General features: G+C 51.1%; 1 protein-coding gene, 2 long non-coding RNA genes and 2 pseudogenes across 5 annotated transcripts; 3 read left to right on the top strand and 2 right to left on the bottom strand.

Moving 5' to 3' along the window:
- The first annotated feature begins 19524 nt into the window (after window positions 1-19524).
- Window positions 19525-20614, top strand: LOC144307168 (ribulose-phosphate 3-epimerase-like; annotated as a pseudogene).
- Window positions 20615-24759: 4145 nt separating this feature from the next.
- Window positions 24760-25880, top strand: LOC144307042 (actin, cytoplasmic 2 pseudogene; annotated as a pseudogene).
- A 292-nt stretch (window positions 25881-26172) lies between these two features.
- Window positions 26173-33181, bottom strand: LOC144307416 (uncharacterized). Of its 3 annotated transcripts, XR_013374296.1 has the most exons (4): window positions 32396-33181; window positions 31057-31200; window positions 30813-30967; window positions 29177-29894 (listed from the first exon to the last, which is right to left on the bottom strand). It is a non-coding gene; the product is annotated as an uncharacterized LOC144307416 (long non-coding RNA). The 3 variants fall into 3 exon arrangements; XR_013374295.1 differs by lacking the exon at window positions 29177-29894 and adding an exon at window positions 26173-26648 and having other exon boundaries at window positions 31057-33181; XR_013374294.1 differs by having other exon boundaries at window positions 31057-33180.
- Window positions 33182-33306: 125 nt separating this feature from the next.
- On the top strand, window positions 33307-62748 carry SLC60A1 (solute carrier family 60 member 1). Its single transcript, XM_077887240.1, has 10 exons — window positions 33307-33610; window positions 44187-44385; window positions 45006-45266; window positions 48280-48448; window positions 48868-48983; window positions 50313-50486; window positions 54502-54649; window positions 57878-57948; window positions 59303-59423; window positions 60565-62748. The coding sequence occupies exons 1-10, from the start codon at window positions 33381-33383 to the stop codon at window positions 60618-60620; spliced, it is 1545 nt and encodes a 514-aa protein (XP_077743366.1). The 5' UTR covers window positions 33307-33380; the 3' UTR covers window positions 60621-62748.
- On the bottom strand, window positions 54865-58302 carry LOC144307417 (uncharacterized). Its single transcript, XR_013374297.1, has 3 exons — window positions 58096-58302; window positions 57840-57962; window positions 54865-55013 (listed from the first exon to the last, which is right to left on the bottom strand). It is a non-coding gene; the product is annotated as an uncharacterized LOC144307417 (long non-coding RNA).
- Window positions 62749-63918: the final 1170 nt, after the last annotated feature.

Here is a 63918-nt window from a genome sequence, read left to right as displayed (position 1 = left end):
TTTGAAGACATCCTTAGGTTGGCTGCTTTCAGAGAAGGAAGCTAACGCTGAGGTTGGGTGATGCCTTCCAAGCTCATGAAAGTAAAGGGCAGACCAGGGCTTGGTTCTCGGCTCAGCCACCTGTGAGACAGTTGGTGCTTGATGGGAAATGCAGTGGTGGGCGTCGGAGTCGGGCCTTTTAGGCAGGGTTTAGAAGGAGCTAGGACAGATTTGCTGTTTATGAGGCTTCCCTACCACGTGGCCAGCATAGTGCGTGGAAGCATCTCATTGACCCCTCACAGCAGCCCACTTTGCAGGTGAGGACATTGAGCTTGAGTGACTTCCCCAGGGTCCTAAAGCAAATAAGAATCCCAGGTCTGTCCGATGTGCCAGGCACTGGTCTTCCAGGGGAGTAAGAGCAGAGACAAGGGGGTGTGCAAAGCGGGGGGCGGGGGCTGGCCCTAAGAGCCAGGGAAACCAACACGAGGAAGAAGCCTGGGCAGAGGCTGCTTTGCAGGAGCACTGGGAGGGACCACTGTGTCCTAGGCAGTGGCAGCCGCCAGTTCGCAGAGGTGCCTGCCCCTTAAGGACAGGGCAGCCCCTCTGTCCTGGAGGCTCACCTGGGTGGCCAGATGTCAGACGTTGGAGGTCTTTGTGGATGCATCAAGGCTTTACAGCTGCCCTAGAAGGCCTGGGGCGCCCGCTGGACCCGCTCACAACAGGCCTTGGATGTAGTTAGCGCTCACAACCTTTCAGCAGAGACGTCCCGCAGGCCACCACTGCCTGCGCCCTGCCGGGCCGCCTGCCCAGCTACGTGGTACACACTGTGGCCAGATCTCTTGGTTTTCTTCCTTGAAGCAGCTCAGCCCCTTGCCACCCAGCTTTCCACTTCTCTCTGCTCTGGCTCCTCCTTCCGGTCTTGATGCTCCACAGCACCACCACCAGCCTTTCTGTCTCCAGAACAAATCATCAGCACTGTGAATTGGCCACAGACTGGCCCTGTGCAGGGCACTGGCACACCCCGATGCATGAGTCCACTTTCATCTTTCAGGGGCTCGGGCCTGCTGCAGAGAGGGCCTTTCTTTACACAGATTTTTGTCAGGCACCCATTGTGTGCTGGGCCCGGATGATGAGGCAGTGAAAAAACCAGCACGGCCCTGATGTCATAGAACTTAGAAGAATGTCCCCTGAATAAATACATGGCACATCTTGGGGTCAGAAGTGTGGTAAAGCAAATCAAGCAGAGTCGGGGGAGGTGGGATAGCACGGGGTGGGGCTCGCTGATAAGATTAGGGGGTTCAGTGACTTGTGAGGGTGAGCCATGTGGACTCCAAGGACAGAGCCTTCCAGCAAAGGCCCTGAAGGACGTGTATGAGATGAGCAAGGAGGAGGCAGGCTGGGGCACCGCGGCGGGGCAGGCTGGCGAGGTCACCGAGGAGCACGTTGTAGGAGGTGCCGATGCCCGGCTCCAGCTCAGATCCATTGGCTCAGATCGTTCTGGTGGTGGGGCCGGGCATTTGTAGTTTTGAAAAGCTCCCAGATGACCCTATGTATAGTCAGGGGTGTGAACCACAAATGATGGGGTGTTGCAGGGCATGAAGGGGAGAAACTCTGGGTTTCATTGGGAGATGGGAAGTCACTGATCTGTGTTTCTCAAGGCTCAGAGAGGCCAGTAGGGGACATCAGCCCTGTGAGGAGGGTGCTGTGAGACCCGGAGGGGAAGGACCCCCTCCCCAGGTGTGGGGAGGAAGCGCAGAGCAAAGAGTGGGGGAGGAGCCTCTCCCCTGCGGAGTGCAGTGAGGTGGGGCTGCCGTCATATCTCCCGGAGAAAGTGGCTGAGGCTTTGGGATGAGCCTGGCCTCGCGGAGAATAGGCAGCTGGTCCGTATTTGAACCCAGGTCTGCCCCCCTGGGCAGTGCCATGCTCTGTGCTACACCGCCTGCCTCTTGGTAGATGTGGGCGGCCGGCACCCGGGCTTTGCCTCTCTCGTCTACACCGAGGATCCACTTCTGGGATCTTGGGGACGGAGCAGCACCCTCGCCCTCCGGTCATCTACAAGCATCGGGGACCACAGGCACCAGAGGGTTAGCCAACAGTCACTGTCCCTCCACCCCCACACGACCCCTGCCATCACCCAGCTCCTCCTCTGGACCCTCTGGGCCTCCCACCATCCACCAACTGGAAGGGCAGCTTAGGACCCCGGGCCGCTTCCTGCTCCAGCGCCCTGCTGGTGTCCTTTCCCACGGTCAGAGCTCGGCTCAGACAGAGGGACAGGGCTGAGGGCAGCTCCCGTGGCAGGTGGCGTCACCTCTGCCTTCCCTGCCCATCAGCATTTTCTCCTCTCCCTCCTCCCTCCGTCTGGGTACCTCTCTCTCGCCCCTTTCCCTCCACCACCCCCTCTTTCTGCCCCTGCCCTCTTTCGTCTCCTCCGCGGGCAGGCAGGGTTCAGCCAGAGTGTGCGTGGCCCTCCTGGGGCTCAGCCCTCCTGGGGCTCGGCCCTCCTGGGTGCAGTCAGCGTCCTCCCCGCTTGGAGCTTCCAGCCCAGGTCCTTATCTTCCTGACTCCTCCCTCCCTCGTTCATTATTCATCTGAAGGTTTCTGACTCTGGGCCGGGCTCTGTTTCCAGTACTCGAGATACAAACTTGACCCTGGCTTAGACCCTACTTGGGGGAGCTCAGAGTCTCAGAGTCTCAGAGTCGGTTAGGATGTGGTCTTGGCTTCCTTTTGTGAGATCTAAGCTACTTGGGGGAAGGGAAGTTGTCTTTCAGTCATTCTTCTAAAATTTACCAAGTTCTTTTTTGTTTTGTGTGTTTTACATTTCAGAGACGACAAAACCTTTTCTTATGCCACCTATGTTTTCCATGGAGGGGAGGTCAGCTGGGTCCTGGGTTCCTGGGAAGGAGCCTCGCACATCCAGGGCTCCAAAATACACGGACCTGGATTCAGATCCCATCTCTGCTGCTTGCTTGCTGGGTCACCTGGGCATGTTATTTAACCTCACTGTGCCTCGGTTTCCTTCTCTGTAAAACAGATAGCAGCAACACCCTTTTTCGCAGGATTTCTAGGATTCATGAGAGCATGCCAGCCTGGGGTTGGGCACCAAGTGCTCAGTAAACGGTGGTGTAGACGCATTGCACATGCCCACCCCCTTCTCCGACAGCAGGAATTCCAGCTCCCTCCCCCAGGGGGTCCCAGTCCTGGCATTAAAACTGGACACTTTTTCTTTTCTTGCTTTCCTCACCCTTGATAAGATCTCAATCATTAGTAAGGAGGTATTAAGCACATTCTACTTAGAAGATGACCTCAACTCCAGGTTTTGTCTCCATGGAGATTTAAATGCAGCTGGGGAAGTAATCATGGAAGAAAGTTTACAAGAAAAGCATTGGGTCAAAGTGTCACTCAATGTGGGTCGGCTTCCTTCGGAGGTAGTGAGTGCTCTGTCCCTAGAAGTACTGAAGCAGAGGCTGAGGGAGCACCTGTTGGGAACCCCAGGGTGTGTGCACTGCCTCTGATAAGTCTTACCAGTTGCAGGGGAAGGCACCACCTTGGGGTCAGCCAGGTCTCTGCCTGGCCTGGCCCTGTTCCCTGGGTCTCTACTTTGCCAAGCAGGGCAGCAAGGCACCGCCCATGGGGTGCGTGGATTCCAGGGGGTCAGGCCACCCTCCCAGTTGGACTGACTCTGGGGTTTGGGTAGTGAACAAACCTGGGATGCCAGGAGCTGGAGCTAATGACAGTGGGAGTGCTGCCTTGGGGAAGAGGGGATGGGCCCAGGGGGTTAGGGGCCAGTACTGTTTCCTGCCTTGGGCACATGCTTTGAGAGGTTATCCTCAGCCCCCCCATGATTGCACCTCTGACCAACAGTTCCACTTGGTGATGGAATTGACTGGCCAGCTCCACCATATGAGACCATGCAGAAGGTTGGCATTGATGAGCAACAGAGCAGTGCAGTGCAGAGGTCAAGAGTGGAGCTCTCATGCCTGGCTGCCTCCACTTGAATCCTGCTCCCCAACTTCCTGGTTGTTGGGACCACATCACATGGCTGCTCTGGGCCTCAGTTTCCCCATCTGTAAAATAGGGTGATCGTAGGACTGACGTGGGGATTAATGGCTAACACATGGAAAGCACTCAGAATGTATCGGCCACATAGAAAGAAGCGTTAGTGCTGTTCCCAGGATGGCAGCAGGTAGGCACCGCTCACCCCTCTGTTTGCACCGCGAGTTCGGTACCAGAGGCCAAAAGTTTCTTGCTAGAGGAGGCAGGGTTGTGTGGGGACACAGGAATGAGAAAAACCCCTCTGTCCGTGGGGAGCCACCCGTCCTCCCAAACTGCCATCAGAGTTTGAGAATCGCCCTGTCCCTATCCTAATATATCTCTGTTACACAAAGTGTTGTAAGCTTAACAAACTACCTAAATTTAAAAAAAAAAAAATGGGGGGGAGGGGCTACCTGGGTGGCTCAGTGGTTGAGTGTCTGCCTTTGGCTCAGGTCGTGATCCTGGGGTCCTGGGATGGAGTCCCACATTGGGCTCCCCAGTAGGGAGCCTGCTTCTCTCTCTGCCTGTGTCTCTGCCTCTCTTTCTGTATCTCTGAGGAATAAATAAATACAATCTTTAAAATACACACACACACACACATACACACATATATATATATATATTTTTTTATTTTTAACAGACAGTTATTAAAAATCTCCTTGGCCCAAGCAAGTCTGTGAAACACTAAAGATTTAGAAATAAGTAAACAGTGCTCTCTCCTCAAGGAAGAGGCTTATCTCTCTGTGACCAGAGAGATAAGCCAATTGCATAAATTACAATAATGGCTTCGAAGTGGGCTTCGTTATCTGCACCTCACAGATGCCCCTGTGATAAGCCCGGAGGGTATGAGCAGCCTGCCTGGGGGGCCTCGCCCTGGAAGCCTCTCTCCCACCTCCTCCCCTCCCTCAGCCTCTGCAGTACCTGTGGGTTTTGCAAGCCATGAGTGGCACCTCCATCCTCTCCATCCCGCTCAAGGCGAATAAAAATGAATTAACATATGAGACTCCTGATACCAGAGGAAACTGCTGGAATCCCCTCTTCTCTAGTCCTCTCCTCCCCTTCCGGGCAGCAGGGAGCGCCCCCCAAGCTACCCCTGCCTTGAGCTCAGACCTCTAGGCATAAGTGCTCATTTACAGTCACAAGGTAAAGCCCATCTTGTTTCTAGGTGTTTCCAGACTCTAGTCCCTCTGTCTTCACCTCCAAGATGCTCAGAGGACTGTGGGCCCAGGGGTTGAGGGTTGGAGGGACGGACAGAGGGGCTCTAACATGCCCTGGACTGTCCTACTGTCATCTCCACGGCAGGGTTCCTAAGCCCCCATAGGCTGGGCTCTGACCCTCTTTCTCCAGCTAGTGTCTGAGCAACTACTGCATGCTCTGCACCCCTGCTGCGAGCCCGAGGATCCGCCTTTCCCTGCGGACCTTCCTCCCTCAAGCCTCTGCAACCCCAGAGTGTATCTGTCCCCGTTCCCTCTGTCTGGACTTCTTCTACCTCCTTCAGCAGCTCCAGCTCAGTCAGACTCACGGGACCGTGGGCAGGTGCCTTCCAATTGCTGGGGACTCAATATCCCCATCCTTATCTCAAGGGGGGTCCCGGATGCCCTAGAGTGTCCTCCCTGCTCCAGATTTTACACTGGACCTGTTTACACTCTGATGTTCTGTATGAGTCATTTCCCTCTCTCCTCCTTCAAGCTTGCCTCAAACTCTCCTTCCTCCAGGAAGCCCTCTTTGGACAACCCTGTGAACACTTTTTATGTGCTCAGTTCTGTTGGCAACAAGTAGGGCTACACCAGTGCTGATGCAAGGGTTTCAGGGGGCCTCAGTCCCTCACAAGCTCCATCACCCAAAAGGCCACCCAAATATATACACCCTGAGTAAGAACAGAGCTTCATATGGAAATGTGACCTCTAGGTTAAGTCCTCCAGCACCCCCACCTTCCACCAGTCCTAGCCCCAAACTGACTATCTAGAAATTCTAACAGCCTGTATTGTTGTTTTGTGTGCCACCTTCTTCTTCTTCTTTTTTTTTTTTTTAAGACTACTTATTTGAGAGAGAGCAGGGGCAGGAAGAAGGGGCAGAGGGAGAGGGAGAAGCAGACGCCCCGCTGAGCAGGGAGCCCGATGTGGGAATCAGGACCCAAGTGGATGGAGCAGAAGGCAGACACTAAACCACTCAACCCACTAAGCCACCCGGGCACCTCTGACAGCCTGTGTTCTGTACTCAGGTTTCCAATGTCTGTTAGGTGTCTTCCTAGGGTTCAGGTCCTAAACTCTCCGGGGTCTCCAGTGTGATCTCCCCCAGGCATGCCACCCCACCCCAACTGCTTTGTTCGGGCAAAGACACCCATTGGCGACCAATTAATCCCTTTGCGATGACTGTGGCACTTTCACGCATGGTAGTCCATTTTGCTCTGAAAACACCCTGTGAGGTCGACAGGGCAGGCACAATTACACCCATTCCATGGATGTGGAAACTGAGGCCCTAGGAGGTTCAATACCTCGCATACGGTTAGTTACCTGACAAAGCAAGGCCTCCACAGGTCCAGCTACCTGCCTCACTACCCTCTGATCTGCTTTGTTAGCCAGCTAGGATTTTTAATCCATTCCGTGGCGCTGTTGAGCCCTTGGCCCCAGCGCTGGAGAGGGATCCAGAACAAGCAGATCGGACTTCTAATCTGACTCGCCCAGCTGGTTCAGAATTCAGCTGCTCTTTACCTTCCCTCCTCCCGGCACCCCTCCTTCCCCTCCCGCCGCCTCCCTCCCCCACTAGCTCTGGGAGCCCTGGGGTGGGCGTGGGGTGGGGTCCCAGGAGGATGTGAGTCTGAGGACAGGCGGGATGTTTTCCTTCTCCACATTGTTCGGCCGTGCCCATTGTGTAGGCTGAGAGCTGGACGTCACTGAGTTGCCTGGCTGGCTTTCAGCAGAGCTGGGGAACATTTCCGGAGGGAACTGACCCGTTATGAATGACTGAAGCTTCTCAAAAGTGTTGGCATTTCTTTGGATCGGCCGGACTGGGGGAGCAAGGGCAAGGAAGACTAGAGGACTCCCTGCTCCTGGCAGCCAGCTGCCAGGCCTAAGGTCCCAGGGACCTCGGCTGACATGCTGGCTGCCAAGAGGGCCCTGTTGCCCCCCAGCACGAGGGGTTTGGGAGGGTCAGGTGGAACGGAAGCAGTGGGGTGGAGGTGGATGGAAGGCTTGGCCAGAGGAGCCAAAGTGAATGGTTATTTTGTTTACACCACCTGCCTCCAACTTGAGACCGCTCACATCTGAGGATGGGAACCATCTAGACACCTTTGAAAAGCTTTGTCGAGCTCACCCTACAGGAAACACAAGGTCAGAAATGCGTTAAAGCAGCGCAGTGTTTGCGGTGGATGAGTAATGCTGGGTATCCACTCCCAGGGAAGGTATTCATCGATGCCTCCCTCTCTCCACCATACCACTAGGCTGGGTGTGCCTCCAGAGAGTTCCGGCGTGTAGCTGCTCTGTAGCCATGTCCTCTCACAGGTTGACTTAATCCTCACAGTAAGACCCATGGGGCAGACGTCGTAATCCGCTTCTTATAGATAAGGAAATGGAGTCTTGCCAAGGTTAAGGAATTAGTTCTAGACGACACATACACACAAACACAGAGCTATTTCTTGGCAGAGCTGAGATTTGAACCCAGGTCTGTGACACTGCAAAGTCCATGTTCTATAGCAGGATTTCTCAAACATTTACATAAATGAGAATTGGCTGGGGTGTTAGCCAAGAATGCAGAGTCTGGGCCCTGTCCCTGTGTGCCCTATCCCCATCCCACCCCGCCATCCTCCATTCTCATTCAATAAGGCACGGTTGTGTGGCAAGAATCTGCATTTTTGCCAAATAACACAGGTGATTCTGAAGTGGTTGGGCCACTTCAGGTTGAGAAACACTGCATTAGGGTCTGGCCTCCATTCTATGATTTTAGCCAAAGGGAGCCCCAGTCTGGTCTGAAAATGTGGGCACAGCCTCAGGCCCCTGCCAAGTCCTCAGGGGGTGGCCCTCTCACCTCACGCGTCCCTTACCTGAGGAGTGAAACCCAGGGAGGCAGCCTGGAACCTAAGAAGACAACCAATCTGCAGCCTAGAAAAGTCTCCCATTGCTCTTTATAACATTTTAAACCCACAAGAGGAACCTGTGTGACAAAATCAGGGATAAAGGGGTCCTCGTTCATCCCTCTGATGTTCATGGACCCCTGCCATAGGAAAGAGCTTGCCCAGACACCTCGGAGATCCTGAGATGGCAAGTGGTACAGGTTTCTCAGAGCTGGGTGCAAGCAGGAATCTCCTTTGAGAATTATTTGGGCTTTGCTAAGAATACAGAGTCCTAAGCCCCAACCCAGACCTCCACAGTCAGAGTCTCTGTGGGGTGAACTCTAGGGATCTGTATCTAAAATACACTCCTCAAAAAAAAAAAGAAAAAAAAGAAAAAAAAAGAAAAACCACTCCTCAGGCAATTCTGAAGCAAATACGGGTTTGGGAAGTGGTGCCCAGTGTGTCTGGAAGGCAGGGAGGCTCAGGCAACCCGGGAAGGCCCCGAGGCTACAGCATGGGCTGGGAACCCCAGGGTGCAGCTGTGGGTTAGCAGGAGTATTACACTCGGTGTGTAGCATTCTGGGTTTGAATCCTGGGTAAGTGACCACACCTCCCTGAGCTCAAGTCTTCACAGGCCAAATGAGGTTCATCTGGGCCACCTCCCCACATGGCTGTGAAGACCCAGGGAGCATGCTATGGGCTCTGAATAGTCAGCAGCAGATGTGTGGTGGAAGGAGCTTCTTCTAGGTTTTTAGGCAATGCTAACAGAAGGCTCCTGGCAGCACCCAACATCCAGCATCCAGCTGGCACAGACCGACCTCATTCTTTCTTCTTTTTTAAAAAACTTAATATATTTATTTATTTGAGACAAAGAGTAAGTGAGCAACAGAAAACATCAGTGGGGGTGGGGAGAAGCAGTGGGAGAAGGAGGCCCCCCGCTGAGCATGGAGCCCGATGGGGGACTCAATCCCAGGACTCTGGGATCATGACCTGAGCCCAAGGCAAATGCTTAACAGACTGAGCCACCCAGGTGCTCCAGACCCACTTCGTTCTGTTGCGGAGCTAAGAGCTGGGTTGGGTGTGGAGGGTTGGAGTTCAGAACCGTGACTCTGGACTCTGATGCAGTGGTCTGGGGCATCCTGGGAGGGTCAGGGCTCAGCCTACGGCTGAAGGACTATGAAGCCCTGGTCCGGCCGGTCCCTCGCCTTCACTGCTCTCCCCTGTCCGTCTGTCTACTCCCCTGTCCATCCATTCTCAAGCCCCTTCACTCCACTTTGGGAGGTCATACCAAAAGTGTGGGCTCTGAGGAGTCAGCTTGAGCCCTTCCCTGTTCTACCCCCACTTTTCCTCACCTTGTTTCCCTGCTGTTGTCCCTGCTGAGATGAGGGGCCTCAGTGCTCGCCCTCTCTTCCCCGCCACCCTCAGGCAGCTCGCAGGACTGATCCCCTCTTCCTTGACACTCACGACCTCTGTGGAGGCTCCATCGCTTGCCCAGCCCACACCCTTTGAGAGGCCCAGGGGCCATCCTCAGGCTGTAGCCAACACCTCCTCAGGGAAGGATCTGCTAAAGCCAATTCACAGGCAGAAGGTGAAAGAGGCATACTGGGCCCTCCCCAGGAATATCTGCACTTCACAGGAGTTGCAAATAAGAGGCACAGCCCGCCTGGAAGAGAACCTCTCCCCCTACAGTTTAGCCTTGTGGTTAGGGACGCAGGCCTCTGGAGCCAGAGGGTTCAAACCCTGGCTAAAACATTCACCAGCCAAGCGACCTGGAGACACCTGCTTCACCTCTCTGTGCCTCGGTTTCCCTATGTGCAGAACAGATGTAGTCACCGTACCTATTTCCTTAACACAGGGAAGGCACTCAGAACATGTCCTGCACCTACTAAGTTCTCAGTAAATATTAGCCATTAGTGCTTATTAATGGAAGGATTTTGAACACTGGGCTGCGTAGGTGACTGTCCGTGTCTGTCCAGGGCTGTGTGCCTACCACAGCCAGCCTTAGCCCTGGTGCTGTTATCGGAGGGCAGTGCTGCAAAGGGAGCCAGTGTCCAGGCTCTCAGGCTGGGACTCATCCTCTAGGGAAATCTCCTTGGGAATAAGGGTGAGAGCAGCAGTGGCTGGATTAGGGGTGAGTCTGTAAGAGTATCCCTTACTCCGGGGCATATATGGACAGGAAAGGAATTTGACATCTACCCTCTGCCATTTCCTTTATGTCCAGCTGTCCTGTGAGCTGGGGGTGGGCTCGGTGAGGGATGGGAGCACATGGGGGCCCTTTGTGAACCACTGGGTCTATGCACGCTGGGAAACAGGGAACTTTCTGCAAAACGGCAAGAGACTCAAGTTCTCCAGGTGATAAGATGGGCCCTGCTCCAGTCACTCTTCCTGCTCCCATCTCCTCCCTTCTGGCCAGTGTCCCTCCAGATAGAGGCAGGCAGGAAGACTGGAAGGCTCCTTGGGGGTGTGTGTGTGTAAGTCTCTGCCACACATGTTGCTTCATCTCCCAGCCCCACTTTCTCCAAGGACATGAGCAAGGGGCCTCCTCAGGCTCCTGAAGACCACTAAGCACCCTGGGAGAGCTCCTTCTCCTGACGTCGGACCACGGGGGATCGGGCCAGTAGTCATCATGGGTATGGAGGATGCGGCCCGACCTGAAGAATGCTGCTTATGTAGGTGACCCCACTAGGAGAGGAACCAGGACTGAGGCCAGATGAGGCTGAACACCACGTTCACATCCCGGAAACTCTGATACGCAGAAAGGAGACACCAACATGATGTGGGGACGGCAGCCAGCAGGTAACTCTCTCAGCACCTGCACCTTGCAGAAGGTGGAAGAAGCAAGCAGGGAATGGCTGTTAGGCCCACACGCTCCAGATGCCCACAGTGAGTCAGGGCTGGGCTACACCTGGAAGCCTGGTGACTCCTAGGACAAGAGCCACACGCATGACTAATGCAGTCCAGAGGCAGATGATGGATGGACCCAGGTCACAGAGGAGGGTACCACTGATTCTGTCTGGGAGGTGGGACATTTGAGCCGCATGGGCTGGGTCGCATTACTGAACCAGAGGAGAACAGTCAAGAACAGTCAAGAGGCCTTGTTTAGGGTTGACAAATCCTCGGTGGGGGGGAGGGGATCAGGGGAGGGATGGGGAGCAACAGAGGAAGATGGACATGCAGGCAGCAGCCTCGATAGCATATGGAAGGGGCCAGGCTTTACTCTGCAAAGAGTGAGGAGGAGGAACCGACATGACATTTTCCTGATTATTAGAAGCAATGTATCTTTATCACAAAAAACTGGGAGAGAAACAATAAATGGAAAAAGAAGAAATTGACAATCACTCATATGCCAACTACCCAGAAATAACCACTGTTAACATTGTGATGTTTTCCCTTCAGATTCTTATAAAGAGAAATTTAAAAAAATATTCTATTCATTTAGTTGAGAGAGAGTGAGAGAGAGAGAGAGAGAGAAAGAGAGAGCATAAGCAGGGGGAGGGGCAGAGGGAGCTGGAGAAGCAGACTCTCCACTGAGCAGAGAGCTGGATCCTGAGATCAGGATCTGAGCTAAAGGCAGACGCTTAACTGACCCAGCTACCCTGGGACCCCTAAAGAGAGCTTTAAGAAGGGGATATGCATGATAAGTATAATATGTAACATACAGGCATATTAATATAGCAAAATGCATATTTCATGTTAGATTGTTTTTTTTTTTTAGAAAGGGCTTTAAAATTTATTTATTTATTTATTTATTCATGAGAGACAAAGAGAGGCACAGACACAGGCAGAGGGAGAAGCAGGCTCCATGCAGGGAGCCCGATGTGGGACTCGATCCCAGGTTTCCAGGATGACTCCCAGGGCTGAAGGCGGCGCTAAACCACTGAGCCACATGGGCTGCCCCTCATGTTAGATTGTTAGAACATGTTCTGAATTCACAGAATATAGGTTAACATAAAAGCTATCTATAATAATGTATTTTAAGATTTTTTACTTCTTGGGCAGCCTGGGTGGCTCAGTGGTTGAGCATCTCCGTTTGGCTCAGGGTGTGATCCGGGGTCCAGGGATTGAGTCCGGCATTGGGCTCCCTGCAGGGAGTCTGCTTCTCCCTCTGCCTATGTCTCTGCCTCTGCCTCTCTCTGTGTGTCTCATGAATAAATAAATAAAATCTTTAAAAAAAGATTTTTTTATGTCTTTATTTAACAGAGAAAGAGAGAGAAAGAACATGCAAGCAGGAGGAGTGGCAGGCAGAGGGAGAGTCAGAAGCAGACTCTTCTTTGAGCAGGGAGCCCGACATGGGGCTCAATTCCAGGACCCTGGGATCATGACCTGAGCTAAAGCCAGTCGCTTAACCCACTGAGCAACCCAGCCACCCCCAATTTTTTGTTTTTTTTTTAAACAATTTTTTAGTAATCTCTACACCCAACATGGGGCCCAAACTCATGACTGTGAGATCAAGAGTCACATGCTCCATCAACTGAGCCAGCCAGGTACTTTTTAAAAAACTAAACTGAGCCAGCCACTGTGACTTTTTAAAAAACTAAATTGAGATTACACAAAGGGAGAGTTTTAAATTTTATTTATTTATTTATTTATTTATTTATTTATTTATTTATTTTTAAAGATTTTATTTATTTATTCATGAGAGACACAGAGAGAGACAGAGTGAGGCAGAGACACAGGCAGAGGGAGAAGCAGGCCCCATGCAGAAGCCCGACGTGGGACTCGATCCCGGGACCCCAGGATCACGCCCTGGACCGAAGGCGGCGCTAAACCGCTGAGCCACCCAGGGATCCCTTATTTATTTATTTTTAATAGATAACACTTTCATGTGTTCCATAGCTCAAAAGGTCCAAGAGCATATATAGTGAAAATGTCCCTTTCACCCCATCCCTCACCAGCTAGGTCCCCTCTTAGGAGTCAGTGAATGTTGTGGTAAACTTCCAGGGACTTTATGCATAGACAAGATAAACCTGTCTTATTTTCTCCTCCCTTACATAAATGTTACCCAAGTGTTAGCCACTTACTCTACATCCCCCAGTTTTTACTAAGTATATCTTTGATACTATTTTGTATCAATACATAAAGAGTTTTCTCATTTTTATGACTACACAATATCCTGTGATATGGATATACCTAATTTCTGCCTCCACTCAACCATTTGGGTGGTCCACAGTCTTCCACCCAGATAAACAGTGCTGCAGTAAATAACTTTGACCGTGTGTCATTTTGCATGAGAACACCTCTAGGGATGCCTGGGTGGCTCAGAGGTTAAGCCTCTATCTTTGGTCCAGGGCCTGATCCTGGAGTCCTGGGATGGAGTCCCACATTGGGCTCCCTGCATGGAGCCTGCTTCTCCCTCTGCCTGTGTCTTTGCCTCTCTCTCTGTGTGTCTCTCATGAATAAATAAATAAAATCTTAAAAAAAGGAGGGCCAGAAGCCTGGACCTGCTTTTGGGGAAGGCAGGGCAGGCTAGGAGGCTCTGCCATCAAGCAGGAAAAACCCATCCAGGACTAAACCGTGGTTTGGAACTGCCCAACAAAGACAGTGGATGGAGCTGGAGCTGCGGCTCCAACACCGTGCTGAACCTAGAATTATCAGGACAGAGACACGAGTGGGCATTTGGATGAGAGTATGCAGAGGTCTGTGATGGGGCGATAGGGTGACAGGATGATGGGGTGCTGGGGTAGGGGGAAAGCTGCATCTGACTTGAAGTGACAAATGGGACAGAAACAACCAAATGGGAGGAAGGAGGGACACCTGGATGGCTCAGCAGTTGAGTGTCGGCCTTTGGCTCAGGGTGTGATCCCGGGTCTGGGGATGGAGTCCCTCATTGGGCTCCCTGCAGGGAGCCTGCTTCTCCCTCTGCCTGTGTCTCTGTCTCTCTCTGTGTGTCTCTCATGAGTAAAAGAAGGAAGGAAGGAAGGAAGGAAGGAAGGAAGGAAGGAAGGAAGGAAGGAAGGAAGGAAGGAAGTGTCTCAGGTTTCAGGAACCTCCAGGTCCCAAAGTGTTGAGATATTTATTATGAGTATGAAACTGAATTTGGTTCATCCTCCTGTGTTAAAGAGTATGACCTTCAATCTGAAAAACAAAACAGACACATTAAGAAGGAGTTAAGGGGGCGCCTGGCTGGCTCAGTCAGGGGAGGGAATATGTGACTCTTGATCTCAGGATCGTGAGTTCGAGCCTCACATTGGGCATAGAGATTACTTAAAAAAATAAATAAGTAAAAACAAAACAAAAAAAGAGCAAGAAAATTGAAGATTTCTGTTTTAAGACAGACTACTGGCCACACGTTTGTCATCCCTCCTGTGACCCCCCCCCCCCAAACTGACAGTAAACCAATGAAGGAAAGTACATTTTCCTAACAAGGAAGAGAACAGGAGGGAGGCCAGCACAGATGCACATTTTCAGCAAGTATATAGGGGTGGACGTAGAGATGAGTGGTCCCTGATGAAGAGGGAGGACAGGGAGCCCAAAGTGGGAAGCAGCTGAGAAGGTTGCACATCATCCAGCAGAACCACAGCAGGGCTCAGGCCACAGTGAGGCCATGGGGTTGGACCGTGTGGAGGAAGGAGGCAGGAGATGCAGCCAGGGCTGAAGAGAGGAGGACTGGCTAACACACAGGGACGGAAGATCCCTAAGAAACACGTAGGGCAGCCAGCATCCATCCGCAGTTGGAAGGTTCAATGACCCCAAAGAAGGGGCTTCTACCTCTGTGACTTGGAGCCCCCCTTGTGACCCAGGCTCCATTCCTAAAGGAAATAAAGTCTGCCAACTGACCTACCAGCCTCACTCTTAAATATGGAAAGACAAAGACCATCAGACATTTAACAAAAGTCTCTGGTATGGGACGTCTGGGTGGCTCAGCAGTTGAGCATCTGCCTTTGACTCGGCGTGATCCTGGAGTCTGGGGATCAAGTCCCACATCAGGTTCCCTGCGGGAAGCCCGCTTCTCCCTCTGCCTATGTCTCTGCCCCTCTTTCTTTCTTTCTTTTTTTTTTTTTTTTAATATTTTACTTATTTATTTATTCAGGAGAGACACAGAGAGGGAGAGAGGCAGAGACACAGGCAGAGGAGAAGCAGGCTCCATGCAGGGAGCCTGATGTGGGACTCAATCCCGGGTCTCCAGGATCACGCCCTGGGCCAAAGGTAGGCACTAAACCGCTGCGCCACCCAGGGATCCCTCTGCCTCTCTTTCTGTGTTTCTCATGAATAAATAAATAAAATCTTAAAAAAGAAGCCTCTGGTATGAAAAGGAAACAAAGGTAAGGTTAAGGACATAGGGGAGGATGCTCCACAAGAAAGAGAAATAACTTCAGACACAGAAGACACAAGAAAACTTTCAATAACTAATAGAAGGGATCCTGGGTGGCACAGCGGTTTAGGGCCTGCCTTTGGCCCAGGGCGCGATCCTGGAGTCCCGGGATCGAATCCCACGTCGGGCTTCCGGTGCATGGAGCCTGCTTCTCCCTCTGCCTGTGTCTCTGCCTCTCTCTCTCTCTCTCTCTGTGACTATCATAAATAAATAAAAAAATTAAAAAAAATAACTAATAGATATTTTCAGGGAGATTTGTGGAGGTGCTGCATCCCCAGACAAGGACAAGATGCTATGAAAGAAGCAACCAGAAAATAGTGTGAGTGGGGCACCTGAGTGGCACAGTTGGTTAGCATCTGACTCTTGATTTCAGCTCAGGCCATGATTTCAGGGTCCTGGGATCAAGCCCTGCATTGGGCTCACAGGGAGTCTGCTTCTCTCTCTCTCCCTCTGCCCCTCCACCGACTCTTGTTCTCTCTCACTCACTCTCTCAAATAAATAAATAAAATCTTTTAAAAAATAAAATAAAGAAAGGGAAAAAAAGAAAATAGTATGAGCTACCAGAGATTAAAGATAGGATTGTAGAAATAAAGATTTCAATAAAAGATGTTGGAAGGTAGAGAATTACAGAATCATTCTGATGAAAGTCTATCCAGGAAAATTGTACAAAGAAAATGAAAAGGATGACATTCTAAAATAAGAAAACAAAATAATTCCCCAAAGCCAAAGAACACAATTTTCAAATGTAAAGGAGACATCAAGAATCACAAGTGAATGAGAGATCCACACATAAGCACTGTCATGACAAACGTTTAAAATAGCAATGTTAAACACAAGATCCTAAAAGTTTCCCTAGAGAGGAAAAAGTTTACATCGAAAAATATTAAGAATTAGCGGTGCCTGGCTGGCTCAGTAGGTGAAGCATGCAACTCTTGATATAGGGGTTGTGAGTTCAAGCCCCACACTAGGTATAGAGATTACTTTAAAAATAAAATCTTAAAAAAAATGAAAGAATAAGACTGGCCTCAGGATTCCCATTAGCTAAGGCTTTGACATTGTGTGAAAAAAGCAATTTTTAATGCAGAAATCTATATCCATTCAAATGACCATTCAAGTGTGAGGAGGCACCATGACACTTTCAGAAATGAGGGACTCAGAAAATCCATGTACCATAAGCCTCTTCTTAAGAAATTACTTGAAGATGGGGTGCCGGAAAATGATAGTGTAAACAAAGAAGAAAAAAAGAGGGAGGGAGGAAGAGAAGGGGGAAAGAAGGGGAAAACAGTGGGACCAGCCCAGGGCATCAGTGAAAGGAAGAAGTCCTAGGTGGACAACCATGTGACAGAAAACTCACCCAGGGTCACCTGCCTGGCTTGTTGGAAAAGCACAGGATTCTTTATTACAGGGTTGTGAGTTTGAGCCCCACATTGGGCATAGGGCTTACTAAAAAAAAAAAAAAAGGTAAATAAACAATAAAAAAGACAACTTGCCCAAATTAGAGCATAAGAGAGAGGACTCTGTGTGAGGAGTTCCTGGGGTAAAGAAAGGGCGGGGCTTCATACACAGAATATTTAATAGGCTGAAAAGTTGGAAAACAAACTTGAAGAAATGGTTATGTAAAGTGAAGAGAAGAAAAGAGGAAGAGGAAGAGAGGCATCCAAACTCTAGGATAAACTAAAACAAATGAAAGGAAACGTTGTTATAGGACATTGCTGGCTCTGCCACAAACAATTTTTACCTTGCCTCAAATGTAAACGTTATTTACTGGATTTAAGCATCTAGAACCAACCTATAGGCAAAGCACGAAGACAATTATGGTTAGGAAATTAGAATATAGTGTTAGCAACATTGAGCATTTCGAGTAAATGCTCAGAAGACAAAGTTGGGAAGGAGAGCCCGAGGGGAAAGGTAGGAGTGATGGTATCCTTCGCCTACAAAATAGTGAGTCCAAACTAGCAAGAACGGACAGGATGGGAAATAAAGATATAAATATGTTACTTGAAACAGCAAGTAACGAACAGGTTTATTTTCATTTTACTGGAAGGAACTGAATAAAAACAGCTCTCTAACCGTGTTGGGAGGACAGTGGGGAGAGGGCTGTACAGATGATGTATGTGAACTAAATCCCTATCCTCCTCAGCTAAAAAATCAATGGAGGATGTCTACAATGGAGAAATACAGAAACAGCAGCATAAGCAGATTATTTAGAAACATGGAAGTCACTCCCAGAGTAACAGGTAGAAGTAGTTGCCTCCAAGGAGTGAGACTAGCAGGGTAGGAGGGATGAGGTAGTAGGGCTGTTTACTGTGGGCTTCTCTGTTCAACCGTAGTTAAAACCATGGGCAGGAAGTGCTTGGATATAAACATGTAATTGCATCACAAGGTAGACAAGAAGGCAGGCGATGGGAGCTCATGTGCCTCACACAAGTGCTAGAAGCCACACTTGAAGAAATTTGACACCCAAGTCATGAAATACCTTGCAGGTAGGAGGGAAAAACAACCCGGATTAATGATGAGGACATCGGAGATGAGAGAATGTTCTGATTTTCACAAAGAGACAGAAGGTATTTCTGGAAACTACGGGCCAAATGGCTCAATATAGAATCCTGGCAAAATTCTAGCACAGATTATTAAACAGATGGCTTGGGAGTGCTTCGGGATTTATTTATTTATTTATACTCTGCCTTGTTCCAAAAAAGAAGGATTTGTAGAGGCTTACAGAGAGGCATACAGTACAACAAGATAAAAAATAATTTTCCATGAGAAAAAGATTCTCAGGAAGTTAACCATAGAGTTGCTCTGTGACCCAGCCAATCCGCCGGTAGGTATGTGCCCAAGAGAACTGAATCCTGTTCACATGGAGACCTGCATGTGAATGTCCATAGCAACATGACTCATGATAGCCAAGAAGTGGAAACCCAAATGTCCATCAACGGGTGAATGGAAAACCAAAATGTAGTACAACCGTACAGTGGAATTTATTGTTCAGCCATAAAAAGGGGTGAAGTGGGGCACCTGGGTAGCTCAGTGGTTGAGCATCTGCCTTTGGCTCAGGTCATGATCCTGGGGTCCTGGGATCGAGTCCCACATCGGGCTCCCCACACGGAGCCTGCTTCTCCCTCTGCCTATGTCTCTGCTTCTCTCTGTGTATCTCTCATGAATAAATAAATAAAATCTTTTTTTTTTTTAAAAAGGGAGTGAAGTACTAAGGTGCCACAACATGTAGGAACCTTGGAAACATGCTAAATGAAGGAAGCCTGACCTAAAAGGCCACATATGATCTGATTCCATGTCTATGAATTGTCCAGAATAAGGAAATCTATAAGGAAAGAAAGTAGACAGTGATTGCCAAAGGCTGAGAAGAGGGGGGAGGGGACGTGGCTGCTAATGGGGATAGAGTTTCTTTTTGGAGTGATGAAAATGTTCTGGAATTAGGTAGTGGTGATGGTTACACAATCTTGTGAATATACTAAAAACCACAGATTCATACACTTTATTTTTTTAATTAATTTATTTAAGTAAACCCCCAGTGTGGGGCTTGGAACTCACAACCCCAAGACCAAGAGTCAAATACTCTTACAACTGAGCCGGCCAGGCGCCCCTGAATCATACACTTTAAAACAGAACTTTAGGGGCAGCCCCCCGTGGCGCAGCGGTTTAGCGCCGCCTGCAGCCTAGGGCGGGATCCTGGAGACCTTGGAAGAGTCCCACGTCAGACTCCCTTCATGGAGCCCGCTTCTCCCTCTGCCTGTGTCTCTGCCTCTCTCTCTCTCTCTCTCTCTCTCTGTCTCTATGAATAAATAAATAAGTAAATCTTAAAAAAAAAAAAAAAACCCGGAACTTTAGGGATGCCTGGGTGGCTCAGCAGTTGAGCGTCTGCTTCAACTCAGGGCGTGATCCCAGGGTCCTGGGATCGAGTCCCATGTTGGGCTCCCCACAGGGAGCCTGCTTCTGCCTCTGCCTATGTCTCTGCTTCTCTCTGTGTGTCTCTTGTGAATAAATAAATAAAATCTTTTAAAAAAATAAACTAAAAGAGAGGATTTTAGTCCGGAAGACTCTACCAAGAAGGAGATAAGACAGCGTAGCCAGTCAGGGTAACACTTTTGTCTTATGGGGGGGACTGGGGGGTAACTTGCTCTTAGGAACCAGGACCATGGCGTCTGGCTGCAAGACTGGCTCATCCATCCTTAACAGCGATTTGGCCAATTTAGGGGCTGAGTGCCTCCAGATGCTGGACTCTGGGGCTGATTATTTGCACCTGGATATGATGGACAGGCATTTTGTTCCCAGCATCACTTTGGACATCCTGTGGTAGAAAACCTCCAAAAGCAGCTAGGCCAGGACCGTTTCTTTGATATGCACATGATGGTATCCGGGCTGGAACAGTGGGTAAAACCAATGGCTGTAGCAGGAGCCAAGCAATATACATCTTGAGGCCACCGAGAACCCAGGGCTTCGATTAAAGACATTCAGGAGGGGGATCCCTGGGTGGCGCAGCGGTTTGGCGCCTGCCTTTGGCCCAGGGCGTGATCCTGGAGACCCGGGATCGAATCCCACGTCGGGCTCCCGGTGCATGGAGCCTGCTTCTCCCTCTGCCTGTGTCTCTGCCTCTCTCTCTCTCTCTCTCTCTCTGTGACTATCATAAATAAATAAAAAATTAAAAAAAAAAAAAAAAAGACATTCAGGAGAATGGGATGAAGGTTGGCCTTGCCATCAAACCAGGAACTACAGTTGAGTATTTAGCATCATGGGCTAATCAGATAGATATGGCCTTGGTTATGACAGTAGAACCTGGGTTTGGAGGGCAGAAATTCATGGAAGATATGCTGTCAAAGGTTCATTGATTGAAGACTCAGTTCCTGTCCTTGGACATGGAAATCGGTGGTGGAGTAGGTTCTGACACTATCCGTAAATGTGCAGAGGCAGGACCTAACCTGATTGTGTCCGGCAGTACCATTATGAGGAGTGATGCCTCCAAGTCTGTGATCAACCTGTTAAGAAATGTTTGCTCAGAAGCTGCTCAGAACCATTCTCTCGATCGATGAAACCACAAGGAGTCCAATGTTTATGCTCATGAAATCTTTTACTGTAAGACAAGAATATGGACTACCAAATTCTATCACAGTTGAAACAGTGCTGTTTTCCTGAGCAGCTATTCATTCTAGTGGCTAAAATCTGTTCTGCAGAATGTTCCAAGAGATTAGGAATTGGTGTGTATTTTTAGTGATGGAATTTAAAGATTAGTGTGGTAAAATAACATTTTTACTGGGAGACTTGATTTTTATAAAGTAAAAATATGGCTGTATTAAGTTTATAAACAAAAAATGTGTCTTTTTTTTTTTTAATTTTTACTTATTTATGATAGTCACAGAGAGAGAGAAGGATAGACATAGACAGAGGGAGAAGCAGGCTCCATGCACCGGGAGCCCGACATGGGATTCGATCCCGGGTCTCCAGGATCGCGCCCTGGGCCAAAGTCAGGCACCAAACCGCTGCGCCACCCAGGGATCCCCAAAAAATGTGTCTTAATGCCTAATGATGGCCTACTAGCTCCGATGAAAAAAATGTGTTTTTTCTGCATTTTAAATCTTCTCATTTCTTGATTGTTTTCCAAAGCAAAAGAAGCCCTTATTCCTGTTTTGTGTCCTTATTGATTTGAGTGTATGTGTGTGACAATATGACTAGAACGGAACTTGTGAAAAATCTAGGTTTGAATCAGGCTAAGATGGCATACTGTATTACTGCTTCTTAAACATCTATTTTTTACTTTGCACCTTGTATTTGATACATAAAAACTGTAAAAACAGTGTATGAAGCCCAGGGATTTCAGATGGCCTGTTTTAAAGTCCAAGTATAGATTTTATCAAGGTGTTTTCTTTGTTAGCTCTGCTGGAGGGACAGGTTATACACTGATCCCCATCTATCTCTCTTCTTACTCACTATTCTTAAGGATGTGAAATAATGTGCTCGCTCCAAGCCAAAAGGAAAAGAAAGCCTCTATTTGGAAGTAATATTGAGTTGAATCTGGACTCTTCTCTTTTCCAACTATTCAACTTTAGCAAATCAAATCAACTAGCCTCTTTGAGTATCTGTTAACTGATTTATACATTGAATATAATTATAATAACCATGCAGGGTTGTGTTGAGCATTAAGAGAGAGTGTGCTACATGTAAAGCTTCCACTACTATTCCCAGAATTGTAGGATAGTTGAACTGAGGATGCTCAATACAAAGTAGCTGTCGGTATAAAAGTTTATGTTTTGTAGCCTATATAGTACTTCGATATAATCTCATTAAATCCAAAATCACTCTTATGAGTGGTAGGACAGGTACTTTTGACCCCATGTAAAAAAATGAAGAAATGAAGAAATGAAATGAAGAAACTAAAACTCAACAACTGATACCAGGGAAAGAATCCAGTAAAGCACAGGATTTCTGGTTTGTACTCTTTATAAATGGAGCCCTTGGGAAATAGATTAGGCAAAGGAAGCCTCTTTTATGTAACATTGTCTTATTTCCAGTCTAATTTTACCCTGTAGTGGAACCAGATGGCTGAGAACATTCTGGATACTATGGATTTTGACCCCAAGTATATGTATCATATCAATCCCACAAAAACCAGATAGGCCAAAACATGACAAGGTACAAAGTTAATCTGTAAACTAAATATTTAAAATTGTGTCCCAAATTATACTTTGACAACAAATATGTATCCACTACTTCATTCTTGCAAATTCTCTTGTTATATATTACATATACTGAAAAAGAAACAGGAGACCAGTTTCATTAAACTTCTTTGGGCTACTATGAGTTTTGAGAAATAAGGTTTGAAAAATAAGAACATTAACACTTCTGCATAGACTAGAGCTTGCTTGTTTGTTTCTATACTACAATGTAAAAATTTGTTGGTTTCTGTTTTGACTTAGAAAAGCTTTGTGCCCTGAATAGGTGGTGTTTAATCACATCAGATAACATGAGGCATATAGAAATAACTTTAATTAAAAGACATACATAGAAGATTATAATGTCAGACATGACCAAAATATTTGAGCTTATTTGCCTAGACAACTTGGGTTTGTCTGGCTTTTGTTTTCTTAAAAAAAAAAATGTACAGGGATGCCTAGGTGGCTCTGTTAGTTGGGCAACTGCCTTCGGCGCAGGTCATGATCCTGGGGTCCAGGGATAGAGCCCCATATCAGGCTCCCTGCTAGGCAGGGAGTCTGCCCCTCACCTCGTGCATGCTTGTTCTCTCTCTTGCTTTCTTTCTCTCTCAAATAAATAAATAGAATATTTTTTTAAAAAACAAATGTACAATGAAACTACAAAAAAGAGTGAATTTTTTGGAATAAGGATTATATCTCAACTAAAAAAAATTAGAAAAAATGAGTAAAGGAGGATAAAAAGACAGAAAATAAAGTCAGCACAGGATACATATACTATAAAATTCTGTACAGGTGATAAAGGTGGACCATGACTTTGGCCATGAGCTTTCCAGCAGCTGCTATCAGCTTGGAAAGAGTGTTAATTAAATGATTCCCAGAATCCACAAGATGAAAAGGAACTTGATGCTCCGAAGAATTGCAGCTCTTCTTGGTACTAATGCCCAACAGAAATCTCTCCTGCGCATCTTCCTATAGGGGTCTAGCTCCACCGTAACTCCAGTAACATAGCATAGGGTCACTCAAGCTGGGCAGAAAGCCCCAGTAGAATTCAATAGGGGCATACTTTCTTGTGGGGCCGAAATGGTATACCAGGATATGTGAGCTATTCCCCGGTGGTAGAGTGTAGATTCTCTGGAGCAGTGGTTTCCAACCTCGGCTGCACATTAGAAAACTCTGGGGAACTTTTGCCAGATACCAATATAAGACCCCACCAACAGAGAGGCTGACTTTCTTCAGCTTCCAAATGATTCTAATATATAGCCAAGTCTGATAATTACTAAGAGAGGAACTGTACATTCCTCATGAAATCCTCCATGAATATTATTTCTTGCCTTGGAATTTATTCATAAATTCAAGCTTATAGTAATTAAACTTTAAATTTGTATACTAGTATTTTCCAAATGTCTACTATGTACCAGGTAGGTGCTGGGCTGTGTGCCTGAGACAGAAGGATTGTGTGACCCAATCTCCATCCTCAGGATGCTGACAGTTTATCTGCATCAAGGACACCCCAACTGGTGATCACAAGGAATTGTGGTATGTGGAGATGCAGGCACCTGGGGTAGCAATGATGAGGCGGGGGCTCCCCACAGGATGAAGAGCTCACCTGAGCCCTGAATGAAAGGTTCATTAGGAGGGTGGAGGATGGTGCATTGTGTTCAATATTTTTTCAATGAGTTGGATGACTGTTAGTAGCCATACATTATGAATGTAAGGTGCCGGGCAGCCCGGGTGGCTCAGCGGTTTAGTGCCGCCTTCGGCCCAGGGCATGATCTTGGGGTCCTGGGATTGAGTCCCGCGTCAGGCTCCCTGCATGGAGCCTGCTTCCCCCTCTGCCTGTGTCTCTCTCTCTGTGTCTCTCATGAATGAATAAATAAAATCTTAAAAAAAAAAAAAAAAGAATGTAAGGTGCCATCCTTACTTGGGAGCAGCTGGAGGAATAGCCAGCCCTTCCGTTGCATGGCTGATGAGACCCAAAGTGTGCTAGTAGGGAGGAGAAACCCAAATCGAAATTACATGAGGCTCAGGGTAGGAGAAGGTGACTTAGAGGCGTAGGCGGCGCCGTACTTGGTGTTCTCCCAGAGGCTCAAGTGTGCCTTCATTTCATCCCACCGCAACACTGTAAGGATGTGATGTTTTGCAGTTGAAGAAAATTGGGCTTACAGTGTCGAGCCCAGAGTTGACAGAGTCGAGTGCAGGACCAGAACCTAGTGCTGGTCTGTCCTGCTCCCGCGTCCATATTCTTCCCATTATTCCACATAGCCCAAGTCCTATACTGCATAGGACTTCAATAAATCAGGGTGTCTGGGTGGCTCAGTAAGTTAAGCATCTGCCTTTGGCTCAGGTCATGATCCTGGGTTCCTGGGACCCAGCCCCACTTTGGGCTCCCAGCTCAGCAGGGAGCCTGCTTCCCCTCTCTCTCTGCCCCTTCCCCTTGCTTGTGTTCTCTCTCACTATCTCTCTCTCTCTCTGGCATAAATAAATAAAATCCTTGTTTAAAAAAAAGGACTTCAATAAATCAACTGCACATAGACAAGACAGGAAGACTTGGTTCAATAGTAATTCTTGGGGGTGGGGGGCAATGTCACCAGCTATAAACCCATACACAAGTCTTGGGTGTGTGAGTAGGAGTTGAATGTGAGAGGCAGATGGCATCATGGGAAGGATCCAGACTTTGCAGTGGTCTCAAAATTCAGCTTCAATACTTTCCAGCTGGGTGACTTTGGGCTACTCTGTCTTCCTGAGCCTCGGTTTCCTCATCCATAAAAAAGGAATAATAATGCCTACCTCATAGGACCCCTCCATCGTGAGGCGCCCCCAGCACCAGGGCGTGATGGTGAGCATGGGCCAGAAGAACTCCTACGTGGGCGATGAGGCCCAGAGCAAGAGAGGCATCCTGACCCTCAAGTACCCCATTGAGCGCAGCATCATCACCAACTGGGACGACATGGCCCCACACCTTCTACAACGTGCTGCGCGTGACCCCGAGGAGCACCCGGTGCTGCTGACCGAGGCCCCCCGAAACCCCAAGGCCAACTGTGAGAAGATGTTCAAGAAGATCATGTTCGAGACTTTCAACACCCCAGCCATGTATGTGGCCAGCCAGGCTGTGCTGTCCCTGTACCCTCTGGCCACACCACCGGCATCGTGATGGACTCCGGTGACAGAGTCACCCACATGGTGCCCCCCACACAGTGCCCATCTATGAGGGGTACGCCCTCCCCCATGCCATCTTGCGCCTGGACCTGGCTGGCCGGGACCTGACGGGCGACCTCATGAAGATCCTCACGAAGCGTGGCTACAGCTTCACCACCACCACCGAGGGGAAATCGTGCGTGACATCAAGGAGAAGCTGTGTTATGTGGCCCTGGACTTCGAGCAGGAGATGGCCACCACGCCCTCCAGCTCCTCCTGGAGAAGAGCTATGAGCTGCCCGATGGGCTTTCTTCCAGCCTTCCTTCCTGGGCACGGAATCCTGCGGCATCGGTGAAACTACCTTCAACTCCATCATGAAGTGTGACGTCGACATCGCAAGGACCTCTATGCCAACACAGTGCTGCCTGGTGGGACCACCATGTACCCGGCATTGCTGGCAGATGCAGAAGGAGATAACTGCCCGGGCACCCAGCACAATGAAGATCAAGATCATCGCACCCCCTGAGCGCAAGTACTCTGTGTGGGCTGGGGGCTCCATCCTGCCTCACTGTCCACCTTCCAGCAGGCAGGAGTACAACGAGTCCGGCCCCTCCATCGTCCACCGCAAATGCTTCCAGGCAGACTGCTAGTTAGTTGCGTTACACCCTTTCTTGACAAAACCTAACTTGTGCAGAAACCAAGATGAGATTGGCATGGCTTTATTTATTTAATTTTTGTTTTTGGATTTTTAATTTTTGTTTTGTTTTGGTTTTTTGGGCGCTTGACTCAGGATTTATTTATTTTTTATTTATTTTATTTATTTATTTTATTTTTTAAGATTTTATTTATTTATTCATGAGAGACACAGAGAGAGACAGAAGCAGAGACACAGGCAGAGGGAGAAGCAGGCTCCATGTAGGGAGCCCGACCTGGGACTCAATCCCAGGTCTCCAGGATCACGCCCTGGACTGAAGGCGGCGCTAAACCACTGTGCCACCCGGGCTGCCCTTGACTCAGGATTTAAAAACTGGAACAGTGAAGGTGACAGCAGTGGGTTGGAGCGAGCATACCCAAAGTTCTACAATGTGGCCAAGGACTTTGATTGTACATTGTTCTTTTTTTTTTTTAATAGTCATTCCAAATATCATGAGATGCATTGTTACAGGAAGTCCTTTGCCTTCCCAAAAGCCACCCCGTTTCTCCCTGCAGAGAAGGGCCTGTCCTCCCCCGAGTTCACACAGGGGAGGGTGATAGAATTGCTTTTGTGTAAATTATGTAGTCCAAATTTTTTTAAATCTTTGCCTTAATACTTGTTCTTTTTGTTTTATTTTGAATGTTCTGCCGTCACGGCACCTGTTTTTTGTCCCCCCAGTTGAAGATTTATGAAGGCTTTTGGTCTCCCTGGGAGTGGGGCTGAGGCATGGAGGCATCCAGGGCTTACCTGTACACTGCCTTGAGACCAGTTCAATAAAGTGCACACCTTAAAGACAAAAAAAAAGATTCTCTGTCTCTCCCTTTGCCCTTGCCTGTCCCCCTACCCCACCCCAAGCTCTCTCACTCTCTCTCGCTCTCAAACAAATAAATACACCTTTTTTTTTTTTTTAAGTAGGCAGAAGACTTGAAGGGGCATTTCACAAAACAAGATGTACAGGTGGCCAATAAGTATGTAATAAGATACTGAACATTATCTGTTATTAGAGAAATGCAGATGAAAACCTCTAAGATGCAAACTTCCCAACATGAGGGTTAAAATGAACACGACTGGTGATAAGGATGTGGAGCAACTGGAACTCTAGCAGGAGTGTATGCTGGTACAATCTCTTTGGGTAACTGTTTGGCAGCATCTCCTAAAGTTAAACCAATCCTGTGACCTCGCAACTTCACTTCTGGGCATATCCTCAATAGAATGAGTGGTTACGTCCCCCGAAAGACAAGTACATGAATGTTCACAGCAGCCTTATAGATAAATAGCTCCAAACTGGAAACCCACCTGTATGTCCATTAATAGCAGATGGGACAAATAAATGATGGTGTATATATGGTGGCATATACGCTCTCAGAGACATAATATTCAGCAAACACACTATTGTTTCTGGGGTGGGTACTGGAAATACTCTGTATCTTGATCTGGGTGGTGCTCAGCTGGGTAAGTACACATATAACAATTAAATTTATTCACTTAAGACTTTTACTTTTTAATCTATGTAAGTTTAACCTCAATTTTTAAAAAAAGTAAGTAAGAGGTGCCTGGCTGACTCAGTCCATAGAGCATGTAAATCTTGATCTCAGGGTCGTAAGTTCGAGCCACATTTTGGGTGTGGTGTCTACTTTACAAAAAAATGTAAACAAAAAGTTACTGTATATCATGTGCTTGGCACAGAACAGGCACTCAGCAAATAGCTGTCAAAGTTTCTAGGGAAGAGGAGGCAGTGAACCCATTGCACCATGAGCTGCTTAGATCACTTGGGAGCACTGAGGGTAGTGCTGGGAGACCCCAGTTTTGCGAGGGTCACTAACAATCAGAGCATGATGTGATTGGAGAGAAGTATGGCAAAAGGTCTGGAATACATGGCCAATGAGGGATGGCTGAAGGAAGTGAGGAGGATGTTGCTGGGGACAATGAAACTTAAGAAGAACATGAAGAATGTCTTCAAATAGTGAATGGCTCTCTGTAGAATGGGAACTAGACTTTTCCTTTCTGGCTCTAAAGCAATAATTCTCAAACTGTACTGCATCTGAGTATCCTGGAGGGCTTACTACCAGATTACTGGGGCACCTGGGTGGCTCAGAGGTTGAGAGTCTGCCTTTGGCTCAGGTCATCATTCCAGGGTCCTGGGATCGAGTCCTGGATCGGGCTTCCCGCAGGGAGCCTGCTTGTCCCTCTGCCTAAGTCTCTGCCTCTCTCTCTGTGTGTGTGTGTGTGTGTGTGTGTGTGTCTCATGAATAAATAAATAAAATCTTTAAAAAAAAAAGAATTATTCTTTAAAAAAATAAAAAGTAAAACAGATTACTGAGACACACCCCCAGAGTTTCTGATCCAGCAGGTCTGGGGCAGGACTGAGAATGTGCATTTCTTTCTCTCTTTCTTTCTTTCTTTTTTTAGGATTTTATTTTTAAGCAATCTTGCACCCAACATGGTGCTCAAATGTACAATCCTGAGACCAAGAGTCACATGCTCTACTGACTGAGCCAGCCAGGCACCCCTTCATTTCTTTTTTCTTTCTTTCTTTCTTTCTTTCTTTCTTTCTTTCTTTCTTTCTTTCGTGTGAGCAGTGGTAGCAGGAGGGGGAGGGGCAGAAGGAGAGAGAGAGAGAGAATCTTAAGCAAGCTCCACACCCAGCCTGGAGTCCAATGCAGGGCTCAGTCTCAAAACTCTGGGTTTATGACCTGAGCTGAGATCATAACCTGAGTCAAAATCAGGAGTCGGAGGCTTAACCAACCGAGCCACCCAGGCATCCGGAGAATCTTCATTTCTAACAAGTTTCCAGGATATACCCATGCTACCGGTCTAGGGACATACTTTGCTAGCCACTATATTAGTGTATAAAACCAGGAGAACAATTTGTGCTGTTGTGAAGGAGGAGGAGGAGGAAGAAGAGGATTTATTTAGAATCTGTATTTATGAGAATTTATGAGAATAAGCTCCTGTATTACACTCTGTCTACATTTTCTCCCAGCAAGGGAGGGATTATTCTCCCCATTTTATTTTTTTTTAAGCTCTACAGGGGACATGGGGCTTATATTCACGACCCTGAGATTAAGAGTCTCACGCTCTAGCGACTGAGCCAGCCAGGTGCCTCTATTCTTCCCATTTTAGAGAGGAGGAATTCAAGGCTGTTTTTCACACATCTCACAGCCTGCCCTCAGCCTGGCCATAATAAAGCTGAGGCTGAATGGCTACCTGCAGCAGCCTGTAACCAGGCTTCTGTTTCTGAGTGGAAGGATCATTTCAGAGGTTCCTTCCGACCCTTAAAGTTAGACTAGCTTTAACTAGCACTTTTATTTTTTTTAAAAGATTTTATTTATTTATTCATGAAAGACAGAGAGAGAGAGGGGCGCAGAGACACAGGCAGAGGGAGAAGCAGGCTCCATGCAGAGAGCCTGATGTGGGACTCAATCCCGGGTCTCCAGGATCACATCCCAGGCAGAAGGTGGCACTAAACAGCTGAGCCACCAGAGCTGCCCCTAACTAGCACTTTTAAGTGCTAACATATCCTCAGCACCAGCTAAATGCTAGGTATTATGCAATATTCTCTCCAGGATGCATGTGGCCACTGGTCTACCTCTTAAGATGCTTCTGGGCCATCTCATCTGCTCCTGTCTCTCCTATCCCCCTTGGCACCTCAGTAACCATCCCCCACCTCTCCATGCCAGCTGATAACTAGGTTCATTCAGATATTTGGCAAAGGAGACTTTTTTGTACACATGCGCATCTCTGCTGTTTGCATTCATGTGGGGTAGGGTAGCTGGGTCATCTAGGTCCAGTCCTTGGCACCAGGTTGTCTGCCACTCACCCCATGCCAACCCCAGACAGAGCCTGCCAATCTATTCTCCAGACTCTGGCCAGCAGACAATGATGTGGGGGCTGTGAGGTAGGGGAAGGGCAGCCTCATTCACCAGAATGGCCAGAGGAACTGCAGATGTGCTTAATGACCTTGAACCAGAGATTTCTTCGACTGCTCCTGCCTGGTTTCCTCAGAGTCTGGGAAGCAGAGACCAGAGGGCCCTGGGGACCAAAGCAGGCCCACAGTTACTTAGAGGATTTTGCCAAACATGAAATCAAGCCCAAGCCCAAGTGGCCCCCTCTAGGCTGTGATAATCAAAACTCTTCTTTTAGTATATTTTTTAATATTTAAAGTTTTCAATTCTAACAAAAACAGGAACAAAGACAAAGTGTACTTGTGGTTCTACGCACTAAGGAGTTTGGGCATTTATTGCTTATCAACTTCGAGGAGCAAGTGGGAGTCAGTATAGTGCAAACACCTCTCACCAAGGAGCTGATCCTGGGACTTGGTGAAGAACAAACCCAATGGCCCCTGCCTTGGAGGAGAGGCAACACAACGGATGATTAGCAATGATTTAGGAAGGGCCCCCAAGGAGGGCCCCAAGGAAGTCAGGGGAAGCTTCCCAGAGGAGGCAACCCTTGAGGCAAATAAACAGATTCCAGTCAGCAAAAGCCTGAGGACCCTTCACTCCCATTGATCCTTTCTGCCAATCTAGTCCATCTGTCCTTATTTGGGGGCCTCAGACTGCTTTCCAGAGCTACTAGGGGAAAGGGATAATTTCCTTCCAATGTGCAAGGAGAGAAATCCGAGAGTGGCTAAGGGACCATCCAAGGTTTTGTTGTTAAAATTTAAGATTGACCAACCTTAGGGTGCCCAGCTAGGGCTAGACATTTGGATCCTCGACACAGAAGAAATACGGGACAGCCCCCGTCCTTGGGAACTTATCATTGGGAGATAAGATATGTAAATGAAAAACCAAAAATAATTGTAAAGGCAATGTGCAAATAATTCAGTTCCCCAGCTATTTTTCCAGGACTTGCTATCTGCAAGGCATTCTGTGAGGCACACATATGGGGGTGGGGAGATTTAGTAAATATAATATAACGTGGTAAATATAGCCCTAGGCCTTAAGAACTCACCATTTAACTGGCTGCAGGGGAGGCAGGGGTGGCAGGAAGAGGAAGCTGACCATCCCTGGATATAACAGCTGACATGGAAGATTGTACGGGGCAAGGAGGGGATCAGAGGCTTGCTGGAATTTGGGGGTTGGATTGGATTGTTCCAGAAAAGGTCCCTGAAAGAGGTAGACAATGTGATGATGTTGGAAAATAGAGGAGATGGAAAAGAAAAAGAAGAAAAAATGAGCAAAACCTTTTCACATACCCATCCTTCCACATCCAGTCCAGGAATGAAGCCTTCCCAGGCAAAATGACATACTTCCGCCTGCAGGACTCAAACCATCCCCGTGACAGAAAGTACCTCATTGCTGTACTTGTTTCCCTGCCTGCTTGTCCCAGCTCAAGGGCCCTGAATGCCAGAAAGAAAGAAAGGAAGAAAAGAAGGCAGGCTTTCTGATCCTAAGGAGGCTGGGTATTGCATTCACAATAGTGTCTCACTTTGTTTTTGTTGTGTGTTTTTTTTTAAAAGATTTTATTTATTTATTCATGAGAGACACACAGAGAGAAGCAGAGACAGGCAGAGGGAGAAGCGGGTTCCTCGCAGGGAGCCTGATCCGGGACACAATCCCCAGACCCGGGATCAGGACCTGAGCGGAAGGCAGACGCTCAACTGCTGAGCCACCCCAGGCATCCCTCACTTTGTTTTTGTTTACTTATTTTTATTTTTTACTATTTTTTCAAACTGTAACCTGTGTACACTATAAGACATAAATCCTAGGTGTACATTTGTTTGTATGGAATGAATTTTTACACATGTTTATATCTGTGTAACCATCACCCAGATCAAGCTATAGGATGCTTGTAGCGCCCCTGACACTGTGGGCTGCCCCCACTGTACCAGGGTCACTGCCATTGTGGCTGGAGGAGCTGAACCAGTGGGGTGGTATATCTAGGGAATACCATCTAAGGAAATTATGAAAGAATTTCAGGTGTTTGGGCTGAAGAAGCCAAGTGTTAGGGCGGGGTCATGTGCTTGAAAGACTAACATGCCCAGAGCAATTATTAGCCTTGTCTTGTGGGTGGCTGTGGGGAGACATAGGGAGGGGCTTTTCAGTTGAGCCTGAAACCCTTCCTTACAGCTGGAGCTGACCCACATTGGAAGAAGACCCACAGGAAATGATAGGTAAGGTCCCCAACAGCAAGAGGTATCAGTCAAGAACAGGACTGACAAACATTTATCAGCAATGATGGAGAGGGAAGAGGGGGCTCCAGTTGGAGACGGTTCCTTCCAACTTTGAGCTTCTGTGTTTCTAGAATTCTGTGAGAACGGCATGAAGGATCCAGTCAAACGCTTGTAGTTATGATTTATTTTTTGTTTTTGTTTTCCAGAGGATAACTTTACACTGAATCACAAACACTGTGTAGACTCACCATTATCACCCCCGAATAAGTAATTGTTCTTACCTTCCAGCCCACTGAGCCAGAGAGACCCTGGGACTCTGCTCTCAGGTGCTCAGAGTCTGGGGGTGGGGGTGGGGGCAGGGGAGCAGCTGCTGGAGTGCCACTGGGAGATGAAGTCAGTCCCCCCAAGAGAAGTTAATTACCTCTGTTGATGCCAAGTTGTCATGAGAGCATCCACCCTCCTACGTCCTCAGCCTCTTCAGCTCTGGTCCCCCTGCAGGGCCGTGGGCACGATGTCCCGGCTCCCGCCGCTACTAGAACAGCTGAGCAGAGGGGACACTCTGCCTCCAGGGGCCGGTGCAGGAACCCTGGCTCCCTCCCAAGCAGGACCACACGGGACCCACCAGCTCCGCGGCCTCCTGGGAGGAGGGTCAGGCCCAGTCGGCCGCAGGCCCCAGCAAGAACTACCAGTCTGGGCACTGGCCCCTGTCACCCCGCAATCCCGTCCGAGGTTTTCCAGCAAAAAAAAGGAATTTTCCCCAGAAATCTTTTTACCCCTGGAGGCCTACCTCCGACCTCCTCCTGGGATTTCTCCGGACCGCTGCCTTTCCCTTCCCGCCGCCTCCTCCCCGCGCCCCGCCGGGAATAGAGACCCGCGGAGTCCGGGCGCGACACCTGCGGCTCCACGCGGGGCTTAGCGGGGGACCGCACGCTTCTGAGCTTTTCTCTCCAAAGCGCTTTCCCTCTTGAGGTTAGCGGGAGCCATGAATATAGTCTCCCAAGAAAAGGCCGTACGTAGGGGATCTTGACACCTACTCAGAGGGAAGGTCCGACCCTCGAAGCCCACTGGGGCCCAGTGCCGCTCCTCCCAGCGAAGCCCAGGCCCGGCTGCAGTCTGGGGGACGGTCCCCCCGCCCTCCGGCTGCGCGAGCCCCGGGTCGCCTCGGGCTCGGGGCCCCCAACCCCCGGCGGCGCGCGGGCGCGGGCAGGGCGGGCTCGGGCGGCCCCGGGAGGCCGGCGCCCCGCAGACGCGCCCCCGCCGCTCCCCGGGCGCGAGGGCGGGGCCCCCCGCCAGGCCGCCCCTCCCCGCCCCTCCCCCGGCCGCCGGCCTCCCGGGCCCCGCGGGCGCTCCACTCGGGCTCGGGCTCGGGCGCGCGGAGCCAGCAGCCGCCAGCCCGCAGCGGGGCCATGGGCTGCGACGGCCGCGTGTCGGGGCTGCTCCGCCGCAACCTGCAGCCCACGCTCACCTACTGGAGCGTCTTCTTCAGCTTCGGCCTGTGCATCGCCTTCCTGGGGCCCACGCTGCTGGACCTGCGCTGCCAGACGCACAGCTCGCTGCCCCAGATCTCCTGGGTCTTCTTCTCGCAGCAGCTCTGCCTCCTGCTGGGCAGCGCCCTCGGGGGCGTCTTCAAGAGGACGTGAGTGCCCGGCGCGCCCCGAGCCCCCGCGCCCCGCGCCCCGCGCCCCGCGCCCCGCGCCCCCGCGCTCCTCGGCACGGCCGCGCCGACCCTTCCCTGCGCTTCCTCTCCCTTCCCTGCCTTCCCGCCCCTGGCGGCCGCCTAGCCCCTGCCCCCCCCCCGCCCCCCGGGCTGAGGCTGCCCCGCGCCCCGACCCTCGGGCGGGCGGCGACCACCCGTCCCCGCGCCGCCGGCCGCGCCCCGCCGGAGCTGCAGGGCCGCCCCCTCCCCCACCGCAGCTCTCCCCGGAAAAGTCTCTCCGGAGACTGAAGGTGACTTGGGGATTATTCCTTTGCCCTCGCTCCCCGCTCGCGGAGCCCGGCGGGTGGGGGCGGGGGCGGGGGGATGGAGCTGGCGGCGGGGAGACCCCCGTGCGCGGCGGCTCCGAGCTCCGTGGGTGTCGCCCCTGCTGCCGGGGCGGAGTGGAAGTGAGGTGGAAGGAGAGTGGGAGTGTCCCCCCAGGGGCGTGCTGGGCGCCGGCGCGGGCCGCGGGGTCCACTCAGACCCTCAGCTCCACTTCAGCTGGCACACGCCGTCCCGCCCCCCGCCACCCGGGGTGGGCACGGGGCTGCCGGGTCCTGCGCCGCGCAGGTCCGGCCTCAGACGGTCAGGGCTCCCGCAGGGGCCCCGGAGGCCAAACCCTTCTGCCTCTGAGACACTCGGGACTCGCCGCGAGGGCCGCGTAGGGGAGGCGTGGGGTGTCTCAGGCTGAGCTTGCGCCCTCCATCTCTGGCGCCGGGGTCCCCCTCCACTCCTCCCACTCCGTGTTACTCCTCCTTGGCCTCTGCGCCAGGGTAGGGCCCCGGACTCTGCCTGCCACGGCCCCCAGAGGTCCCCTTGTATATACCATTGCATCGCCAGGCTTAAATTGGATGGGGCCGCCCCCACAGAGCCCTCTGGAAAGGCAGCAGGATTGGCTGTCCTAGTGCAGCTGGGAAAACAGACCCAAAGCAGGGGATAGATGACTTGCAAGCTGGAGGCTGCTGGAGATTTCCCTGGTTCCAGCTCCCGGTTGGGTGGTTTTCTGGACTGCATGGACTCAAGTAAGCAGGCGGCCCAGGAACAAAACCAGAGCTAGGCGACCCCAGAGGAACATCTGGGGGTGGAGGGAGTGCATTCTGGGCCAATTGCTCTCCCCCTTCGGCTCACTCCTCCCCGTGTCCGTGCCCCTGTCGTGTGTCCGTGTCCCTGAGGTGAGGTTTTCCTATCCACCTTGCTTCTGGAGCTGATGGAGAGAGCACAGGTGTCATACAGGTAGACCCCACCTTACGGCACCCAGTGGACAAAACAGTACCAATTAAAGAGCGATTGTCTTCAGGGTCAAATTCTCTTGTAAATGGAAGAATCCTCTTAAGGAGCAAGTCTTGTGCACACTGGGTTTTCTCTGGGTTTTGTATAGGATTGGATGCATGGGGGATTCAGAAAGTCTTTCGCAAAAGTTCAAGATCCTTCCAGATTCTGCCTAGAGGTTTACTTAGAAATCTACCAGTGTGTTTTTCTGTTTGCTTTCTTTCTTTTTAAAAAGTATTTTGACTTACAAAAGCTCCCTTACCTTGAACTTTTTAAGAACACGTGCAGTGCAAAGAACAGGAAGGGGGAATGAGGATAATTCTAAATGGCAGATTGGTGTGCCAGGTTTTGTGAAAACAACAGAGATACACACCCAACTGGGCCATGTCTTCCTCGCTTGCTCCGCACCTCCGTCCAGGGTCCTTACCTAACCAGGAGCTATGAACAGGCAGTGGAAAGGGTCATGGGTGAGGAAGTGAGCTCACAGGAAAGAAAAATAATTTTGGGAACAGTAGTAACTAATTTCACTCAGTTCTTGCTCAGTGCCAGGCACTGTTCCCAGTACCTCACTTGTATCAATTCATTTATCTTCACCACAACCCTATGGAGTAGTACTAACTTATCTCTAGTTTGTGCCTAAGGAAGCTGAGGCACAGAGAGGTTAAGACACTCGCCCCATGTCATACCACACAGCTCCTAAGCTGGGATTTGAATCCAGGTATTTGTTTCTAGAACCAGGTACTTGGGAAATGACTCTTGCTTTATGAGCAGTCAGCCTGAACTGTGCAGAGTACAAGTTATACCCTGTCCTCACCAGGCACAGGCCTATGGGCTGAGTATTCCTGAGCTGCCGCTCCTGGGAAGGAAACTGTGGGCCTCTGGGGCTTCCTGCTGGGATCTGAGGGTGGGGGTAGGGTGGGGTGGAGGGCATAAGTCCTATCAGTTCAGGTTCACATTTAGATGCTGAACCTCAGTCCTCCCGCCCGCAAAACAAAATGCCATAAAGAAGCCTTTCCTTTGGCTAAGAGCAAAGTGGACTTCAGTGGGAATGAAGGATTTGTCACAGGGGTGGCTTGTGTGTCAACGGGAGTCACTGCCTAGCTAGGACAGGATAGCTTGTCACAATCCCCCATTTCTGAAAACAAACAGAACTGCCAGTAGCCCTGAAACCAGCCACTAAAGCTTGACACCTTGGGGCCTCACCACAAGTTCAAATGCAAATATTCCCAGCTCCTCACCCCCTAACCTCCCCTCCCCCACCCCAGTACTTTTCAGCTTAAGTGATTACTGGCTAGTGGGCCAGGCTGGTACTTGTGAGGGGGGTTGGGGGAGTTGGTTTAACAAATGGCAAGAGCCAGCTGTTGTGGACTGACTCGAGGGAGAGGCATGGGGCGGCCCAAGTCAAGTCCTGCCTAGTGCTTGGCCCAGACTGAGGACCAGGGCTGAAAAGGTTTCTGGAAGCCTCCATAGGGACATGCATTGGAGGATCTGCATGCAGACAGCCTTGGCTGTTAGAAGGGGACAGGACAGGAGCTCTCTACTCAAGGTAGGATCAGCCCCCCACCTCCATCCCTTATGCCCCCCTCCCCCCGCCCCCAGCTTCTAGCACAGAGATCTTGAGGGAAGCAGCCACATGCAGCCTAAGAGGGAGATAGGTGCAACTGGGGTCAGAAGAATCTGGATTAAAACTTCCTTAGAAATATCTTGCTTATCGGGAGCAGGGAGCCATTCAGAGAGGAGAAGAACACAAAGTCACCTGGTTGGCAGGGTGTATGGGTATGTGCTTTGTCAGATAGGAAAGAGAAAGGGGTATTTAGATAAAAGGTTAGGGGTGTTTTTTTCCTGGTTCCTTGGGGACCTGTCTAACCACCTTGGGTAGTTCGGGAGACCCCTTTATCTCAAAGGCATCAGGGTAGGTAAATGGCTTTCAGACCTTCCTCAGCCTTCTCCCAGCCTCACCTTGGCTTCTCCCCTGCATGCGCCCTCTTAATTGAAGGCTTGAGTTCTCCCCTGTCCTACTCACTGTCTCCTTCTCTGTCTCTAATTTTCCCCAAATTCCTACAAGTCCTGCCCTGCCCAAGACCCAGCTCTAACTCCCTCCTGCCTGTTACATGAAATCCAGTCTTCCACACAAGGTTTCCCAGGCCACTGTCAAACCTGGTTTTCTAAGATGCTGGCCCCTGAAGTCCCTGGAACACAACACAAAAGCCAGTTTTGTCCTCCGAGCTGGGTCCTTGGTTGGTCTCCCATCTAGAAAGCCTCTGTCTCTCCCTCCCAGCAGCTTGTCTACCTTTCAGCATGCAGCAAACTTGGGCTGAGAGCCTACTGGTGGTCTGGCCCCAGATATGATTCTTGCTTTAAAAACTCATCTCAACATGGGAGTTGCCACATGACCAGGAATGCCACTCCTAGGTATATACCTCAAAGAACCGAAACATGTCAATACGAAACCTTATACAGGAATGTTATCGCAGCATTATTCATAACGCCAAAAAGAAGGAGCAGACCAAATGTTCATCAGTAGACATATGGACAAACAAAATGTGGTACACCTATACAGTGGAATAGTATTCAGCCAGAAAGATCAGTGAGGTTCTTATGCAAGCTACAGCATGAGGGAGCCATGAAAACATCATGCTAGGTGGAAGGAGCCAGGCACAAAAGACCCCATGCTGTATGGTTCCATTTCTATGAAAGTCCAGAAGGGGACTGTAGATATAGGAAGCAGAGTGGTAGGTTCCTAGGATATGGAGCAGGAGTGGCGAGTGACTGCTAGCAGGTACAAGGTTTCTCTCTCGGGTGAGGGCAATGCTGGAAACTTAAGTTGTGGTGATGGTTCCCAGATCTGAACATGCTAAAAGCCATTGAATCACACACTTTCAATAGATGAATTTTATGGTATGTAAATTATCTAAAAATTTTTTTTGAGATAATTAAAATAATTTTTTAAAAAATTTTATTTATTTATTCATGATAGACACAGAAAGAGAGAGAGGCAGAGGCAGAAGCAGGCTCCATGCAGGGAGCCCGACGTGGGACTCGATCCGGGGTCTCCAAGATCACGCCCTGGGCTGAAGGCGGCACTAAACCGCTGAGCCACCCGGGCTGCCCTAATTTAAAAATTTTTTAAAAGTAACTTCTACACCAAGCATGACTTCCAAACCCACAACCTCAAGATCAAGAGTCTCACACTCCATTGACTGAGCCAGCTAGGTGCCCTTATCTCAATTTTTAAAAAAGATTTTGTTTATTTATTTGACAGAGAAAGAGAGAGAGCATACACAAGCAAGAGGAGCAGCAGCAGAGGGAGAGAGAGAAGGAGGCTCACAGCTGAATAGGGAGCCTGAGACGGGGCTTGATCTCAAGACCCTGAGATCATGACCTGAGCAGAAGGCAGATACTTAACCGACTGAGCCACCCAGGCGCCCTCAATTTTTTAAATAAAGAAAAATCTCAAAACCCCAAAATTTCTAAATTCATCCCACCCCTTAATTCACTCATCCAACACGTATCTTTTGAGCCAGACCCCATTCTCGGGGTGAATATGATGGACAAGGTCCATGTTCCCATGGAGCTTACGCTCTGGAGCACCATGTAAGTGAAATGAAGAACATAAATAAGGGTGAGGATGACAATACAGAGTTGGTCAGGGAAGGCTGCTCTGAGGAGGTAACATTTGAGCTGACACCTGAATGACAAGAGGGAGCCATGCATGCCAGTAATCGGAAAAGGGTTCTGGGCTGACCCATTTGCAAGTCCACCCAACATGCGGGGCTTGCACCCCAGCGGGCCAGAAATATCATCACACACAGGGCACAGCCCCAACCTAAGTCTAATAGGGCCTGAGTCCTGCCTTAGACTGGGATCTCCCCAAAGACAGGCTTTCCTCCTCCTCCCTCTGAGTCTCCCCAGGCTTAACACAGGGCCCTGAGCGAGCTGGGGCATCATTGTGGGGGTGACCAGTTCCGGGGGGCCTCTCCTGGCCTGCTCCGTCTAAGTTACCTCTTCCCGGTTGGCCATATGGAGCCGTAGTCTTCAGCCTGCCCTAGCTCTCAGGGCGTGCCCTGACCCCTGGTTTCTTGTCCCAAGCCCCCACTCCTCTCTTGCAAGCTGCCTACTCCTTTTGGGGTGGAGAGGGGGCAGGGATGCCTCTGACTTCTCCTGGGTTCAGGGCACCTCTCTTCCCTGGTCCCTCCAGGAAGAAGATTATCAGGATGGGCAGGGGGATGCCCCGAGGTAAGGATGGGAGAATGTCAGTGCCCATCCTGGGGTCCCCCCACATCGAGGTGGCAAGGGACTGGTCCTCAGCAGCGTTTTTCCCCACCCTGGGGTGTAGAGGGCGGGAAGGACTGGCTGACATCTTATTGCTTAAGCCCTTCCCCTGGTTTGGAGCCAGGCAGCCCCTCCTCTTATCACAGAAACAGGAGGGCCAGAGCCAGCACCCTGGCAAGGCCAGGTCAAGGTGATCACATGTACCCTCTGGGTAAAGCAGAGCACCTGAGCTGGCAGGGGGAGCAGCGTGCTCAAGGTCACTAAGCAAACTGGTGGTTCAGGCACCTACAGTGGAACCACTGCTAGGCTGGGGGAGGACCTGGCTCCCTGCTCTCCCTCCCCCACTTCACCTTCCACGTGGAGCCATCAATGAGTAACTTGGACATTTCTCAGGCTTCCAAGGAAGGGTTCCTTAGACTTTCCAAGCTGTCCCTGCATCTCCCCAGGCCTTGGGGGAGTGAGGTCCCCTCTCTAATTGGCCTTAATTAACCTCTGAACCTGGGACCAGGGGAGGGAAGATCAGTGACACGATGCTGGATTGAGAGTCAAAAAACTGGATCCTGGTTCTGTCCCCCCATCTGGGGACGGCTCCTGATCTATAAAATAAGGGGCAGGACTCTTAGGTCCTTGCTGCCACTATAGCAGCTCCCGGACCAACCTCCCATGGTCACCCCAGGCCAGCAGGCTCTGCAGCAGGAACAAAGAGGCAGAGCCTGGCTGGAGAATCTGGGAGCTGCTGAGGGTACTTCCCTGGGCCTGGCTGCTGGCAGAGAGGGGGTGAGCATCATCGAGGAAAGGGGCTGCCGATGGCTGATGGCCGGGGGAAGATCCCAGGGAGTGAGCAAAGGACTGTAACATCGCACTGACACCGCCTGGCAGCCTCAGAAGGCAGAGCTGCCGATCCCCATTCTAGCAAGGAGCTAGGTACTCACCTGTAAAGGCTCAGAGGGCCCATGTGTAGGTGCCTTGCCCCGAGCTTCCTGCTGGGAAGTGGCGAGTTAGGTCTAGGACCAGTCTTTTTTCTTTTGATTTTTAGTTTTCTATTGGAGTACAGTTGACATACGTGTTATATGAGTTTCAAGTGTACAACATACTGATTTGACACTTTTTATACCGAGGACTGGTCTGATTACAAATCCTAGTACATCTGCGGTGCCAAAGCTGTTTTGACATCATTATTCCATAATTTTCAATTACCCACATTCCTGGAAGGGGCCATTGACCAAAACCATTAAGTGACCAAGCCAATTAGTGTATTTCAGTCTGGCTCTGGGATGTATCTGGGACTTCTTTTCTCTTGGCAGCCATATGCCATTCTGGAGAAATGTGCTCAGGCTGAGTTCTGGAAAGCCCAGGCACAGCTCTGCCGAAGCAAGCGGGGAGGCAGGCAGTTTGCTGGGATTAAAACACAAGCTTTCCTGTGCTGCAGCTGTCCCCAGGAAATGGGGACACATCTCCATCCCCCAGTGCCCAGGAATCGCAGGCCCAAGATGGGCTTCGCCCTCCCCAGCCGGAGCTGTAGGCGGCAGGCTCAAATCGTGCGCTAGGGGTTGGCAGGAGATGCAGGAAGGGCCTTCCCAGGCCAGTTTCCCTCCAGCCTCTCCTTTCTGTTGTCTCATCCTTTCCTGCCTGTCCCTGGGCCTGGGAACAAAAATCTTCCCTGGGGGCATTGAGTGTCCTCCAGAAAGACAAGGTGAAAAGGCACAAATGGGAGAGCGGAAAGGCCTATACAGGGCAGCCCACCGTGACCGTGACCGTGACCGTGGCCCTCCCCCTCCACCCCAACCTCCCCAGCCTCCTACTGCCCCCCTGGCATCCTGGCCCTAGCTAAGGCTTTATCTCTTGCCTCTGTCTCTCTGTCTCTGTCTTTGACTCCCTCTGTCTCTGTGTCACCCATCACAACTCCCACATCAGGCTCCTAAGGCTCCAGGCCATCCTGTGTGGGTGACAAGACAAGCCTTCCTCAAGCTTTTTGCTCATTTGACTAGCAACAGCCAGCAGCCCTAGATGGAGCACCAGCTCAGGGCCAAGCACGGTGCCAGGCACGGGGTTCCGCAGTGAGGCTGCGCAGACGCCTCGGGAAGCTTGCCACGGAGCCAGCAGTCAGAATATGAAGTGTTTGGAGCCTCCAGAACACCCGCAGAGGGACCACGGGGGCTCACGTCCTAGCCATGCCAGCTGTTCACTGCTCGCTAAGCCTGTCATTCAAGGCTCTGCAGACTCTGGCCTTCCACTCCCTCCTGGCCGCCCCTCTCTCGGGCCTGCCTGGGTCTGTGGCCCATCACCAGCCCTTTTATTCTCTCTCTCTCTCCTCCATGGAAAAGCAGCATGGTGTAGGGATTATCAAGACAGAAAACCTGGGTTTGAGTCCAGACTGTCAGCTTCTTTTTTAGCCTCTCCCAGCCTTAGTTTGCTTGTGGTTTAAACAGGCACAGTTGCAAAGCCTATTGCCTTGGGCCTGTACACAAATGTCAGTTGCTATTTTTTTTTCCGTAGTCTTCTTTCCACTCTCATTGACTGATTCCAGGTCCCATTCCCTCGGGACTTTGCTACAAGACTGATTTTTTTTTCAAAGATGTTATTTGTTTATTTGAGAGACAGCATGAGCAGGGGTGGGGGGCAGGGGGCAGAGGAAGAGGAAGAAGCAGACTCCCCACTGAGCAGAGAGCCCGATGCAGGCTCTATCCCAGGACCCTGAGATCAGGACCTGAGCTGAAGGAAGACAGTTAACCCAGTTAACCGACTGAGGGCACCCCTACCGAGCTGATCATTAACCACGTTAATGAATCTAGGTTTTGCAGGGCAACGACGATGATGGGTTAATTCTTCAAGGGTCTGTGCACTTAGCTTGGGGCAGCCACACTTTACTGCAGACTGGTGAGCCAGGTGGTGGAAAGGTCACCCCATCCCATGTGCCAGTTCAACAGGGAGAATGGTTGAGGGGGAGACAGAGGACCCACTTGCTATCCTTGAAGTCCGGCCAGCCAGGAGGCAGGCTGCCTGAGGGAAAGAGAGAGTGAACAATCATGAGAAGCCAGCCAGTTTCATCACCTGTAGAAATGTGGGCATCCCCTCTGTGCTGGGTGCCAGGGAGCAGAGAGAGACTTGAGACCAGGTTGCAGGAGGCAGATATTCAGGAAGGTCAGCGCGCAGCCTGGGCGTTCAGCTCCAGGGGCCGGCGGAGCAGGGGTGCCAGGTAGAACTGGGGCCAGGAGAGACCTGAACAGGCCTCCCCACAACACCATCCTCCCTGTCCTCCTCCTAGTGGCTGGGGTGAAAGATCATGGGAGTCCCCCCTTCCTGCTCAGAGCTGGGAACAGACAGGGGTCATTCATGATCAGTGATCTCTCCAAGAGATCAGTCTGAGAATAAGAAAAAATAATGAGCTAGTGCTATCAGCAGAGCCCTTCTGACAGAGGATTTGATCAAAGATGGGCCAAGCAGAGAACCAAAGGGGTCAGAGGCAAGAAAGGCAAGAACCTCTGGGGAAAGATGTAGCCTGGGAGCTCTCCTGGGGGCCTCTCTCTTTGCCCTAATGTGCTGGCAACAGACCAGTCTTCTTGCCACAGGCCCCTCCCCCGTTTTCAGGTCCAGCAGCCAGAACAACTGTTCATAATCTGAAAATTATAGCTCTCTCTTCCAGAAGTTTTTTTTTTTTTTTTTTTTAAGTAAGCTCCAGGCCCAACATGGGGCTTGAACTCATAACTCTGAGATCAGGAGTAGTGTGTTCTGCCAATGACCCAGCCAGGTGTCCCCAGAACCTTCTTGCTATCCAATGTCCTTTACCCACATCAGGCTTTCAGAGTGGTTCCGGAAAATACAAGGCATCCTTCTTTCCTTAGAGTCTGGTTATTAGGTAGGGTGTACCAACAAGACCCTGATGGAGCCCCGGACGGTCCGTCTACTCGCCCACTTGTGCGGGAACAGGCCCTCAGCCTGCCTGTTGTGGGCTCCTCTGCGGGAAGGTCACCTACCAGACACCTCTCAGTGAGGACAGCCACCAGTCCTCCCTTCCAGAAACTTGCGGAGCCAAGATCTCTGCCCAAGGGCTGGAGGGAGGAAGGAAGGGTGCCAAATTACCCAAATTCCTTGGCTGAGAGCTTTGGTTCAGGTGGCTTAGTTGACATCTGTAAAGGGCCTGGCCGTTTTGCCCTTCCTGTGTGGGGAGAGCGCGTTGCAGCCCAGCTGGTGCGGGTGGGGGTGGGGGGTTCGGGTTCTTCCCCGTCCCACCTCCAGTTTGGTGCATATGGCACAGTACCCAGAGACACTCAAAGTAGATTCCCCTCGCACATCCATGAGAGGGACAGAAATATCTCTGTGTATTATAGTTTATAAGTAAAGTAAACTATTATTTTCCCGTTTTTTTAAGATTTTATTTGAGAGAGAGAAAAAAGAGAGAGAGAGAGAGAGAGAGAGAGAGAATAAACATAGGGAGGCAGGGAAGGAGTAGGCTCCCCACTCAATCCCAGAACGCTGGGATCATGACCTGAGCCAAAGGCAGACAGATGCCTAACAGACCTAGCCACCCAGGGGCCCCTTATTTATTATTTTAAAGACTTTCTTTATAAGTAATCTTTATGCCCAGCGTGGGACTCGAACTCACAACCCTAAGATCAAGAGTTACAGGCTCTATCAACTGAGCCAGCCAGACACCCCTGTCAGTAAACAATTTAAAATTGCTTGTAAGTAAAATAGTAGCAGTTACGCTTTGTTAAGTGTGCACTGTGTGCCACTTCACATGGTTTCTTGAGTTCTCACAGCCACCCTATGAGGAGGGATGGTTACCTGGGAAGACCAGGGCACAAGAAACGTCTCACCTGCAAACCTCTAGTGAGTGACAGAGCTTCTTCCACAGTCCCCTGCCCCCTCCCACCAGAGGCTTCTCCAAGGCTGTCCAGCCAAGGGAGGACATGGAGGAGGCTCTTGATTTGAAGGCTCTAGGCAGCCCCTTGACCTCACCCTTCTACTACTGCAGCCTGGCCCAGTCGCTATGGGCCCTCTTCACATCTTCCCTGGCCATCTCACTGGTGTTTGCCGTCATCCCCTTCTGTCGAGACGTGACGGTGCTGGCCTCTGTCATGGCGCTGGCGGGCCTCGCCATGGGCTGCATCGACACCGTGGCCAACATGCAACTGGTGAGGATCTACCAGAAGGATTCAGCCATCTTCCTTCAGGTGAGCCCACAGGCGGGCATGGGGCTGGGTGGTGGGGGGCTCCCTGGGTGCTCTCACCTCTCCCAGTCCCTCCCTGGGGCTAGGTGTCTTTTCATATAGGCCAGGTGATGGTGCAAAAAGGGCACCAGGGACTCAGTTCAGTGTGGCTGCCACCAGCTGGGCCACACTGGGACGCTCTCTCTGGCCTTGAGTCTCGTTGTCTCTAAAATGAGGTCACGCTCCCTGTGCGCAGAGTGGTCGGTCACAGGAATCCAGGTGCTCCGGAGAGGAGGTTCTTTGTGAACTGGAGAGTGCCATGATGGCATGGTTTCTTGCTGCTTTCTTGGCTCCATCCCCCTCTCTGTCTTTCTCTTCCTGTCCAGTCCTTCCCTTTATCAAAAGCTCCCCTTCCCTCTGGGGTGGTAGCTGGTTGCGGTTAAGTTTTGGGAAAGAAGGAAGTGGGAGAGATGGGAATCGCCACTGTCACCACGTTATCCCAGGGCCAAGACAGTGGTTGAGAGGAACTTCTCTGCTCCCCCCTCTGGGGCCAGGCAGGGGCTCCCCAGATGGGGCACAGAGTGGGGGATGGGCTACAAAGCCTGGGCCATCCCCCACCCATACCACTTCTCTTCTCTCCCCAGGTTCTCCATTTCTTTGTGGGCTTTGGTGCTCTGCTGAGCCCCCTTATTGCCGACCCCTTCCTGTCTGAGGCCAACTGCTTGCCCGCCAACGGCACAGCCAACAGCACCTCTGGCAGCCACCTCTTCCATGCGTCCAGGGTCCTGGGCCAGCACCACGCTGAGGCGTGGCGTTGGTCCAACCAGTCGCTCTCCAGGCTGCCTCCGCAGGATGGAGCAGGGACCCGCGTGTCGTACGCCTTCTGGATCATGGCCCTGATCAACGTGAGTGCCTCTAGGGCAGGGCTGGGTGGGGACAAGTGGGCAACCACACATGCCAGTCCGCACCAGCTCCCAGCATAGGTTCTTCTGATTCTGAGCAACGTGCTGCTGGGCTGAATGTGCCCTCAGGAAGGCCAGAGCATGGGAAACTGACTCCCTTAGGGATGCATCTGAATGCGAAGGTCACAGGAGGACATCTTGAAGGTCCTCAGTTGTGACAATCTATGATTGTGATCTCAAAAAAAGGGAGGTAGAGCCGTGAGCAGGCTCAGGATGATGGAATCAGGGTTAACTTTCAAGCCATCTGAGACTCCAGGGGAAACCAGCTCTTTTCCTCTGAGGCCAAATGAAGTAGATCCTGGGACGGCGCACCATGGGACCTGTCAGGCTCTTCCCCGGGGTCCTGCATCGCCGCTAGGATTCTCCGGTGCCCTGCTGTGAGGTGGGCTCCTGTGAAGGCCAGGGGATGGACACGATAACTTCCGGGATCCTGCCTACACCAAGGCTGCCCTGGAGCAGAGCTGTCATCTTCCCCTGTCAGCCTGACTCTGTCTCTGGCTGGAAAGCTCTGGTGCTCTGCAACCCTAGACAGGGCCCCCAGAGTAGCACAGGCTAGGGCCAGAGGCACAGGCAGGGAGACTCCCCTGCCCTCTCTCCAGCTTGGGAAGCACTTGTCAGGAACACCAGGGAGTGGCCCCGGCCTCCTGGCTTGGGCCCGCCTGGGCCGGAGGTGGGGAGTATTCCAGTTGACCATTTCCCTGGGTGATGGAGGCACCTGATGGCTTGTCACGACTTGGGGCCTCGGTGTGCTCCGGGCAGACTCGCCACCCCTCCAGAGGCAGGCAGGCTAGGTTCGGGCACCCAGCTGCTGTCAGGCCTCAAAGCGATGGGGTGCATATCGCAATGAAAGGGGTCTTTAAGATCATCCAGTCCCACTGAGCACGAGGGCAGGGGTGTCATACTGTCCCTGGTGCAAGGGCCTGATAAGTGCTAGGAAAACGTTGGCTAGACTGGAGCCCTGACTCCCCGCACAAACCCCCTTCCTGTCTCTGTGCCTGGCGGTGCTTGTTTTCCCTTTCTTCTCCTTTGTAACTTCCCTCTCCTTGTACTAGAATCTTCACTCGGGGCTCTCAAAAACGCTCGCCCCTCTTTTGCTCTGTTTTCTGCCCATGCCAGTCATTGCTTTGAAAACGATACAGCTCTGGGCCTGTGGCTTCCAAGGGCGACCTGCAAGGGGAAGGAGTAATGGCCAGTACCATGTCGAAGCTGAGACTCCAGCACCAGGAAGCCAGAAGGTCCAGCTTAAGCTGAGGGATGTTTTTCTCTTGCCCCTCAAGGTGCAGACTGGAGGCACTTTGTTTGCTGCAGGATGTCCGGACTTTTTATATTGGTTTGTTTCTGAAGATAAACAGTCCACCACAGAAGAGAATGGGGCTGTGCATGTTCACACACACACACACACACACACGCACACGCACACGCACACGCACACAGCCCACCCAGCACTCTCTGACTCTTAAGGTGGAGCTTGCCTTCTCTGAATGGGCTACTTACAGAGACAGGGTGTGTTCTGAGCGGCCCACACCAGCCAATCCCCCGTGGAGCCCTTCCCACCACCCGCCTCCCTGGAAAGCCCCTCTGCAGTGACCAGGCTGTTGAACAGCTGCTTCCCCTTGGCCTTCACCCTGGCATCCAGCCATTGCAGGCCTCTGTGTGATGGTTTCCTGTTTCCCCCATCGGACTGGACTGGAAGGAGGGCTTGTCTCCCCCGTCAGACCCGGACTCCCGAGGGCAGGGCTTGTCTCCTCCCACTCGGGCCTGATTTGCTTTGCTGTCCGGGTGCTGCGTCTGACCCGGACTCATCTTTGAGTGTGGAGGGAGGCTCCCAACGTGTCTGCACCAGGGCGGTGTCCAGAATCCTGGGAAAACAAATCCCGCTGCCTCCTGCCTCCACAGGGGCTTCACTGGCAGGCCGGAGGGGGCCCCCCACAAGGCCTCTGAGGGAGCTTCTGCAGCTCCCCGGGCCGCCTCTCTTTCCTGAGCGAAAGCAATCGGGATGGGGCTGTGGCAGGAAGGGCAGAGGTCAGACTTGATGAAGCGCTTCCTGGCAGCCAGGTGGTTAGATGCGGGCAGGGCACCTGAGGGAGGCGGTGGAGGCTTCTCCAGGCAACGGCAGAGGCAGGAGACATTTCTCATTGCTCTGGGGGGTTCTCGAAACCCAAGCAGCTCCGTGTAAATAGCAGTGCACAGAACGCTGGGCTTGTGTGTGCGTGTTGCTCAGAGCACTCATCTGTCAATCAAAAGCTGTGCATGTCTCTGCTTTCCGGTTTGGACACGAAGCCCCTGCGGACAGCCTCCGTACCTCCAAGGGGGCAGATAACATCACCCAGATGAGCCCTGAGGTGGCGTCGGCCCCAGAGTCAGGGTGCCCGGGCTCCAACCTGGGGTGCCTGGGCTCTGCTGCACGTCAGCTGTGTGACCAGGCACCAACGCCCTCTGGGTCTGCAGCTTGCCTTCTGGTCTCTTCCCATTGTAACTGGTTATGACCGAGTGCTAACTCTGAGCCTCAGTCACCCCGCCTGGAAAATGGGGACAGTGACCAAAAGCAAGCTGTCTTTGTAAAGTGTCACATGATCTACCAGCACCAAGCAGCACGGGGGCCATGCTTTGGCACCATTCAGAATAAGGATCTTAGGAACGAGTTTCTCTCTGGCACCCCTCCTGTACCGGAGGCCTGCTGTGAGTCCAAGTTTTGCATGTGACAAGGAGCTGTCTTCAGGAAAACGGATGTGGTTTAGGTTGGGCGGCAATTAAAACAGCCTGCCCTGGGTCAACACACCTGGCGGCATGAGCCAGGGCCGGCCTGTGAGTGGACACTTGGAAAAGAGCCGCGTTCCATCAGGACCGTGGGCGCACATGCCGCAAGGCCAGGTGGAGGCGTGTGCAGCGGGCCGGGCACGGGAAGGGGACAGCCTGATGGGACCAGGGCTCTCCTGACCCTCTGCCCACCCCTCAGCTCCCGGTGCCCCTGGCTGTGCTGTTTCTGCTGTCCAAAGAGCGGCTGCTGGCCTGCTGCCCTCAGAGGAGGCCCCTGCTCCTGTCTGCAGATGAGCTCGCCCTGGAGACACAGCCTCCTGAGAAGGAAGATGCCTCCTCCCTGCCCCCAAAGTTTCAGCCACACCCAGGTGGGGGCTCTAATGAACTTCCATGCCCACAGCCCCGCACCGAGGCTTCCCTTGCCCCGGAGGGTGAACACAGGTCACAGGGAATGATGGCTGGAGACGAACCATGGCCACTGATGGTCTCGTGAGGTCATGGAGCAACCTGGTCTAGAGTAGGGGAAGCAGGCTTCTGGTTCCAGCCTCCCTTCTGCCTAAGCCTGCCTGTGTCACCCGGGGCAAGTTCCTGGCTCTCTTGGAGTCTTGCTTCCACCGGGACTGAGATGGACAGGGGCTGTTGGAAGGTGGTTGGAAGCCAGAGAAGGTGGGGGGCAGCGAGTGGTCCCCATTCTGCCAGGCTCTCTACCTCCCAGCCGCTCCCCCTGGGCCTGCAGAGGAAAGGGAGCAGAAACTAAGACTCACCCCTGTTCTTGTGTCCCATCCAGGGCACGAGGACCTGTTCAGCTGCTGCCAGAGAAAGAACTTCAAAGGAGCCCCTTATTCCTTCTTCGCCATCCACATCACAGCCGCCCTGGTCCTGTTCATGACCGATGGGATGACGGTGAGCTGGCCTGTCTGCCCTGAGACTCGAGCTGGGGGTGGCAAGAGAAAGGGGAGCACCAGGGTTTCCTGGGGACCAAACCTGTAGTACAGTCGAATCAAACATTGAAGCTAAGTAAAAGTCCTGGGGGAGACGGTCTGCAGAGTTGTTCGCAGCCCCTCGGTGCTGTGGTCTTCTGTCCCAGCCCTCTGTTAAAGACAGAAACTAAAGTTTTCCTTAACTCTCTGGATAGGGGCTTCTCTGGTTTGCTGCCAAGTGCGGGCTACCCACCTTTTTTTAAAGGGGCAGAGCCCAGGGGCACCTGCATGGCTAGTGTTGGTTGAGTGTGTCTGACTTTGGCGTTGGTCATGATCCCAGGGTCCTGGGATGGAGCCTCGAGTCTGGCTCTCTGCTCGGCGGGGAGTCTGCTTCTCCCTCTCCCTCTGCCCTCCCACACACCCCACCCCCTCACCCCACCCCTGCTCATGCATGTGCTCTAGCTCTCTCAATTAAATAATTAAATCTTTAAAAAAATAAACAAATAAAGGAGCAGAGCCCTGTTCCTCCAGGTAGAGGTCATGCCATGTAAACTTGAAGGCACTCTGCTTCCTGGAACACATTCCAAACCTGGACTTCTCAAGCCATGTTGTAAACAAGCTACAGGCAGGCTCTGGGCCCAGCTCTGTATTTTATTAGTGACCTCTGTTACACTATTGTGTCTTTCTCCAGAAGTCTCTTAGAATTAGATCAGATACCTTTGAATGGCTGATTGATTAATTGATTGCCGTATCAGGGACTCTCCAGAGAGAAGGTCCTAAGAAAGAGATGACCCAGTGGGAAATACTCATGCCAGTACTGGTTGACTTTCAACTCTGTGTGACCTTGGGCAGCTCACTTCTCTCTGCCCCCTCAGCTGTGAGATGAGACACTCTTACACACCTTATTTGCAGCTGTGGTACCCTTCCTTCGACAATAAACTTTCTGTGGGATCCTCCTAAATCAGGCCTGCGGTGGAACTCTGCTCTGGCTGAGGGGTGGGAGCAGTGCCCTGTAGGCCCTGACCTCTCAGGACCCCCTGTGGAGACCTGGAGACACCCACCTCCCTACCCCCCACATCCCCAGGCCTGACCCCCTGGGCAGGTGCAGTCTGTAAGCTGTGGCACCATAGGTCCTAGCCTCAGCTCCGGCCTGCGGGTGTCCTGGCTTCAAGTCCATCTTTCTTTTATTGAACCTCTAGAAGCAGGACCTGTCCTCCCTCAGCCCTCAGCACACCTGCCCCCAACCTAGGTTTCCTTTTTGGAGGGTCCGGATGCCCTGCAGGTGTGCTCAGCAGGGCCCGTCTCTCCACAGGGGGAGTATTCAGCATTTGTGTACAGCTATGCAGTGGAGAAACCGCTCTCTGTGGGGCACAAGGTGGCTGGTTACCTCCCCAGCCTCTTCTGGGGCTTCATCACCCTGGGTCGGCTCATCTCTATTCCCGTCTCCTCCAAAGTGAAGCCAGCCACCATGGTTTTCATCAATGTGGTAAGTGGCCTCCTTTTACTTCTTGGAGACGCAGGAGGACCATTCTGTCCTGGCCCTACCACAGCCCCAGGACATTTGCTCGGGACTAGAGTCTGCCAGCAGGATGGGAAGGTAGTAGAGGGAAGAAAGCAGAAGAGAGAGACACTGGTGAAGAGGGAACAGAAATCCTATCTGTGTGACCTTGGGAAAGAAAGTCCCTTTCCTTCTGTGAGTCTCTGATTTTGTACCATCAAGAAAGGGGCTGCAGGAGGTGATTACTACTGTGAGTGGAACAGATCCCAGTGGACAACCTGCCAAGAGTACAGGCAAAACATGTGCTGACTGGGGTCCTCCTGTGTCACCTTGAGGCTCCGTGGGTCAGAGCCCTCTGGCCAGTGGAGACCAGGGGCGCCCCCATCCTTCAGAAATCACCGTCTCTGGGCTGCATTTTGAAACTCTCCCAGGCACTTCTTCTTCTTCTTCTTCTTTTTTCCAGGTGCTTCTTAAGTAGCCAGACTGGAATGTAGGATGGCAGGCAGGGAATTGGCCTGCCTGGAAGGCAGGGGTCCAGGCAAGGGGTAGGGTTAGACTATTGTCCTGAGATGTGTCCAGGTCACCGTCAATGACAAAGGGTCTAGATTATAGATTCCTGTAAGGCCATCTAGCCCAGACTCCCTCCAGAGCTCCAATCACCTCTCTAGCATCCCCTCCAGGGAGTCCATGGTCTATTTAAACATCTCCAGTGACTGGGCAGTCGCTCCCTTTCTGTGTAGCCCAACCCACTGTCAAAAAGTACTTCCTTGACTTCTTCCGAGCATTCCTGTCATTTTTAAATTAATGGTCACCCCGCTCTCTGTTCTCCTGGGTCTCCACAATCACTTCCTGGTGAATGAATATGCAGTTTGTGCAGGGTCTGTGGGGAACTGCAGGCGTGCTGAGTTGCAGGCAATGGGTCTCTGCCTTGGGGATGCTTACAGTCAACCTGGGAAGAAGATGGGCAGGGGAGGGCGTGAGTGTGCCCTGGCCTGGAGGGTCACGATGAGGTTGGCCGGCAGGTGGGAAGCAGGCTGAGTGCCACTGGCCCAGATGGGAGAGCCCCACTGACCGCGAGGAGAGCTGGTTGGTGGAGTTTGCTAGTTGGCCTTGGGCAGGCTCTGTCTTCTGTCACCCAGGCTAAATAAAAATAAGAGAGGTGTTCTTAAGATTCCCCCAGGCCTAGAGATTTTCAGGGTGACTCTTCAAGGCTTGCCTGGAAATGTATGGTTTGTAAGTGGGGTGGCCAGGCAGCAGGAGGGGGAGCAAGAGCAGCACCATCAAAACACTGGTCCCACCCCAGGCACACCCATTGCGAGCTGACTATCAAGAAGGTGCCAGCACCATGAGGGGTGGAGAGGTGAGTGTTCTGGGCAGAGGGCACTGCTGATTGAAAGGTCCCAACGGGGGAGCTAGCTGGGTGGGATTGTAGTGGGCAGGGTCGGCGATAGGATGCAGAGAGACAGCAGGTTGGGGAAGCAGACATGAGCTAGATCCTGTAAGGTCTTGTTTGGGGTTTTATTCAAAGTGGGAGAAAGGCCTTTAGACAGTGTTAAACAGGGAATGGACGTGATCTGCTTTGTATTTTAAGAGCACACTCCAGGGGGAGGGCCTGGGTGGCTCAGTCTGTTAGGTCAGGATTGAGCCCTGCACTGGGCTCCCTGCTCAGTGGGGAGCCTGCTTCTCCCTCTCCCTCTGCCTGCCACCCCCGCTGCTTGTGCTCTCTCTCTCTCTCTCTTTCTGTCAAATAAATACATTCATAAATAATGTTTTTTAAAAATTAAAAATAAATAAAAAATAAAAGCACACCCCCCTGTCGTGTGTGAGAGGAGATCTAGGAGGGGCAAGAGTAAATCACGGAGACAGCGAGGAGCCCCTCTTGCAGTCCAGGTGGTGGCAGCTGGATGAGGGTGGTCAGGATGGGTTTGGAGACACAAGAGTCTACAGCATTTTTTGGGTGGAGTTGATGGGACTTGCCCTTGGCCTGAATGGAGGCGGGGAGGGAATAAGGCCTTGAGGACTCCTGTAGTTACAGGGCTTTTGGCCACTGGGTGGATGGGCAGGCCATTCATGGACGTGGGCAGGAGGAGATCTGGGGGGAGGAAAAGCCACGTTCTGTCGAGACTACGTTGTTAGTCAGCCAGTCACCTGTCGGAGGGGCAGGAGGATGTGCAAGTCTGGAGCTCGGAGACAGGTCGTGGCTGGAAGGATGGATTTAAGAGGTTGGGCGTAGAGATATTTGGAACCATGCGCTGGACCAAAAGGGAATGCAGAGAAAGAAGAGCCAGGAGAGGCTGGGGCGGCGCCAACATGTAAAGATTGAGCAGAGGAGGAAGAAAGAGCAGCGAGGCAATGGGGCCATTTTCTGTGCCAAAGAAATACATTATATTTGGAACCTTAGCTCTGTCTACTTGTTCTCACATTTTTATCGCGCAAGAGATATCTTTCGCTTTGCTTCTCCATGGGGAGGAGAGTTTCCTCCAGCGTACCCCGCCTCGGGCAGCCTTCTGCTGGCAAGCCCTGAGTCTCCGTCTCAGACTGAGAGATCTCGCAGCAGAGACTGAAGGGCCCATGAAGACGGGGAAGTGTAGGGGGCTCCGGGGTTGCAATTGCTTGGCTCTTCCTCTAGCTGCAGCGGGTCCCTGGGATCTACCTGCGGGGGTGATGGTCCCTTCACTCCTCTGGCTCAGCCAGGGTGCAGCTGGGGCTGGAGGTGGTTTCTGACACACCTTCAGGCCCTCTGCTCTATAATTTTATCTTGTTTGTTTCTAGAAACAGAGATACTCAGCCACGAGATTTTTACCTGAAAGCCATGATTTTCCATGGTCTTCCAGACCCTTATGATTGGAGACATTAAAGGAAGCTCACACACACAAATTCAAGACTGATAGTTGTCTAGAGCCATGGCCCCTGCGTTGCTTCATTTCTCCACGACTCTTCAGTGGAGCTTTGGTAACCCACTTTGCAGACTTGGGGGCTGGAGTCAGAGAGATCTAGGACTTCAAGCCCCAGACTTGGTACTTGCACCTAGGTCTTCTGCCTCCAGTACCGAGCTGCCTGACTTTCTTCCCAAAGGCATTTTGCATAGAAATTATTCAATATTGGGGCACCTGAGGTCATGATCTCAGGATCCTGGGATCGAGCCCCACATCAGGCTCCCTGCTCAGTTGTGTGTCTGCTTCTCCCTCTCTCTGCTGTCTGCCCCCCACCCCCGCACTTGTGCTGTCTCCTCTCTCTCTCTCTCTCTCTCTCTCTCTGTGCGTGTCAAATAAATAAGATGTTTAAAAAAAAGAAAGTATTCAATGTTAACATAAAAACATTTTTAAGGAATTTAGGAAAAGCATGATCAAACAAAAATATTCCCCTGTGACAGAGACCCTTGCTGAACTAGAAAGATCTCTGGTCCCTGAGCTCATCCCAGGCGCCTCTAACCAGGGGGTGGAATCTGCTCAGGGCGGTCTGAGCTGGACCTGGGGGAGGCTGCCATAGCCACTGAGCCTCCCTCTGGGCGGTGTGCCTGGATTCTCTGAGGGTGGGGACCCCACCACCCACCCTCCCTACCACCCCCAGCCCCGCCAGCCTCTCCTGCTACCCCTGGGCTTCCTCTGGGAACTCATGGCTTTTAGGGCAAGAAAAGCAGCTCCTCTCGATGAGAGTGGAGGGCAGAGAGCTGGTGCCTTGGCTGGAACTCCCCGTGCTCCCAGATAGGGCCTTGGGCCAGGCGGTACCCCTCGCCACGCTCCTCCACTTCTCCGCGTGGATGGCAGGCCATCTGCCCCGCGGTCTGGGTGGCTCCTCCTGAGCGGTCCTAGTTCCCAGGGCTTCCTTGGCGGCACCAGGAGCGAGGCTGCGAGGCGCAGTGCCCGTGGAGCCCACAGGGAGGCGTCCTGGTCACGCAGCGCTGCTCTGGGGTCAGGGAGGACCTTTCTGGAGCCTGAAGCCCTGCGATCCCCCCGCCCCGCAGCCCCTTCGTTGCTAATCTCCTCCATCCCCGCGGTTACAGGTGGGCGTGGTGGTGACCTTCCTGGTGCTTCTTGTTTTCTCCTACAACGTCGCCTTCCTGTTCGTGGGGACAGCCAGCCTGGGCCTGTTCCTCAGCAGCACCTTCCCCAGCATGCTGGCCTACACCGAGGACATCCTGCAGTACAAAGGTAGGTGTGCAGGTGCGCAGAGTGGGGAGGTACCCCCACCCCAGTACCACTTGCTCCCACCACGCCCCATCTCTCCGTCGTATCCCGGCTCTGCCGCTGCCCCCCTCCTCCCAGCAAGGCTTGCTTCCCCTCCTGACTGGTGGGAACCGGTTCCCGGTTCCTGAGGGGGCTCATTCTATCCCACGTGGCTTTCCCCATTCGACACCGTACCTGTGTCATGTGACGTCAGGCCACGCAGAAGCAGTACACTTCTCTTTCCTGTTTTCGATTCCGGGTGGCGATGTCTGCTGGCCCACAGCTGGCATTTTGTGTGACAAAAATTCCAAGTTCAAAGACCAGCAGGTTGCACAGGGAGAGTTATGGTCTAGGAAAGGGGTTTATAACTTATCAGCAAGAGCACCTCCTTGCTTTGCTCTTCTTGTGGATATGTTTGGAGGCACGAAGGAGTAGGGCAGCGTCTCCACCCTGGGTTTGGGGTTGTGACAGTGGGGTTCTTTGATGTCGGAAGCCTCGGATTCTCTCCACGAATCTCCCTCCCCTTTCTGTAGCTTCCCAACTTCATATAGCAAAGGCCTTTTTAAAAAGTGAGTTAATTAAAAATAATTATGTTGTGAACATTTAGCATTGCCCTTAGAAGTAACTAGAGTGCCCTAGGGTGAAGGAAAACCAACGCTGAGGAGGAGTGATTTCTCTAGGGGAGGAGGGGGTGGTGGAAACGGGTGTAGGCGGCGTGGGGGTGGCCAGAGCAATTAGAGCTAAACCCACTAGGAGAGGTGGGAGCCTGAATCCTTGAAACCTAAGGATGATCTCCAAACCTCAAGCGACCAAGTGAAGCAGTGAATTAATGTTGGCATCACACGTCACGCAGAAGATCCCCGCGTTTTAAGCAGTCAGCCCGCGTTAGAGGATAGAGCTACTGGCTGCTCAGTCAGGAGAGAATGCAACTCCTGACCCTGGGGTTGTGAGTTCAAGTCCCACCTTGGGTGTGGAGCCTACTTAAAAATTAATTAATTAGCTAAGCCAAATGCTAGAGTGTAATAACAATAATTGGGATTGGTTGATTCTGCTCGCAGGTGATCACTCAGATCCACCCACTTCTCCTCTCTCACCATCTCGGCCTCCGTTCAGCCTTCCCCATCCCGTGCCTGCTTGGAACACTTCACGGTGCCCAGCTTCTAATCACCGACTTCCCTGCCTCGGCAGGTGCCCACCTGTCCCCTTCACGTTTGCCTGCCTTGGTGGTTCTCAGTGCCGGTGCCACATTAGAATCCCCTGGGGCACTTGTCACACCTCCTCTCACCCTGCTCCCACCCAGGGCCTGCATCCTGGCCTTGTGAATCACTGCCGTTCCCTGCCTGCAGTGCCCGCTCCACTCCATCCCGCCCCTGCACCTGCCTGCCTACTCCAGTCTCTCTCTCTCCACCCCTTCTGGAAGCTTCTCTAATCTCCCCTGGAAAGATGTGCCCCTCCCCTTTGTACTTGCCTCTCGTGTTTGACCTGCCTCATGACTTTTGTACCTGTTATCTGTGTCCTCTCCTCGATGACGTGTTCCCTGTGGGCACCAGCAGGGGACAAAGGCAAGAGCGTGTGCTTTGAGGTCATTGGCAGACCTGAACGCCAGTCCTGCCTGCACGCTTTCTGGCTTTGTGACCTCGTACGATTCCATTTTGTTCCCCTTTCTTAGCCTCGGTTTTCTCACCTACAAAATGGGGATGCACATACCCACCTACCCACCTATCGGATTGTGTGTGCATTTGAGGAGGAGACATAGAACACTTGGCTTAGCGGCTTAGTGGACTCCCAGGTGCTCAGCAGACATGTCAGCTCAGATCATCTGAGTACTCTTGGCATTTAGCTTCACACCCGTGCACAGAAAGTACTGGCGGGTTTTTGAATGAATGAGTGGACTAGACACGGGTGCTTCTGGAACTCAGAGAAGGGAACGACCAGTGTTCAATCCACATGTAGCTTCACAGAGGAGATAGGACGTGAACTGGCTCAGGATTTGGAAAGGCAAAAGGAAAAAGGAAAGGTGCTCCAGGGAAGGGCAGGGCAGGGGCAGGGGACACTGTGACAGCAGAGACATAGCGCTAGGTATAAATATAAGCCAGACCAAGAGAGGAACTTGAAGCACAAAGTAGGCAATGATGATCCTGTTTTATTCAAAAAACACAAGCACCTACCACAGGTTGGCCACTGGGCTAATAGTGTGTAGCCACTGAACGAAAATTCAAGGCACGGTGTGCTCTCATGGGCTTGCAGCCCCTCGGGGAAGGCTGCCTTGCAAACAGGCAGCCGGTAAGGAGGAAAAGGTTGGAGGGGCCGAGGGAGACAGACAAAGAGCAACTTCATGCAGGTTTAGGGCCTGAGGGAGGTCTAAAGGAGGAACTTAAAAGGTGAACAGGAGCTTGGCAGATGGAGAGGAGGAGGAATAATGCTCAGAAGGCAGGGAACACACGTGTCAGAACCTGGCAGGAAGCAAGCTGGTTTCCCGGCGCTGGAGGGTATGGAGGGTAGACTGTGAGCAGGTTCAGAGGCGTCTGAGCTCTCAGCAGGGATGGGGTATAAAGGGCCCTGCAAACTACATGAATGGGTGTGGACTTTCTCCCCAAGGCAGTTTCCCGTGTGCCCACACAAGGCTGGGTACCACATGGCACTTCCTGCAGGGCCACGCTGTGGAGGAGTTCATGCCCATTTTACAGAAAGAGGGACAAGTGGTCTAATCTCATGGCTAGTAGCTAACACAGCTGGGCTCGGGACCCCAGACCATAGTCTGACCCTGAAGCTTGGACTCGGAGGGTCTGTGCCACGTTGCCGGAGCAAGCAGAGGTGTGGCCGGTCAGTGCAGCGCCAGGGCAGTGAGGACACAGGTCTGCCCAGAGCCAAGGGCTGGCCAGAGGAGGTCAGAAAAGCTTTCTGGAAAGGTCAGTGGCAGTCAGATTGGGAAGGACCCTTCCTAATGCCAGGCCGAGCAACTTGGAATTTACCCTGAAGACAACCCTGAGTACTTGAAGGTCCTAGGACAGTGAAAGCATAGTGACGGCAGGACCTACCATCCCCAAAGTAAAGTTAAGGACTAAAGTCTGAGAAATCTAAGGAACTCGAAGTAGTCCTCTTAGGCAGTCATACCATTTTCCAGAGTCTTCCCAGAAATAACTGGACTCATACCAGCAGACTTCTGGCTCCTTACCTTGCTTTTACTAACCCAAATCCTTCTCTTTTGGTTAGGCTGTGCGACCACGGTGCTGGTGACAGGGGCAGGAATTGGTGAGATGGTCCTCCAGATGCTGGTTGGTTCGGTATGTGGGAGACCCTAGAGGAAGGGGCCAGTATTTGGGGAGCCCCCCTCTGAGCAGGTGGGAAGAAGCGGCCAGCCACCTTCTGAGCCCACCCTATCCCTTCCCTGAGGGTCCCACTCAGCAGGCAGGGCCCCCTCCGTCTGTTACCTGTTTCTGCTCCTGAGCCAGCCTTGCACACTGAACTTCCGAATGTGGGACCTGGAAATGTGAAGGGATGTGGGGTACAGTCCAATGCAAACACAAGGCCTCTCTGGGAGTGGGGCCAGCAGGGCCCCATGGGAATGTCACTTCGCTCCCAGAGCCTGGGACGGGATTCAGTGGAGTCGGGAGTTCATTTCCCACCCCTTCTCAACCTGCCGTCCCCACCCCACCTCTCCCAGCCTTGGCCGTCCTCCACGGGGCCCGCCGTCCTGCCCAAGTCTGCCCTGATCAACAGCCAGCTCACCCACTTCTCTTCAGACATCCCCACGTCTCCTCTGTTCACCAGGAAAAAAAAATACATCTGCTTTTTATTGAAGACTCTAAGGCATATATTGTTATCCCCCTTTTATAAAGGAGGATGCTGAAAGTCAGATAAATTAGCAACTTGCCCTTGGTCGGTCATGCTTCTAATAAGTGATGGGACATACAAACCTAGGTCTGTCGGTCTCTCCCAAATGTCCCTCATCACAAACCTCCTTCCTTCTTCTGGGGCCCTGCCAGGAGGGGGAAGAGCTGCACTGAAATGATGTGATGTCTGGGGTTTGCTTCAATGTAGGGGTACAGAGGAAATTGGTGCTAATCACTAAAGTCAGTTGATGGGTCCATGGGAGTTCCATAAGCTACTTTGGCCTGTGCTTTAAATTTTCCGGAGCACCTGGGTGGCTCAGTGGTTGACTGTCTGCCTTCAGCTCAGGGCATGATCCCAGGGTTCTGGGATCGAGTTCCATATTGGGCACCTCACAGGGCTCCTCTGCCTATGTCTCTGCCTCTCTCTGTGTGTCTCTCATGAATAAATAAGTGAAATCTTTAAAAAAAAATAAATTTTCCACGGTAAAAAAAAGATATATATACAAAATCCTTTGCAAAGTTCTGGTTAGGCCTTGTAGGCACAGAAACAGTATGATCAGAATTTAAAGAAAAATATGGAGATTTTCAGAAGGTTCCAGGGACTGCAGGGGCCATGAGGTCTCACCCCTGCCTCAGAGCAGGACTCCTGCCAAGCAGCCCCCCTACCTACCCATGATCCTGCCTATCGGCGTGATGGCCCTCCACCTGACTGAAAAACCTGCCAGAGGTCAGAGAAAGCTGCTTCCTCCGGTACACCTTCATGTGAGGTTTTGATGGTCTGTATTTGTGTTTTCCCCTTTGGCAGATATTCCAGGCTCAGGGCAGCTATAGTTTCCTGGTCTGTGGCGTGATCTTTGGTTGCTTGGCTTTTACCTTCTATATCTTGCTCCTGTTTTTCCACAGGATGCACCCTGGACTCTCATCAGGTAAGGAAAGAATCTGTTTCCCCACAGAGGAGGAAAACAGAGTGGGGTGAGGCTGTGGGAGATGCCATAGATCTTAGCACGCCACAAATGCCATTATGTTCCAAGTAAAATGCAAGGAAATGTTTATTTTTCTACAGCTTCCTTTCCCTCTCTTCCTGCTGTGCCATGCAATTGTCCGGGCTGGACTCTGAGGGCAGGAGGGAATGGGATAGGCTGACTCATGGCTTCTCCGTTAGGAGAGGGGCATGGATTGTGAGCTTGGCTTCCTGCATCCCACCATGCCATGGGACCACGGGCCAAGAATCTCTTTCCAGCTCATGTGGGGCCCTGAAGGGCAGAGTCTGCCTCCTTGGCTGGAATGCAGCCCAGAAGCCTAATTGGCCACCTCTTTGCAGTTTAGGATTTTGACTCCAGTCCAGATTTCTTTTTCAAAAAGAAATCCTTTAGGCCAAGTGGCAAAGGAAAGCTCTTTCAGGGCAGAGGCGCCTCCTAAGAATAGTCTCATTCCTGGAGACCCCAGGGAGGGGGAGTCCCAAAGCTGTTTTCATAACCCTGAGCCTCCCTGCCTTTGCCCAAAGATCCCAAAGTCCCAACAAGTATATCAGCTGTGCACGGAGCCGGTTCTTAAGGAGCCAGGCAGAGCCCTCATCCTCTCCATAAACGCAAAAAAAAATCACAAAAAAAGAGTGGAAGGGACAGGTATCTGTAATCCTATCTCTCAGGTGGCCACTCAGTGTAAAGGCCCAGAAGAATAACGGGGGCCCCGTAGTTAGCACACACTGTACCCTTACCCTGCGCCCCTCTCAGGGGGCAGGTACGTAGCCTGGCACTCAGCATGGAGGCTTCACTTAGGTTCCAGAAGCGTTTGTTAAATATGCAATGAGTAACACCTAATGAGTTCCCTATTCGTGGGAGATAGAAAGAAACCTCTATACCCCAAGTCCTAGACACTAGTTTCAACAAACTTCCTCCACCAATGGATGGTTTGCCAGAACTAGTAAGTCTGACTTTCTACTTGGCTCCCAAGAGAGAGAGAGCCATAGAATGGCAGAGAAACAAAAGCCTGGGTAAGCTCTCAGATGAATAATTGCTACAGCTCATACACGCCGCTACAACACGCTACCTGTTTTTCCTGTTGTAGTTCCTACCCAGGACAAAGCCCTAGGAATAGAAAGCCTGGAGTGCTACCAGAGGTAAAGCTGGGTGAAGGGGGCCGGCGAAGACTTCCGGCCTTTTGAGCACACCCGCACGGACTGAAGTGTTCAAGATGCTTGGGGGTGGCGGTGGAGGCCATCTCTCCACACCTTGGCTTGGATCTTCTCCGCTAATCCTTGCTTGGGTAGAAGAGATTAAATTGACTTCTGGTACCTGGATCCTCCCAGGGCAAATCATTAGAAGTTTACTGGATGGATGTTCAAGTTCCCTGGTTCGAACCTTTGGTCACAACTGTCCAGGATACCCAGATGGGAAGGAAGAAGACAGCCATACGCTTCACTCCATTGGCCACCTCTTGCATGGACCACACCCTGCCTGGGTTTAAAAATCACTTTTCATTGAAGTTTGGAAGAATAGGTTGAAATTGTAAAGTTCAATGATCATTGCTAGATGTAGATATATTTTAAATTAGTCAAAAACAAACCCCAAGTTTATGCCCTGGCATGCTCAAAGGATTGATGTTGCTTTTTACCTTTTGAGAGTCCAAAGTCCTGCAAATTCCTGTCGCTGATATCAATAGTTCATTTAAAATCTATAGCATCAAAAGGAAAAGTTGAATCTTGCTGTCTTTGGGACCCTAATTCAGTGGTATGCTGGGCTAGCTCAGACTATAAAAAGCAGATTGCTAAAATTTCATTTTGAGAACTGGCTGTGAAACACGGCCGTTGTTCAAAATTAAATTATAGAAACTTACAATTAATTACATTAAAGACAAAGGTAGTGACCACTCAAAACCCATCACTTCCTTGAAGTTACTTATGTGTGTTGTATCTGCGTGGCGGAAAGGTATGCTTCTGTGCATCTCTTCCCAGCAGCACTTTCAGCGATCATGTGTTTGGTGGCTTGAGATCAGCCCTGGGGGTGGGGTATTCACCCCACAGGACCTGGCAAAAGCTGTCCATCCTGGCTTCCTCCCACCTCCAGCCGCTGGAGAGCCAGGTGTGAAACATCTGCCAGCATACCACTGCTAACAACAATGCTAACCGGCCCCAAAGTCATCTGGGAGAATGGGATGAAGATTCTGTTCTTTACTGACGCTGACAGTGCTTATAAAAGGTGTAGAAACAGCACTAAGAATTTCTCCAAAATATCTAATTTAAACTTGACATCTTTTATAGAAGGGCACAAAGCTCTTTACACCACGTCAAGTTGTTTTCTTTAACAAAAAGCTGGGGCTACCTAGTGATCCTGAGGAGGACAGGCTCCTGCCCAGGGCAAATCCCCCAGCAGCACAGAGAGAGTCCAGAGCTGCCGCTTGGAGAGGGTAGGAGCACTGAGCGGTCCGGAAGCAGTGAAGTGGCTATCACAGTGACAGTACATGCATTTACCTGCAGTTTTCCTGTGTATGTACAGATGTACGTGGTCAAACAGAAAAAGTGGATCCAGGTTCTCAGGAGCTGGTCTAAGCGGTCTCGCAGATCAGTAGCATTGTCATGTAAGCCGCTCCACCTGCCAGCACCATGTGTGCCCGAGGGACTCCGGCAGCCCTGGGGTGAGCCCTGGCCTCTCCCTCTAGCTGCATGGCCCTGGGCAGATAGATCACTGATGCTCTTCCGGCTTGGTGGTTGTTGTTGTTTTTAAATCCAAGTGACATTTCTAAAGGAACTGACCCTACCTCAAAGGAATTCTGAAAGAATTAAGTAACTTTGTTTGAAGCAATTCTCATTTGCCTGACACAGAAACTGCTTAATAAATGTTAGCAATCTTTTTTTTTAAAACCTCATTAGCAACTTCAAAATTGCTCATGTGTTTGGTACATATTTATTGTTTAAGTCAAGCAGATCCAAATTCTTTTGAAAGCCAATGGTCTAGGGGTGTAGTTTTAACTATATTTGTAAATACTTAAAAGTATTTGATGGCTGCCAGACTTAAATGTTCAATCTAACCGGAGTGAGTGACTGACCTGGACAAAAAGAAAGTGGTTGTATTTTTCTTGTGGTTTTTCAAAATTAAAACACACACACACACACACACCATCCTTTTTATACAGATTTAGAAAGAATCATTGGCTTTCTCTAAGATGTCATGATTAATTTAAGACTATAGGAAAACAAGATTGAAACAAATCTAAGTGTATCTTTCCTGAAATAAAATATTTTAAATTTAATAAGTGTGTTATCCATTATGGACAATTGAGCTTTTATATGAAGCTCAGAAACAAATGATCAGATATTTCCCAAAGAGTGGGCTCTCTCAAAGTCAGGCTCACGCGGCTGATATTTTAGGAGAAACAACTCTCAGGACTAAGAATCACTATTCCCTCTTAAATATAATCAGAATAGGAGAAGGCAGGTAGGTTTTAATGCGACGCTTCAGAATCAGTTACAGGGCAAGTAGGGCTTTTCACCTGATCTCCTCCTGCTAAGAGTGTTGACATTTCAGAGTGCGGCAGGAGCCTTCCATCCCCAGCTTGGAATCTAATCCATCTGGATGCCAGACTCACTAAAGGAAGACAGAGTGAGTGACTTCGAGGTCATTCAGAGGATTCGTCTATTCATTTTAAAAAGATTTATTGAGTACCCGCTGTGTTCAAGGCGCTGATTAGGTGCAGAGATACAGCAGAGAATGAGCTAGAAGTCCCTGCCTCGCAGAGATTACACTGCAGTAGAAAACAGATGGACGGTAAGAACTACATGCCACAGGATAAAGGATAATTGAGTGCCACCGAGGAAATACAGCAGGGGAAGGGGGTGGGAAGAGGACTGTCCAGAGATGTTCTGGAAAGCCTTCATAAGGAGGCACCATTTGTGCTGGGACCTAAACAATGCAGAAACAGCAACTCCCAAGGACCAGAGAAAGAGCCAACTGGGCAGGGGCCAGGGGGAGAGCAGCGCGTGCTGTCCCTGAGGAGCAGCAAGGGGACCAGTGGGGCTTCAGTGTGGTGAGGAAGGTGGGTCAGGAGTCGGAAACAGGTGGGAGTGGCAGCCGGGGGCCAGATCATACAAGCCAGGGCAGGAGTACAGATTCTGTGGTTTTTATGTGAGATCACCAGGAGTTACGAGCAGGCAGGGCGCGTGGTCTCATTTACACAAAGTAATACTGTGGTGGTTGTGTGGAGGAGAAACTGCAGGACAGACGTGAGACCGGGACACCAGCAAGGGCACGACTGCCTAGACCTCGTAGGACAGGACGGTGGCTTGGACAATGTTGGTAGCGTCAGAAATAGCGAATGTGATCAGATTCAAGCTATATTTTGAGAAGTCCAAATTTGCTGATGGATTGGGCATGGGTGTGAGAAAGACGGGAATCCAGGATGACCCAAGGCATGTGGCCTGAGTTA

This window comes from Canis aureus, chromosome 38 (genome assembly GCF_053574225.1).
Source record: "Canis aureus isolate CA01 chromosome 38, VMU_Caureus_v.1.0, whole genome shotgun sequence".
In the NCBI taxonomy this organism is placed as follows: domain Eukaryota; kingdom Metazoa; phylum Chordata; class Mammalia; order Carnivora; family Canidae; genus Canis; species Canis aureus.
The sequence above is the reverse complement of the archived record's forward strand: the minus strand, read 5'-3'. Positions and strand labels throughout refer to the sequence as shown.

What these genes read in the sequence shown, in the direction of transcription:
- SLC60A1 (XM_077887240.1), top strand. Translation starts at nt 33,381, where the DNA reads ATGGGCTGCGACGGCCGCGTGTCGGGGCTGCTCCGCCGCAACCTGCAG. An exon ending in ATTCAGCCATCTTCCTTCAG is followed by an intron (nt 44,386 to 45,005) that starts GTGAGCCCACAG and finishes TTCTCTCCCCAG; the next exon opens with GTTCTCCATTTCTTTGTGGG. An exon ending in GGATCATGGCCCTGATCAAC is followed by an intron (nt 45,267 to 48,279) that starts GTGAGTGCCTCT and finishes CCCACCCCTCAG; the next exon opens with CTCCCGGTGCCCCTGGCTGT.